Genomic DNA, 72,089 nt, shown 5'->3' with positions numbered 1-72,089 from the left:
ATTATTATTATACTGATATTTCGTATTTGGCTTCTAATTCAAAAAAAAACATATTTTGCCAAAAACCTAAGTGAAGTGATTATTTTGATCTTCGTTATTATTCTTTTCATAGTTCAAAATGAAACTTTAGAGCCGTTTAAATATGCATATATAAATCTTATTTTGTGTGATTTCAAACTTTAAATAAAATTAAGAAAAAATTGACAATAATTGAGATTATAACTTATCTTATTTTAACCTTTTTTTATATCCTTTCTGGTAATGAAATATACCAAACTCATAATATTTTTCTTTAATCCTGTGTATTACTTTTTTCTTTAATCCTGTGTATACTATTAATTATACGAAAGCTTTATAGAAATAAAACCTCTCAGAATTCCATGGATTCTCCGTGCGGGTGCCGGGTCCATCGCGTTGCAGGGAGAAGAGCTCCAATAGTGCCTGGGAGTTACAAACCAGGTGTAGGTTATAGGGGCCCCTAACTAACGCGCGTTAAACGCTCGAATCCACTGTCCAAGCTTCTCTCTCTACCTAACCAAATTTGAAACGAACGTTGAACGCATATTGCAAGAATGAACTGATGTTAGTTCTAGACAGGCCCAAGTCTTTTAGTAGGTTGTAAAGAAATTCAAGTGTTATACCTCTCGTTCCCCCAGTGCGTATATTAAAAATAATTGTGTGAATATATAAATTATATCTTAAATAAAAATTAATATGACGATTTATAAATGTTTTACGTACTAATGAATAGTGAAACCTCGTATATTTGGAGATAATAAGAAAAGAATATTACAGTGTTCTAGACACTTTCAAAGACAGAATGTTTATTATTTCAAATAAAAATTTTATAATTGATAACTTTTTTCAAATTATTATCTTTACAAAAAATATACTTATTGAAACGGCTTGTATATCCTCGTTCAGATCCTACAAGTAAGAGAAGTAGGAAATAAAAATAATGGATGTTATTTGAAATTATCATTTAAGATAATATAAAACTTCTGTTTGTATTTAACTTGATAATTTCTATTACTTCAAAATGTTACTAATTATAAAAAGCACTGTTACTGGACTTTACAGTATACAACAGTGTGTTAATTTTAAACTAAACTTTAATACTCTAATGTTTCAGTTAGATGTACATACATAGTTTAGTTAGAGAGATAAAAAAATAATTTAAAAGATTCATTATATATATAAATATTTATTAAATTATAATTACTATACCAAATTAAATAAACACGACACGATACATATGAGATGCAAATATAATTACGCTCACAGTGATTGTTATTTTCTGAACGGGCAATAATACGATCGCACTGTTCCGCTTCTATTGAAATACATATTTATTTAATTCTACCCAAATGCTCATTTCACTAAAATATTAGATCAACATGTTGTTTTGTTCTGTAATTCGTATAAATGTGGAAAATAATCATTTACTAAGTAGAATTTATTTATTTAAACATTGAACAAAATTCATTTCTTCAATAGCTTTTTTACGTAAACGCATTCCAGATTACCTTCATATTCATTTATTTTAAATAATTTTCTGCATATTACAATCATATGGAAATTCATTTTAACTGTGCATGAATGTATGTATACATTAATACGATAACGGTTACGTTCCGTAACATGGACGGTGGATATAGGAATTTATTAATTTAGCGCATATAATGCTTAATAATTAAAAACATAACTTTTCCACGTCTTAAATCAGGTGTCATGTCACAGCTATTTAATATTAATATTGAATCTTCATTTAAACGAAGCGTTTTACGGATTAATTTTTGATTCCAGAGAACACAGAAGACACCTGCTCTGAATAATTAATCTGAAAGCAATTTGTTTTAATTACCCGCTGCTTACTTTCTCTACGAGTAATCTATATTACTCAATCGTATTAAACAATATGTATATATTTTATTCCTGAAGTAAAACAGAAAGATTATAGACGTTTCCACTATTATCAATATAATAATATTATTATGGTACTGAAGTTTTCGAGAGTTATTCCGTGAAGAATATATGAACTGCCATAGTAACAATATGGGAATGTTGATTTAATATTCGCTATACGAAAAGTTTATCTGCATATGCATTAGCTTCAATTGTTTCTGATAGTTGGACAATACCTTGTTATTTATTGTCATGAATTACATTAAAATTGTTTATTTATTATTAATGTTATTTTTATTACTTACTCTTATATCCGCGTATATAGTTTTGTCTTGTCATCAAAAAATTGAATCTTTTTTTGATAACAAATGCTTTTGTGTTCCGAAAAAAAAAAATCAACAGAATTGTATCTGCTTATTTATGAATTCATCATCAGCCTATTGGAGCCCACTGCTGAGCAAAGGCTTCTTCTCACATGGAGAAGGTTAGAGCATTAATCACCACGCTTGCTCAGGACGGGTTGGCGATTTTATAATTTGAAATTATAAGACCAGGTTTCCTCACGATGTTTTCCTTCACCGTCTGTCAGTGGTGTCTAAATACTCTTAGAAAGTACATATGATTCGGAAAAGATCACATTGGTACTTGCCAGGTTTCGAACTCGCGCCCTCACGTGTGAGAGTATTTATTTCTTTGCTTATAAAAAATAAATTGAATCATTACATCATTAATTAAAAATGAATGTTATTAAATAGTTCATAATTTGTAAGATAAAAATATTTTGAGACTTTTCTGATTTATTATTGGCTGTTAGTTTGGAGTTAAAATACGGAATCATAAAGCCTATGTACTTTCTTCACGAATTACAAAGTTCTATCTAAAAAAAAACATCTTTTATCGCTCTTAACCTATTAATTAATAATAATAAATATTACAACAGCACCATATTATCTAGTTAACGTATAACATTAATTTTGAAAACTTCTAGACATAGGGTGAGCCCAGTGCGGGTTTTGTTACGCTTTAAACATGACCTACTAGTCATGTTAGAAAGTTAACTTTGTTTGTATTGAAACCATATATTGTTGACATGTGATAAGTAATATAAAGTAAATGTTACTTACTGGAAAGCTATCACTTTAAAGTGAGTGTGACAAAAAATTAACCAGTGTAAAAAACTAAAAGTTTTAATTTATGCATATGTTACTGGAAATGTATGAAATTTATAATGATATACCGTTTATTACCGGAAATGTATACAATTACATCCTCTTATTAGCAATCGGAAATGTAAACATTCGATATATTAAAGTTTACTCAGGTTAAGCGGGGCGAAAGGAGGGTTAGGTTATTTTTTTTCATATGTCTTCATATTTATATTTTAACAACGTGTTTTATTTATCACGTGTTTACCGAAAGAGCTAGGCGATAGAGCTAGAGGTAGAGGTAGAAGAGGTGGTAGCTTTGGGGAAGTACCACCCTCTCACAAGAGATCGGTGTGAAGTAGTCTTTAATGGCTGAGTTTTGGCAGACAAGTGAGAGAGCCGGTTGCCCTCTCCTTTTCCCCATGGTCCCGGGATGTTTATATGTACAATAACCTTCTGTCTTGTATCAGCCTAAGTCTATTTTGAGTTGTTATGCGTTTTTCATTAGCATGAGGTCCAGGGAGACCATGCGCAACTGCGGCTCGGGTTGAGGGCTCTTTCGTACCCCACGCCAGAGACACATAAAAGTCAACTCTGAATTCAGACCAAGAGCAATGTCCTTTGACAGGATGATTATTGGACCATCAGCATGATAGAAGCGTCATTTCCTTCACATCAAGGTCGGCAATGCATCCGTAACACTATGTTGCAGATATCGATGGGCAACGGTAACTACCTCTCATCGGATAGGTCGTCTGCTCGTTTGCCGCCTTTGACATAAAAACAATCTTGGAGCATTTTTCCTAAAACTATGCAATTTTCCTTTTAAAATTATATACTATTCCTAGGACTTTTATATAATATATAGTTTTTAAAACAATTTTTTATATATTTCCTAAATAGCTTCGGAATTGAATGAATTTCCTAGGATTTTTATACAATTCCTATACTTCATACATTTTCGGTGACATATATAAACATATGTATTTTTGTTTTAATATAATTTAAAATAAACTGACTTCCAAAAGGCATACCCGATATACCTTGTTGAGAAATCTCTTTGCTTTAGTATGGTATCATTTCATTTTTACGAATACCTCGTGTATTCGTAAAAATGAAAATACTAAAATGCAAATATTATATGTATGATAATTTTCAAAATCGGACACAACAATCATTCGAAAAACGAAATATACTGTTATAATTTATTCAATAAATAATATATGATATAATTAAAATACATTTATATCCACAGCCACTACTTATACATAATATTCATTCATTATCACAATACTTTTATCATATACTACATAAAATATTTAGAATGTTCGAGACCGCTGAATACATAAATTAACCAATCAGGTAGGTCGATGCGTTACCACAACTCAAAGAGGCGGTTTTTTCCTTCATTAGCCGAATTCGAGCCTGTGAAATATCGGAGCTCAAAATATGTGATTTTTTCACCTACATACATACTATTAGACATTAGACTGTAAGAGCTTTTAGCCCTTACAAAATACGACGGCCGGAGCTTAAAAAAGAAATAAAGGCATACGAATACTTAAAGAAATTTTACTTCTCACATATACATTTTAAGTTTTAGATTCAATTATTTTAATTATTCTCAGCAAACCTGTCCATTTCATATTGTACAAGTGAATAATAACTAGTGTTCCATCTTAGGCTTTCCGTATTGTTAGATATAGATACTGTTTGTATAGCCTTCTATGTACGTATTGTCAAACTAAATGTTTATACAGAATTTCATTTCGACCTATTGAAGTTTAAGAATTTACTGCAATTTTGATTTGCTGGAATCCACCCATATAAATGAGATCGCAAGTTAAATAGGAGATTATAAGGAGTAAACAAATAAATGTCCGAAAAAATTACAATGAATTTCGTATAATATTTTGTAACTTAACTTAAAATGTCTTCACAGTGGTTTTGAGACATGTTTTATTGTTAATATTTCCATTTTAAACATTTTTTTTTTATAATCAACGCTTATATGATATTTTTATGGTAAGAAATTTATGTAAAAATATTGTGCTATTGTTATTTAATATCGGGTAATTTTATATATTTTTTGATTATATTCTTTCATTATAATATTTGTATAAAAAAAGTTTTTATTATAAAATATCGCTAAAGTCATAATATTTATTCTATACCATCCCTTCTTAGTCTAAAGGTAATAATATATATATATATATATATATATATATAATTACCTCTTATATTAATTATATTCTGAAAAGTATTTAAGAATATTCTATAACATAAATCTTATATTATAGAAAATATATTATAGATTTATGTTATAGAAAAAAAAACCTTGTGCTTCAGTCATTATGGTATATATCCATAATATATTTTAGCTTTATCTGCATCACCGTTTCACCAAACTCTCTCCATAATACCAATATTCAATATACAAAACGTATTGTGCTAATTAAATTAAAAGTTTACTAATCATATGGCAAGTCTTAGAACAAAATTACATTTCCTGTTGGTAACATGTGGTACAGTACAATCTTTTGCCACTTTGGAATTAAACTTTCCCGTCAGTAACGCGAATAAGTGAATACAAACACTCGGGGAAGTCACTGGAGCTTAAAACTTAAGCGGGATCTCATTCGCAACGCCTCGACATCCACAGCAAGTTGTCGTCGCTACTTTTAATCTATAAAACCAAAAAAGTCAGTGATTTGGTGCTTAGAGGGACTATATATTTGATGTTTACCATAGTTTTTTGCTGTTACATTACCAGTTTATAATACTTTGGTATATATTTTTTAGAACTGTACACTCCAATTAAGGAAATCACACACCCGTACATAAATAAATAATTTAATTTACAAACGGTTGGAGTGAAATTTAGATTTGATATTTGTTTTTCAACAAGTTCATTTGCGCGTGCATTAGTTTCAACAATTCGTGATTGTCGGACAGTTCTTGATATTGCCACGAATTATATTAAAACTGTTTTGTTGTTACTGAAAACATTATTTAATTAATTTTATTATTTTAAAATATTATTCCAGTCGGGTCACTTTTAGTTTCTATTTAGGCTTAAGAAATTTGTGTGTTAAAACCTCAAAAGTTACCATACAAATCATGTTAACTTAGTAATAACAAGATGATGAAAGTGTTTATTTCGAGTCAGTTTTTTATTAAAAAAAATAATTAAGGTATTACTTTTGTTATTCTTATAAGAGTCTTTTAAAAGTTCAAAAACCGAATGTTTATAATTTGTACTCGTACATTTGAAGCAGTAGTTGTCTTTTATTTAACTTCTAATAAATAAAACTTTTTGTTTACCTTCTTTATCATTTAATGCTTTTATATCACAGGAATCTTTGAAATACAAATATCATGCTGTAGAAATTAAAAGTAATAATATTTTTTTTATAAAATTGTTCACATTAATAATTCTGTATTGCATAGTAAGTAATGTAATTTATTGTTGTATAATAAATATGATAATTTCGATCAAATCGCATTCAATAAACTATTGAAATATCACTACCTACTGACATTATTTAAACATTAGTGTTGAAAACTTTTATATAAAGCAATAAAAATAAATGATATCCTATTTGAAAAGACTTTTTTTAGCCACCAATAAAATTTTTGTACGTTTTTTGTTAGTAATACTAACGCCAAACGAGAACTCCGAACTCGTTCATGATTTGTTTTTAAGTCTTGTAATAGCTTTACTTAATATTGAAACTGAACTCAAACACTTTAAATGTAAACGTATTAAGTAACTTTATTTTTATTGGCTGTTTAAAAATGTATTTATGTTTTAAGATTATTTTTGCCGCTCAAGAAAAAAATCGTATTCCAAGACTATCTCCATCTGATTATACCTCTTTCCAAAGTAAAACCAAACCAGAACTAGCTGAATTAACCAAGGTACAATTGGACGCACAAGACCAACGGGTACATGTCAAATCAAAAATTGTCAATGCACTTGAACATATAACCACGAAACCAACAACGAAAAAAGATTGGATGTCGGATGAGGTTTGGTCAAACATAAATTTACTGAACGATCTGAAAACTAACGCCAGGTTTCAAGAACAATTACGTTCAAATTACTAAAATAATCCCTAGGCAATGCAGAAGAGACAAAAACCGATGTATTGGGGATATCTCTTCAGAAAAGTCAAACAAATAACTCTCAAATGTAAACCGATCTCGTAGACAATAGACAACAAAAGTGGCAACTCAATACATGATGTCGCCAAAGTTATTGAGAGATGGAAAGAATATTGTGAGGAGCTTTATCAAGATCAGTCAACCTAATATTTCACATAAGCAGAAACTACATGTTTGCAAAACCTTGCATTCTACGCTCAGAAGTTGAGGATGTAATCAGGAAACTGAAATTTAATAAGGCACCAGGACCTGATCTCGTCGCATCGGAAGTTCTAAAAGGGTTAGGCGAGAATGGAATAACTTGCCTGCATAATGTTATAGAATATGGAACAGATGTAACTGCCCGTCCGACAAGGTGCACTCCTCTATTCTTTCTCTTTACAAGAAGGGTTCAGAGCAATAATTGCAATAATTATAAGACATTAGCATTGATATCGCATAGCAGGAAAATCTCAATCGCGATTACGAGCTTACGTCAACTGGCAAATGCCACAGGAGCAGGCGGGTTTTGTCAAAAGCAGAGGTTCTAGGGAGCAAATTTTAAATAACTGTAATAATATAGTGACGCACGCCATGTTATCGGCTAAAGCCTGTACTAATTTGTTTATTGCAATAAGTGTCAGTAATTTATAATTTTAAATTATACAATATTTATTACAAAAATGTGATAAAAATACGAAATTGATTTTCATTTATTAATCGATTTGTTATATTTAAGAGATACTGTTTTGATTAAGTTGTATAAGGTCTTTAGTTACAATTTGCTTTGTAAAAATTCATATTGATTGATATGTGTTTAAAAATAAACTAATAGCTCTCAATTAATATAATATGTTTAGAGCGTTATCTTAGCTTTGTTTTAAAATAATTTAATATTATTTAGTAAAGAAAACCGTCGTGCAGAGCCACCAATAAATCATGTAAGACATTTATTTTGATAATAAATAGATTTCTTTGTTATAAAATAACTTGTTAAGTTTATTGATAATATTTCTGTATATTTGCAATTAAAATTCATAATTTGTTGTATTAACCAATGATAACTATTTCCTGTTAAAAAAGAATAAGCAAGACGGTTATTCATTGTTATTTACACAACAAAATAATACTCCGAGAAGATTATTTGTGTTGGACTGAAAGAGAAATCCCTGGATTAACGCCAACATGGACTATCAAAGCCGCTCACAGGCAAAGAACTGATACTTTTGAAATGTGGTGCTGACGCCGTATGTTGCGCATACCTTGGGCGGCCCGTCGTACGAACGTCTCTATAATCAAAGAACTTAAAAATTCAAAATGGTCAGCGCTTATCTAAAACCTGTTTGTAGCTCACGCTGGTATTCTTTGGCAATGTCGCTCGCAGAACTTCGGACAGCCTTGAACGCCTGATAGTGACTGGAAAAATGCACGGTAAACGGCCTAGAGGCCGAAATCCCACAAGGTGGGCAGATCAAAAACCAGAACACCTGGAAATACCTGCCAGCGTCGAACTCCATCAAGCAACTCAACGTGCTTAATGGAAGCTGCTTACGCAGAAACTCTGGAGTCACAATTCTCAGCAGTGAAGACACAATTAAGAAGAAGAAGAAAGATGTATTTTAAATTTGAACACATTTAACCCTTTGGTTTAAGGTCAATAAATAAAAACGGGATTACTCTTTGTAATATTTCCAAAAAGAATTAATATCATAATTCATAAACAATCGTTTATATTCGTAACTACAGAGATGTATTTATTAATTAAAATTTGAACTCTTCGTCTAAACCATTTTAAACTTACACGAATTATTTAGACATTTATTATTAATGTTAATTATTGTTTTAATTAATAATAAGATGGTTCAATAAACATTTATATATTTTCTTTTAATGTAAAATAGTGTATAAATTTTAAACATTATTATTAATTCTGAGGAATTAAATAGAATATACCTTTAAAGGATCAGAACACTGAAATCGCTTTTCTGAGGATTAAATTGTATAAATAAAATATAACCAATTACTTTTTAACTTTCCTCGTAAATTTCTACGCGGTAGGAGTAAGAACGAGAGGTATAACAGCAAAATCTCTCTACAACCTGCTGAAAGACTTGGGCCTGTTCAGATTTAACAGGAATTCCTTCTTAGAACATACTTCGATGGCAACTAGAGTAGGTTGGGTTCACATTTGGTTAGGTTGAAAGAGAAACTTGGACGGTGGAGGTGAGCGTTTAACGTGCGTTACGTAGGGGCTCCTTAAACTTGCACCTGTGTCACAATTCCCAGTCACGGTTGAAGCTCCTTTTCCTGGCACCATGAATCCTTGGAATGCTGAGAAGTTTCGCTTCGAATGTAAAATTAACATATTTCTATTGTAATAAATGTTAAACAACCTCAAGTTATTTAATAAAATTTCTTAATTAACTATCAAAATAGACAAATGGTAAGTGTAACAATTTTAACTTTACTATTGCATTGAACATATTCAACACAAGCTGCTGCTACAATAGTATTTACGTGTCTATAAAATTACAATTCTTATTATCTCATAAAATGGGTTTCATAAAATTGTGTCGTCGTGACTTGTGTGTGTATCGACAAATTATTATGCGATGACTGTGTAGTTATTTGGAGCTTTTTAGCGTCATGAAAATATAAAGAGCATAAGTGTAATTTATTTATTCATATATAGATAAGTATATGAAACCAAAAATTTGGATTTATATTAACAGCTATGGAAGTCTTTCTTTTAATTAAGTTATAGTTGTTTCTGCTCACTTTATGTAAATACTTAGGTTAAGTTATCAAGATTTTCACAAACAAAATAATAGTACCTTCGGATATTTGGGACATATTATATTTTATTAAACAAATCCCACGTCAATTCCAATTTGTCAATTCTGATGATGTGATGTCTTATAACAATCATACATATAAAGTTAACTGCTAACTGAACTAACTAATTGTAAACTAAAAATATAGTTTATGAGTATCTGTGGATTTCCACAATGAATGTAATTTTTTCATTTACGGAATAACTACCTATTTATTTCAATTTAACTTAACAGTAAGTGGTTCAGATATCAGAATGACACCGAGGCTATAATTGATTCCCGAATTTCGTGTAGTTCCCGCGGGATCACGGCATAATCTCACTGTTGGGTGATTATCACATCTATTGTTGTAACACACAGCCCGAAGTATGCGCGGGTTAAGACGAGATAAAATTAATACCTATGTATGTATATGTAAAACTAGTACTATTATATGTCGAAGTAATAGGCCTTAACTATCGTCAATTACTGGGATTGTAAGCGAACTCATCATTTGTGAAATGGATGAATTCGATTTTAAAACTGAGTCTATTTTACGGTGAGCCACAAGGTGTGTTTGAAAGTTTCTCAGAGTGATACAATATGGAGTACTTTAAACGTCAAACGTACGTTACTTCTGCAGAAATATTCCAACAAAAATTGCGAATTTTTTCCTATAATATTGTATTATAGGAAAAAGACATAGCGACATCAGTATTTATTCGTACCTACTAGGTTGACCGACTAGTAATGTGCTATGAATGACTATGACTATGAATACCTCCGATTTCGTTTCTATTAAGACTGAATATAAGTGTTAATATATGTATTATGGTAGGCTTCACAAAAATTGTGTCACTCAGTAGTTCTGAAAATTACGCTAAAATATAATTACAAGTAGGCGAGCTGTTTTTAGGACTTATAGTTTTTTTGTTAGAAGTCCCTCTGACTAGAAATATTTAAAGTAGTAAAGAACAAAATTTAAATTGCGTCTTCAGCATGTCATATTTTTCTTTTATTATAAGACTACTAATGTAATAAAATCTCTTACAGATTATAAGAAAAAAATGTAATTTTATTTTACACAGTTTTATTTTATTCCTTGAGTATTTTTTTATTTATTAATAAATGTTTTAGTCAAAACTTTTTATCTCAATTCATTAATGCTTTGTTTAGAAACTTATTAAGCTCTCATATATTTCTTGTTTCAATGCAATGAAAAACTAATCAAAGAAAAATAAAGTTTTAAACATATTTCATTCACGTAATATAACAAAATTGTAACATTGTTATAACTTGATATTATTTAAAAATGGGTTGAAAGGAAAGTTAAAATAGCAGTTAATATTTTCTCTGAGGACGTCACTCACACTGTTAAGTATTACGAGATTAGCTCGAAGACCAGATGCGTCACTAGCAGCAATTCTGTTGGTTGTTTTAAAACTTTTTATCGTTTTCGTCTGCACATTTTATATATTTTTATGGCATTAAAAATTCTTTCAATAAAAAAAAAAAAAAACAAAAAAGACATTAAAATTGTTAAGTTGTCAAGTAGCAAAATCCCTTACAGTTTATATAGAATTAAGCTTATTTGACCTTTTATTCAAAAAATACTAAATATAATGAAAAAATAACAAAAATCAGATGCAATATCGGAAAATAACTAATTCATGAAAAATAGAAAGTTAAAAAAAAACTGTATATTTAACTTATAATTATAATCAATATTAAATTTTAAGGATTTCACTAAAATAAATTAATAATGACTAATTCTTGGTACAAGATAATATTCGGTTTATTTAAGGAATATTGTTCGAGTATATAATCGTTTAGTTTACGCTCACAAAACATTTAATTATAGAAACGCTTTAAAATATTAAATAAATTAAATCTGTAATTGCTCTTTAATTTTTTTAACATAATTTTGTACAACGTTATTGCTTGAAAAAATATTTTTTATGATCAATGGACTGTTGTTTGAAGACAAATCCGCTTATTACTGCGTGCATTTATTTCGGTAGTTTTAAAACAATTAAGGACGATAAAAACAGAACGATTTCCTTTCAAAATACGTCAGATTAGGTCTCCAATTAAAACTTGGATCCTTTTGTGAGAAACAATCGAAGCGGAATCTCTAACGATGACCAACTTTTTGTTTTCATTCTTCAAATAAGAACCGTTTATAAGTGAATAGATAAAATCAGTATAATTAATTTGTATTTCAGTTAGAATTATTTTCTTTGTAGCAAACCTATTTAAGCTCCCTTTTAAATGATTCTTGCATTAAATTGTTATATATGATACATGTAAAAGCTTTGTTTACATTAAATTTGGTTAAATTATAATATTGTTTCGTAGTTAAATCCTAAAATCTATTCAGTTTCCATTAATATAATCTTAATGGGTAATGAGACATTTGTAACAATGGGGCAACCACATTAGGATAGCAATAAAAGTCATTATACTAGCCTACGTGACCGGTTCGTTAACAAAGACTTATGGAACAAGAAAGCTAGAAACATATAAAAACACAAAAATTGTATAAAGTTTATTTAGTTCTGGTAACTGTTTTCGTCGTTACCCACTTACTACGTGATTACTTTGAATGAGATTTGTTGCCATATACTTACTTTGCTTAAATATTAATTCAAACAATGTAATAAAATATTAATTTTACTTTCTATAACAGTACAAAAGAAAGGGAACAAAATATGCAAAATGAAAGTATTAACAAAGCAGGATATAAGCGAAAGTGTTATTGATGTGTTTTTTTATTTCTTTAGAGAGTTGCTTTTATTGTAATTGTATTAAGAAATAGAACAAAAACTTTACTATTTTTATGTTACACTAAGATTGTATTGAAATTTAGACCTTATGAACTATAACATTGAATGCGATAAAGTACAATTTTCACAAATTAAGGCCATAGCTTAAAATTGAAACACAATTTTTTAAGCGATATATTTTTTTAAGCTTTGTTATATCGAAGCCTCATTTAATAATCAATACATATAATAAGACAGTAAAAACTGAATGTCTGTACATTGTATATTTTTCCAAAAAACTGATTGGAGGCAATTAAAGAAGAGTCATAGATACCAAAAAAACAATTTTTGGAATTTTTGTCTATCTGTCTGTCTGGTACGTTATAACTTCAAAACTACTCAACGGATTTGAACGCGGTTTTCACAGTAGGATTACTTACATATAATTAGGAGGACTGTCAACACTTTATTTCATCAAAATCGGTTAAGGCTAAAAGAAATTATGGTCAATTGAAAATTTACTTCAAGCACTGCTTCAAAACTTTTAAACACTACGACTTAATATTGATTAGTTATATATTATATATTAGTTAATAATTAATTAGCTATATTAGTTACTAAAAAAATATGTTCTAATATATGTTAATCTTAATATTAAAACTTATGAGAGGTAACAAAAATAACAAATAACGGAGTTCGCTGGCGTGGTTTAAGTGTTGAACACTGTGCTCGATAGATGGCGTTGATAAAATACGTCATCAACCTAGATCGCGGTGTTAAGATTCTCCGTTGTGTAATGAGTACCATGCGGTTCGACAGTTCATTGTCGTTTGCTGGTTATGGTTGTTTATCATTTGTTATCATCTCTTTTTTGTATTTTATTATTTAAGTTTGATATATATATATATGGTTATGTGAAAAGTGACCAACACGCGGGCGGAGCGCCGGGCAACAGCTAGTATGTAATACGTGTGTGGGAAAATAGAAATTAAATTTTTAATTATATCCGTTTTATCTAGATTTTCAGGCTGCGGTACTCTCTGAACTTAACCCAGTAGTGTGACAAACTCCTAAGTGAATTCTCTCCGGCGAGATTGAGAGGTAATTTCATTTATTCCAATATTTAGTGAGCGGTTGTACATTTTATTGACTTTAACTGACCGTTTCATACCAAAGGGATACATTTCTTGTCGTTCATTATTTAAGTAGCTACATTAATTTTAAACAATAGCTTATATTAATTGCAAACTAATACAAACCGCAGATGCTTACTATCTAATACATCATTGGTCACTAGATTTATTTTATTTCTCTTATAATTTCATTTAAAATAGGAATTGAAGAAAAAGTATTTTAACTGTTTGTAGAGACATTAAATATAGTTCTGTATTGATCAATACATGGTAAAAAACAAATGTATAGCATATAAATTTTATATTCTAAAATAATAACTTAATATATTGTAATAATTTTTAAAGGTAGGTTTTAGACTTACCGTTTAAAAATTCATATTTTTATTTACTCATAAAGATGAACGTGATATCTTTAAACTTAATTATCAGCTTAAATCTATAGAAATGTGTGTATAAATAAAATATTATTTCTTTATAAAATCGGAGACAGACGAAGAGAAAAGCATTTGAATGTACTGAATAGCATTTTTTTTAATTTACTTAAAATAATAAAATATTATATTATTGCTATTGGGATGAAGTCGGGAAAGAAATAGTTTTTACAGTACCTGTTAAAACACACAATGTAAATGGTTGTCAAAAAATTGTTACTCTACATGTGACGCAATTGTACTGTATATATCCATGAAGATCAAAATTCAAAATTCAAATTTCGAATTTGGTTTGCTGTGAATGCGGGCTTCCAAATTCAAAAAATTGCAAAAACCCATCAAGTGCTCCTTGGAAATGATAAAAATTTTATTATAATACGCTAATTACAATACATATAACACAAAAGCAATGCAGAAACTATTAAAGGAAACCAATAAAAGTATTTTAGCATCACAAACGAAGCAAATTAATTAAATTAACTTCCTACTCGTCCTTATGTCTTATCTTTTTATATTGATTAATTCAATTACAAATAAATTAAACATAGCGGTACTTCATTTGTATTTATTCGATGCACGATCCCTGAGAATTGAACCTTTAACTAAAATATTTTTTTCACATCCTCCCATTCCTAACTATTAGTGTATAAATATGTTAAGTATTGTTTTAGCTTTAAATACATTCTGAAATTATTTTCTAATGACAATCATGCGGAACACACTAAAATTGTAATAAAATTATAATGTCTTTACGTTAAGCAATACTTATATAATGGCTAAAATATAATTAGGCTCTAAATTGTAGCCTATTTTATTTCATAGTTATTGATATCACAAAGCAATCGCTTGTACTGAAATTAAATTAACAATATTTGTACTCTAATTTCATATGTATATGTATACGTAAAAGCACAAATATTTTCTTGATGAATTAAAATATTTTTTTTTATTTTAAAATAAGATTATGCTCGATTCAATAAATTTTAGTTCTATTCTTATTTGCTTAGATTTCTTTTGTCACATTAATTTGTTTTAGTGTTGTAAAATATATAAAAAATTCGTAATGCTTTGCTCAAAAACGCTAAACTTAATGTTGAGAAGAATATAATGTTCTATGTTTATATAAAATTGTAAAGGAAACGGATTTTAGCTTGAACTGACTAACCGAACGCCAGCATCGCTGTATCCGACACCCGCGGGGATATAATTACTGTGATATATATTTTTTGTAATTTTAGTAATATAGTATTTATACAATACTGATACTTTATTCGCTTGGTCATTATTATATCTTGATGTTTTTTTAGAATCGTAATACCGAAAGTACCTTTATATGAATTAAATATTACGTAATAAATATATTCATAAAGTATTTTATAGGTATATTTGTAAAGTTTCGTTGATACCAGCTTTAATTTTTATTTTTTTTTAGTGTAGTTGGTATGTTAACTTGATTTTTTTTCGTGAAAAGTCACTTGAGATCAAATATATTTTATCGTGTTTTGTTGAAATCTAACTGGTTTTAATTGAAATACTGCCTAATTCCAATTAATACGTATATAATATGGAGAAAATGTATTTTATTAAAGAATAAAATACACAAATACGTATAACAATACTGAAATTTAAGTTTTAAAATTTCTTTAATTCCATTTATTGTGTTCTAAATAATTAAAAGCTTATTTCAATCAGAATCTTTAATAGCATTACTTGATTTCGATATATATCCATTAAAAATGTCCCCAAATGTAATGTCAAAATTTATATACAAAAAGTATAAAGACAATTTTGTTGATCGTTGTATTAACTTTGTTTAAAAGAGTTTTAGAATTTTGGGATATCGAGATGAAAAGTTTTTTATCCTTAATAACTCACCACTTCTATTCCCCATTTTTGTTATATTTTCTTTTCGAGTAAGTTTCGTCCTATATATATTATTTTTGTTTGAAAAATATAAAATAAATATTATTAATTACAAATAATTGATATATTTTTTCAAACTTGAAATGATAACAACGATTTCTCCTTAATGGTATTCAATTACTCGAAATATTTAGTCATTTCCAATCAAATTTTTAACAAATATAAATAGATTGGGACATGGTGTTACAAATTTGTATGATCAAATCCTTTTTATATAATTTCAAACCTGGATTTGAGATGACACTCCATATAAGGACAAATTCGTGCTTTCTACATTAAAAACAAATCGACTAGTCTTTCTGCCCTTTGTCTTGAACTATATTTATGTTCCCAAAAGTTTTAGAGTTTATTACTATAATAATCCTAAGAACTGGTTGCCTCTTCATCTATTATGGGAAAAAAGTCGAGTACAATTCGTTGGGAGTTGAATCAGACCAAATATCTGGATAGAAGGTCCTTTTAGCTATCTCAAGTGATAGTCACTTAATTTGACGGCGTCACCTTAAGCCATTGAAGCAATTATTTACTTCGGAGTATGGACTATCGTTTATTTCTTATTCTTGCTTACAATGGATAATACTAGACATTTTTTGGGTTTCGGAATCCTAATAAGGCAACTTATTGTTATACTATCATTAAAAAATAGCATATTTAGTGATTTTATACTCGGGTGATAAATGAGGTCAGATGTTTTTAAATATTTAAATTATTCTGAAGACTTAATAGAAAATCAATTATAAAAATAATCACCTGAAATTTAGTTTACCTTTTCGCTCAGAAATTATGTTTACAGAAGCTAACAAGAGATTCCTTTTTGTTGATCAAAACCAAAATGCGGTCATGACTTAATTTCTCGCGCGTTTTCTTAACATTTCTGACAAATAGCTTGGGTTTCTATAGCCGTAACCCATTATAAGAGTACAAACGCAAAACTTTATGTGCCTTTCTAATAAACCGTCTAATAACGGCCAGTGTTTTAATATCTAATTTAATTTAGAAACTAATATATAAAATAATTTTATTATGTTTAGTGTGACAAGGGTAATACACAATACTATTCTTAAAGCAAATTACTATGAATTATTTAAATTATTGAAACAGATTTGATAACACAGAAATACTCTAGAATCATCTAAAGCATTAAAAACTAATACATTGGACTATTTTCTAGCGCATTTGAATTACATTTTTATTTCGTTTAGATGCGGATTTGTTGAAAGTTAAAAAAAAATATTCAAATATACCGAAGTTATATACGAAAATATTTTATTTAAATTTGTGCTCATGGATACCACATACAATATTATTGGTGCTAACTTTATACTGGAAATAATGTGTTTGTGTACTAAATGGAGCAACTCCTGAATACTCACCGCTTCTCTGGGGATCTCTCGCCACTCGGTTTAATGACAAATCATTAGCATATCCCAGAACTATAAATGAATCGTTATGGTATTGCCTTTGAATACAAACTTAATTATTCATTTATTTTGAATGACATTTACTAATCACTCTTTGTTCAAATCGTCTTTTAGATGCAATAGATAACGAGTATTATTAATTATATTAAATATAATCTAAATTATTCTATCAAATCTATAAACTAAAAATACTTTGAATTTCTTATTTTAGTTTAATTTCGAGCAGATAAATACGATACTACGATACAGTGAAATTATATATATAAATATATATTACTTATAATGGAGATATAAATATAAGTAGTTAGACATTGCAAAGCATTCTATCGACATAATTAATGTTCATAGAAAGATATCTCATATAATTATAATATCGTACTTCGCTCTGTTTTATTGTATTTCAATTTTTAAAATATCTATTTCAAAGAATTTCTCAAAGGCATCGTTGAAACATCTTACTTTGTAATTTTTCATTCCTATGAAGGAATTGACTGATTGCTTCCCCGTTCTCGGTAGAACGAAAATATTTCTTATCTTTTTGTTAACATTTCACCACTTGAGAGAACTGCAATCTGTTTTGAAGGGGGCTTAAAATAATAATAATAAATTTGAAAATACTCTTCTTTATTTTTAATATCACAGGAATACCTGTTGTTTATATTTTAATTATAACATTAATTGTGTTTTTATTACAGAAATTGTATTTTTTCCACAAAGAGAGCAGATTTAATAACTTTGAATACGCCGTAATATAATCCATGTTTATATCATAAATGACATGTAAAACATATTTTTGTGTGATCAAAGTAACATGAAAATATTGTATAAATCAAATGAATATTGTCACACTTTCATTATTTGAAGATTACATAACATGTATACTTATATAACTAAGTTTGATTATTTATTACTTGATGGAGTTGATCTCAGGAACTACGTCTGGGAAAGGATTTTTTTTTAGTATTTTAGTTTATTTATCGAGGAAGGCTAAGACGCTGTGATCAATATTATCGCAGTAATAAAAAAAAATTTGAACAATGGGTAAAATACTTCCTTTGAGAACATTTGTTGCTTTGCCTGCTCAAGGGTTAGTTTTGTCAAAAACCTACCATCGTAATGTAAGTAGATTTACCAAAAGGTCCTAATTATTGTACGAACGAGGTCGCGGACGAAAACTCGTATCTCTTTTATAAAACATAGTCAAGTGATGCTTTTAGATATCAGAGATTTTCAAATCTTCATGTTGAATTCTTTTATGTATTTAGCAAAAATAAATCATCTAAGTAAATAAACAGTTTTATATGTAGCAATAAAGCTAACAAGCGCCGATAATGAACCCATCGTTTAGAGAGCCTGTTACTGAAGAAAGTAAATGGTGAAGGTTTTATTTTTCTAATGGAAATAAGAAATAACATGTTACTTTATGGTGATTTCTTTGTGGTTGAGGTTCTCCGTTCGTGCGGATTCAGCGTCTTTTTGAACGGTGATGCGATGTGGTAACTTGTAACTGTAAGCTTATGAACTTTTTTATGATAGAGTGGGCAAACGAGCAGACGACCTACCTGTTGGAGGTAGTACCATCGTCGATTGACAACCGCAAAATAATTTTGCGGATGCGTGGCCACCTTTGTTAGTGGAAGAGAGAGAAGAAAGGTGAGGAAGAAGGAAAAGGCTACCGGCTCTCTCACTCATCAGACGAAACGCAACCATTAAAGACGCTTCACGCCGATCTTCTGTGAGAGGGTGGTACTTCCCCGGTTGAGCCAGCCCATGTTCGAGCTGCAGCAATTTGACCACAGCTAGGCTCTACCACCTTTTGTTTTTCTATGTTTTTTTTGTACCTACATACTTATTTCTTTATTATTTTATGCTCTTTAATGGTTACTTCATATTTGGAGACTGATAACGAGGCGGCTGTTTAATGTTCCTGACATGTTAACTAAAAATATTCTGAGGATAGTCAGATGGTCCTGCCAATGTTATGTCTCGTTGATCAACAAAAGTCAGATGAAAAAAATCCCTTGAGTTATAGTTGGATGGATCCCATACCTAACTGACTTATTATCGTAAATTTTCTCCATCTAAAAAACAAGTAATTTAATCATTGTAAACGAATTAAATAATGACTGTTGTTAAATAATGACACAGTGTGAGATATACATAAATGTTCATATTATATACAACTAGATGTTGGAAATAAATGTTACAGTTTAATTAACGATATATTAATAATGCCATAAAATTAAAGTAACTTAATAAACACGATGAAAATACAATTACGATATTAATTTAAATAACGTTTATTACATGGTTTAAATTACAGAATTTAAATTTAATACCAACTGATTGAAATGCTTGTTTAACGGAACGTATGATTTCCGTAAATGTTGTTGTTTTATTGTTATATTAATAATTAGTATTGAATTTCATTAAAAAAATACAGAATATTGAAATGAAAATTATTAATTACGCTTATTTGGTATCCAATCAAATTATTTTTAATTTGTAATTTATGTATCGTGCTCAGCAGCAAGACTGACTGACAGATCTACTAACATTATACTTGAAATCAATAATCAATACATAACATATTAATATATATATTTTGGCATAAATAATATATCACCTGTGAAAAAATCAATATGTAATATAAAAATATAATGATTTATTTAATTTATATTATTCCCTTTAAGACAAGAAGGCTCATAAAATAACATGACAAACGGTGTACTACTTTTCAAAGTTTTAAAAAATATAAAATTTTATCCTTAAAAAAACTCATTTTAAACAAAGTTATGTAACTTGCTCATAGAAACTCAAAGATTGAAAGTTCCCGTATACTAAATGATCAATATAACTAATCGTTAAAATATTGTACGTGCCACAACAGCGGGTAGGGTAGATTTAGTAGAACATTCGTTGGTTAATCCCGAACCGAAGTGTTAGGCGTTAGGATTAGAGCACTTAGATTGCGGTCAATGTATTTGAAGCCCATCTAAAAAATGCACTACCATTCACATTTATTTTATTACAAAGTTCGAATACAGTATTTGTATTTATTAAATTATTTATCAAAGATCTTATTTTATTTGTAATATAAAATAAATAATTTTAATACTTTAAGACGCACACGATTCTTACGAAATTTAATAAACGAAAATACTTTCATTGATTATTAGATTTCATATATCACGTCATTAACGTAAATGCTTTATGCTGTCACATTTTATCAAACATCAAGTGGAGATTATGAGTAAGCCTGCACAGTTTATAACAACTAGGAAATACCCGTTAAGACTACTTATAATACTTCTATAATGTACTATATAGCTTTTATTGTACTTTCGTAAGACCTATGTATTTATAACATGCACAAGAAATGTTGTGTTTGGAATTTTTTTGTCAAACCAATACAAATATTATATTAAAAAAGTAAATATAGAACGGAATTGGAATAGTGTTTTTTTTTTTGCTATTTCCTAGACCAGATGAGTGCTTTCTTCATCAAAATATTGTTATATATATGTATATGTGTATGGGGTATATAATATTGCAACGAATTTAGAGGTCTCACACATATGTAACATTTAATTTTCTACACTAATTTGAGTCGGATATTCAGTTTTCAGCAATTCAGCAAAAAAAAAATGAAAGAACTTTTAATTACACACGCCGTCGAACAAAAACAAATGAATGCATTTCTTGAAATGCTACACTAATAAAAATAATCTGACCGTTTAGTTAATCTACCGTAATTATCTACTTATGTAGCCGAACTAAATAAACTGACAAAACAACATACGTATTTTATGGTAGATAAACACTACTATAGACCATGTCTTTCTCTAGGGTTCATTCTATTGTTACTCAAAAATTCATAAAATCGGGTCAACGGTAAAGGTTTAATAACTTATCAGATACACAGACAGACAGCTAGATACAGCTTCCAGATAAACTATATTTCATGTTTTGTTATTTGCTTCGTAAATAAAAAAAAGATGATGGTTTAAAAAATTTAGTTAATTTTTTACCTAATCAGAATAATTATTTAGTTAGAAGGATATAGAAATTCTAATTAGTTATTCATTTTAAACTATTCTTTCCGTTTGATTTCTAAATGACGGGAGACATATCAAACGAAAAACTAAATTAAACCTTCTCTGCACTTGTACTAGTATTTTAATCCCAAAATTAACCACATCAATTAGTCTTTGTAAGATTTTAACAAACTTTTAGAATTAGTGACTGCAGTCACAAAGTAAAATTATCATTTTTATGTGTTAGCATGTAACATCTAATCTATCCAATCTTGCCGGCATCCTTCTTCACCTAAGGAACGGTTTAGAGAGAGGATCGTCCTTCCATTCAGAGTAAATCTCCTCCTTTCGAGAAATAACCTCCTAAAAAAATTAACCGGTTGCAACTCAGGATCTCTTATTCGAAAGCATTGCAATCAATAAGCACTCGAGAAAAAGATTCAATTCAACAACGGCCACTACCGTGGTCCTCTCGTTGGACAATATCTGGTATCTCGCCACAGCATTACTCTTCTAGCATCACAGTTATGCTAAGAGAGTAGGAATAAAACTTCGTTATTTCCAGAAAGTTCAATATTTTTTTTAATTTAATTAAAGGACTATAATTGAGCGAAAACAAAATTGTATCAATTTTATATGCGAAGATTAACGCGGACATAAAAATATTTAGGTTATAAAGATTACTGCTATTTGTTGTAAATAAATAAATTGTTTCATAATAGTTTTATAGGAAGCGAATGTTTTAAATTTAATCTTGCTAGTAAAACTTAGTATACACTAAACTCCCGCTGTGCGCTGTTATACTGAAAGCATATCCTCAAGTTATATTTTGACGTTTTAGTTTTAATAAACGTTTCTTTGTCAGTAATAAATAAAAAGTTTTATCGAAGTCACTATTATATTTTAATCAAGTGGGAGTATTTTTTTACTTTTCCAAAATTTTACTCTTTATTTCAAATTTAAAGGGATGGACTTTTCGAAGAAATCAGTTCTTTTTTGAGAAATATTACCTTTTAGGCCTCGGTTAAATTAAAATAATATGTTAAATCAAGTGTTTATTAGGGACTTTCTAAAAACACCTACATAAAATTTAAGAATCACATTCAACATGACAAATAACAGGTAGTTCTTGTTTGTCAACTGATGCGACTTATAACTAGTTATGCCCGGACTTTTAATATAGGAAGCGTAAAATAAGACGACATGAAAATATTGTTACGAAACTTTCCGAAAAGGATTCGATATTATTCTGTTGTTCCTCTGTAACATAATATCTTTTCAATTACTTCTTTCCTTATATATGAATCTTAAACATCTCGCTGATATTTGTTGATATCAAAAAAAAAGGGATTGTTCCATAAAATCCAATTTCGTTGCAAATAAAACGCTATAAAGTCGAAGCAAACTATAAGTTGATCATTTACCAGGTGGCTCCTTGTAATCATTTATTAACAGCCTACTCGACCTAAAGTCGAAAGAAATCGATCGGTGATGAATAATATAGTATATTGCACTCTAATTGATTTGCAACAATTTATGTCACGCAAACCAGTGAATGGATCAGATCTATATCTGTGTAATACAGAAAGGATATATTTTGATTAAAAAAAACTCAACATCCACTTCTGTTATTACATGTAAAATCACAATAAATTAACAGTTTTATGACCAGGATGTTACAGATGAGAGCGTTTTTTGATGTATTAGCTTCATGTTCTGGCAGACTTTAAAATAACATTACGTTCTTGGAAATAAATTTGAATATACAGATGAAAGAAAGTACTTGGAATGCACGAATTGGTTCTAACTGAAAATTTGTCACAATAGGATTTGGAACGGTGTTTCATTAATGCTTACAAGAGAAAAATCAATTTCCGTTGGAAAGTTTTCTAGGTTGAAAATTCAATTTCATAGGTTAATTTTAGCCATAAAATTATGTCATACTAATAAAAAAATGTATATACGTATTACTTACTACTTACTTACTTTACCTATCATGTTCTATTTGATTTAAGTAAATCTATAAATACAGAAATAGGCCAGTTAATAAAACGTTTGAAATTTTTAAATCCTAATTCTTGTTCCATAAAGGCAACGCTCGTTTGTCTATGACCACAATAGTCTTATTTTAATTCTTGTGTCATCCTTTTGTTTGGCAAAAAGGTAGGATTTAAAATACTTCTATTCTAAAAGCGCAGGTAAAGCCATATTAAAACTCCCGGACAATTGTATTTACTGTCCGTGTTTTAGCTCAGCCGGTTGAAGTACACAAAGACTTTTACCATCTAGCACTAGATTTTATATAAATTCAAAGGTTAGCCGTGTACAAAATCCATTTTTTTGCCCAGTTGACAAATTAAATGGGTAGTCAAAGATGTGATTTTAAATTATAATTAACTACAAATATTATGTATGTAATTTTGATGTCGATTAAGTTTCTTGATTATTGTAGCTGTAATTTGTTATAGTTCTTTGTGTCTTTATCACTGATAGATAAACAATGGATTCATAGAAAAATAAAGTAAAACCTATTAGTACGATACATCAGTGTCATGTATCATTAAGAATGATAAATGACACGTCATGCAACTCTCAAACCCTAAGTTATGTGATTTAAAATGTACTTAAATACTCACTTATATTTTTCTGGTGAAAATTTTTGAGCGATCATTTCACTTTTTTACTTCAAGCTTTTATTAAATTTACCTTTAGATACAGAAATATTTTATTATATTCTTAATTTTTAAATTATCTTATAACATAACAATTATCAAGTTTCCCTGAATCAAGAAAAGGCAAAGTTAAAAATTAATAAAACTTCAATTGGCCATAAGATTTCATCAGTTATAAAAGTGTCTACTTCGCTATATTTTCTTAGATCTCTGGCGTTGTGCTAAGAACCGTGAAGTGCCAAGCGGTGTACAAGGAGTGCATAAGCGGTCCTTTTTCGAGTTAAAAGTGCTGCAGAATATTGCTTTACTTGGTAATGTGTTCTAAGATAATTTTAAGACTCTACAAACGTAAAAGTCAATTTTAAAATAAACAATTTTTTATATTCTTATGTATTTTATATGCTTTTGATTATATTTACTATTTTGTAAATAACGGACATGTGTTATAAATTCAGAATACGTATATAAATAAGCAATAACTAATATTGCCGAAGTGTTCATAAACCATTTGCATTTTATATAAAAACGTCATTGTTTAACTTGGAGTTACTATGATCAATGCCTCAGTAGAACTAAAATTATGGGATGTGTATAAATATGTTTTTGTATACAAATACTTAAGCCTTTTAAAGAATTTTTCATATATTTTATAATTAAGTTTCAAGCTTGGGGAACGTTTATGTTGTTACTAGTATAATAAGAAAAAAATATTGATTACACGTGATGTAAATGTAAATATTCCTTAAATTTTTTATTGAATAAAAATGTCATGTCCTTTCAAGTCATTTGAATATTTAACTGCAGTCGAGTCCCGGGCTGTGTATTATTATACTATAACGTCAACCGAACATTGAACAGGTGGTTCAATATAATAATTTATTAAGGAGCCAATGCCAGTCGGAGATTGAAAGCGATCGATATACAATAATCTACGACAATTGCTTTCTAATTGATTTGCAATAGAGCTTACGTCGTTAATGTTCGATACATACAATTGTAATTATCGGTACTGGAATTTCAGTGAGGTGTAGGAGGCAAAATAATTGGTCTAGCATTCGATCTGATACATGGTTTGGACATGTTAATCAATGGACAATAAGCATTTCAGCTGTATGTATTTTCCTTGTTAGGCAGTACTGTTAATATAACAAGTAAAGATCAAAATATAATCTTTTATACGTTTCAAATAGACAAATTTATAAACCACGAGTTAGAAAGATCAAGGAGATGTATTACTTTTGAGAAAATACTGTACTTCCTGAATAATCTCTTGTATATAAACTATATAGAGCAAATGTTGCTCTATAATAAAATACAATTGGAGACATCTTAGAACTACAGATGACCGAAGGTAGAGATAGGATTCATCATTCACGTTTAAATTGTATATGCATTTGTGATAGCCATAGTTTGACCGAATTGAAATAGAAATTAAAATTTTCTAATAAATTTTTTTCTTCAAGTAACAAGGTATTTTCTAGTGTGAGCTTTTATTTTTTTTAAATGATTTATATATTGAAATAAATTTACCTTTCAGGTTCCCTTTAACGCCTATCTTGTAAAGAGCGTAAGCCATTTTCAGTTGCACATACGTGTATATTAATAATCTTTATTAAAATTTTCTCACACACTGATCTTAAATGATATAATACTTTGTTATTATGATGTGTAACAGGAATAAACCGGCTCAATTATTTACATCCTATCATATTGGAACTTACAGCTATATGTTTGAGATGGCTCGAATATATGAAATTTAATTCCTATTTTGGATTTGAGTTGTTGCTCTAATTGTTTTCAATTACAATTGATGATGAGGTTTCAGAGGACAAATTTGTAATATTGACATAGGATCTGTTCATATAATTCTACGTTATAATTGACTCATAACGGTATTTGTTATGAAAAGTGTTTTTCGTTATAATATTTACATGTTTTGATAATATGAAATCTACTATATTATAAAGTTTAATGCATTTCGTTTACTGGCAGTATGATTATCCCGAGTTCATGTCGTTTAGCTAAACACGGAGCGTTTAGACTATAAAATTTGTCATTTTTAAATCTTCACATATTACAGTATGAAATGCTTATTGAATGTGAGCCGTAAAGTATTGTATGTAGTTTTATGTTAAGTTCTATTGTGTAGATACGAATAGGCTAGCTTATAGTCTTATTCAGTAGACCCGTCCACTCATTATTATGGAGTTCTTTAAGTAAAAAATCTTAATAAATTCCTACATGCAATATGTATTTATCAATGATGAGGTCTATTTGAATAATCTTATATTTCATTAGACAAATTTGATATTTAATTAAAATCGACTTGTGTTTTATTACACTTGACCACATATCTTTTACATGCTACGGGGCGGAAGCACCCATCTGGCCCGGACGCGTTTTACAAACCCTCACATCGTAATTACTTCTAAGTGGTGGGCAAAAGAAATTCCAATTCCGAATATTCGGTTTAATGAGAGCACGCAAAGAGATCAGAATTTTATTATTAATCAACCATTTTTCGTATTCCTAAAAGATAAATTTAGCATATGAAATAAGCTGGTATTAAAATTTTTATCTGGATGTTCTTATTTCAAAAATAAATTTTTTTTAGCTATTCGTCAGTATCAAACCTCATTTCTACGTTGACATTTATTATACATATTCTTGCTTATCGTTCTTTCAACCTACAATTGATTTTAGTCAGACGGTTATACAGTTAAAAATTTAAATTAAGTTAAAAAAGATTGTGAATAAATAAACTTGTTAATATCATAATAAATAAAAATAAAAATTTTATTATAAATCCTAACATAGCTTAAGATATTTGCTACAAATTGACCGTATAAATATTAAAACACAAAATTGTATTACAATAAAAAAATTCATGAGAAGGAAATTTTAATGATGAACACTTAGAAGCCAACGACACTTATAACAGCAACTATCGGAAAACTCGCAACTTATAAATAATATTTTAATACTAAGTATGAGTTCCAATTTATAAGAGCACTTAGTACACAGTAAATGACTGTGGTTCAATAATTATTCGTATGTTATTTAAATCACTTCGTAAAGGATACTTCTTCATATGAACTCTTTATTTCAACAGGGAATTAATTCTTTATATGATATAAAAATATGTTTTAAACTTTTAAATAATTTCAAATAAATATCATATTCATGTCTCAAAATTTTCTTCTCTCTATTTTGTGGGTCCTGTATAAGAATATCACACTCGAAATAGCTTAAATGCCCGAGGAAAAACTTTACAAATTAATGGCTCACCCAGAAGACGTTAAGTTATAAATATCCTTGCATTTATCTCCAGGTTTAACTCTAATGAGATTGCCACAAAGTTTAAGATATTCTTCTTACATTCCTACTCTATTTGCTTTTTTAAATGCAATCATTGAATCAAGTGGTTTTCAGTCGTGTAATGTCTACGGTTTGTAGGTATGGATTTGTTGACATACAACTAAAATATACATTTATGTTATCACCATCGTCATTTCATATTTAATATTGCAAAGATTTATAAAATTATTAATATTTTTTATAGTCTACAACTTAAATCCAATTTCTTTCTTACGCTGTTTTTCTGTCTGGACGTAGATTGCATAGAAAAATAATCTCATACCTATTTATTTCTCAGTGCTGTGACATATATATATATATATATATATATATATATATATATATAAATATATATATATATATATATATATATATAAATAAATTAAGTTAGGAAAATTTCGTAATACTTTTAATATAAATGTACGAGTATTAATCTGTGTAATAACATATATTCTCTACGAAATTTAAGATAAGTCTTCAAAAAATTACTATCAACTTAACCTGTTTCAAAATAGTGTGAGAACATGCGCATGTATAAATATTTTCAGATATTATTTACAGCAACATGTATGGAATTTAAAAAAGTTAATATACCGTAGCTTATTCATGAATATTTTTTTCATATCATCAAATATCAAAAAGCTTTGCGGTCCAGCGGATATGATATTGTTACAGTGGGATAAAAATTTATTTCAGCTGAAAGTAATACGAGCTGGAATTTACACTTCATCAATCCTTAATAAATTCGACGGTATTGTGTAATGTGATACTACATTTTACCACATGTTTTTATTCTCATTTACATATCCGTCTCATTCAGCTTTCGACTGTGAAATAAACAGGATATATTTTGGTATTTTATCAATTATTTATTAACGTGCTACTCAAAACTGTATTTGTAATAGAGCTCCGCTTACAACAGCCGTTGAACTTACCCCGAAACTAATTACTTTTAATATGAACCTTTTTTTCTTTCGGTACTAATAAAACATGGGATAAATATATTATACTGAAAAGTACTAAGTGGCAAAAATTAGTCGAATCATAAGTTACAGATAGCTATAGCAACAGTCAAATTAATTCATAAATATACATTTCAACTTTACAAACAATACAAATATATTATTCTTATCCGAAACCTATTAATATGATGCCCATATCATCAAGCCATAAACTTATTGGATTTCAATAATTGATTTTTTTAAAGCATTCAAGATATAACCCTATCACAAGAATAATGACTATAAAATTTAAAAAAGAACTGCTACAAGTCGTATAAAGAAGCATAAAAAAAGGTTGTATATTAAATATAATTTTGTATTTAAAATTAACGAAATAAAAATTAAAACCGTATATTCACATCTGGGGCATAGTATGTTTTCCTTAGACAAACTATGTATAGGTCAAAGTTTAACAAAGCAAACAACACGTTGTCTTGTTTGAATATCATCTAGTACACTACTCAACATCTCAATTCAACACATGATGTTAATACCTAAATATTTTTTAACAATTTTCGGTTTACGCTTGTGAAAATTTAAAAAATTCCGCTATTCTTTACTTGGGTAACTAACTGGGCTGGTTATAAGTAACAAACTTAAACTATTTACCACGATTCTTACTATGTTATTGAAGCTTCATAACTAAGATTCAAAAAACATTTTATTTTGAGTTTACTTTATATTAATAACAAAATGTATGTAGCCTGCTTCTATGACCAGATGTAACTAACTGTTTAAAAACAAAAACATCTTTTAAAATCTTCTTTCTTATTTGATTGTAACACTAATATTTTAGTTATTTGTATAATAATAAAAAATAAAAAATAAAACAAGGGAGCAAATACCTTAAACTTAAAGGATTACCTTGTTAGATATATTATTTAAATGATCATTAACACTCGGTGCTCGCCTTAAAATTATTTTGTAACGACCAAAACTAACAACACTATTTTATATTAAGATCTATGTGAATAAATTTTGTTACGGTTTTGTTATGTTTACTATGAAAAAAATTATAAACAATTCCATAACAATGTAGGTATTTAAAAATTAAGTACTAATGGATAAAATGAAAAGCATTAATCAGTAATAACTTCAAGTATGTTGAGTATTCTTCGCAATACACGCCAAATGTTATCGGTTATAAATACGTATTATCTAGGTCTATGATCCTCCAAAGTGAGTTCTCATTATTTTTTCTACATGGTAATTATTAATTAAAATCTGTCTTACCTTATTAAACTTGTCTCCGGATTTCAAATCGCCGTGGGAGAGTTATTTCAAATCGAACTGCAACCAGGAATGACGCTTTAATAATTTATCGTATCAGCTCACCTGCCAAACAGTTGGTTAATGTTATTGTCTGGAGACGTAACGTCAATAAACGTGTGTATATACAGGGACACTATTAGTATATAGATTTATATACATTTCATTTACCTTATCGTTACAATTAAGAGAACACTAAACTTTTAAAACATTGTGTTGTTCCTTTAATAAGAATTGGAAGAAAAAATCCGAATAAAGGCAGAAACAGTACGGTTAAAAATCAATATTTTCAAGTCAAACAGTGGGTTGCTGATGAAATTTTGATAGTTTATTCTATCATTCTCTCTGTCACTGGTCTAAAATAAATTAGAGCGGGTCAATTTCAAAATTGTCAGTCACATACGGTGATATCACATCTACGGGCCTGGGATTGTTGACTTGTGTTTTGTCAAACTTCCATCGAGGGAATAATGTTCTAGTATATCAAGATTTTGATAAAACGTTCTAAAACATATTTTGAATATTTTCACTGCTTAATTCATTATGTTTGTTTTGCGTTAATTATATTCTAATGTTTGGAAGTGACAATTAGGAGTGATGGTCTGTGAGGTGTGCGGACAAAACTCAGATTACCGATGAAAACTAAAAGCATAGATGAAAAGACTTGAAATAAAAAAACAGAAAAGGTTTTTCGATTCAGACTTAAATAAGAGATAAAATATCTCCTTTCAGACATCAGTCTGCGATTTAATCATATTTCTGTGAGACTAAACAGACTTTTTTCCAGTGTATATACAAAACTAGAAAATGTACGTTATAAATGTTATCTAATAAAAACGTCTTTTGATGTTTTATTCATTATTAGCGTTATCTTGTTTAATGTGATAAACAGGTATATTTTTATTTTATTAGTAATATTGCCTTCCAGGTTTTGGTTGATAATTATATATTAAAACTATAAATTTAATACACTAAAGATAATATTGATACATAAGATAGGGATATAGGGATACACTTTACATTCCTTCGGTTCATCCACAAAAAAATATATTTACTGTATATGTTTATTTAAAATTCTGCATGTTAAGAATTAAACTAGTAAAAAATATATTTTGAGAGGAAAGAAAGAATATTAGAGAGTCAGAGAAATTAGTTTACAGGTAACTTATACCACATTTAAAGTCTTTTATTCAAGTGATAAAATTAATAATATAAATAAACATATTCATTTCTTTTTTTTATGTGTATATTTAATTACCTAATTAATTCTTTAACCAAATATTGTTTACAAGTATTTAAGCTGCCTTTGTTAGGTACATACTATATATTTGTGTTTTTATATTATAAGGTTCCGGTATCCTATGCTATTACATTAAGTTTTTGTAACTGTTTGTAACGATTACATAACTCACAAACCTAAGTAAGTAATGATGCATTCATATTAAGCGCCTCTGACCCAGATCGATGATTAAGTATTGATGAATTGCGTGAAAACTTTTCCTATAAGACTTTAATATTTCAACGAGCGGAATATGTGGAAGACCGTTCATATGTGTGCGTCGTTCACGTCATAAAACATTGAAAATCTCTGCGGTCACATGAGATAATATCTACAAAGTGGGTTATAAATTTATTCCAGTTCTAAGTACCACGAGTCGGCATTCACACTGCCTCATTGCTTACATTCGACTGTATTGCTTAATGGAATATTAATTTTCACTTCGTATATATCATTAATGTGAATAAAATTTCAACTTTGAACAAACGAGAAATATGTGATAGAAATAAAAAAAATGATGTTCTGTTTTTATTACCGACCTTATAGCTCTGTTCATTTAGGACAGCTTCGCTTGCAGCAAAGGTTAAGCTAAGCCTGGATTTAATTCCTTTATATGCTTCTCATTTCCATCCGGTACGAATTAGACACGTGATCAGTTTAATGTCCTTACAAAGACTTAGTGAATAATTAGATAAAGCGTCGGTAAAAGACTGCGATAATTCCTTCAATATAACAATATTTTGTTAACTTAATATTTACATACACTAAGAGAATAGCAAACTAATAAGAATATGAATCGAGACGACTATGGAATTAAAGAATATGGATTTTGTTTATTATTTGCAAATAAGCTTTTAATCGCTATTTATTTGAAGAAATGATAAACGATATTGAAAACCATTGTTATTTTTATCGTACATTTTGTGTTACATAAAACCAAATCAACATGAGTGAATTTTTTCATATCGATCCGCATACTATAACGCGTTAATAATTTATCGTATCAACTTTCCTGCCAATTGGCTCGATAGTACTAGTCTTGTGATTTGACGTTATCGTTTTTGGAAACAATACTGGCATTATATAACATAAAACCTGATAGTTATTTTTAAATGTACCTTCTTTTTCACTCACAGTGAAATCAACAAATATATCATAATATAATATTGTTCATCGTTTTTAAACATTCAATAAAATTTTCATACAGCACTTATACTTCTTCTTTCCTGAGAGTTATTTCGTCCTAATATCTTTGATACAATCATAAAGGTTTAGTCATAAATAGAATTTTCGAATGCTCTGAAATAATTTAATAATATTTTGATGTACCTCTAGCTCCACCAATAAATCCTTCACTTTTCATTGCAATCGGCTATTCCATATTCCAGTTAACTCGAATAATCATTTTAAATATGTTGGTAATATTTTGTTTCTATATTCTATTATTCCCTCTTTCACCTATTATCACGTAGAATCCAAATATTTCTCATTATCACTCACTTCATTTCTAATAACAATAATTTAACTACAAATATTTCACTTAATCACTCAATACTTTACTTCAGAACAACCAGCCTTAACAATTATTGAAGCTGAATATCTTTGACTGATCTTTTAGCACCTTAAATACTCAGTTGACAACTGACTCACTGGAGGGTAGTTTAAGTTATTGGGCGATAGGTATAAAATATAACCTCCTTATTATCTATAATTATTAACTAAGGTATTTGATTTATGTAACACACTTGTCGTATAATAATTTTTAAAAGATCACTTTCAATAATGGCGCTCACATACGGAACATCACATCCTTTGGTCCTGGGATTTGTGACAGAGGTTCGTGATTTTGTGAACTTACTTCGTGAGAATATGTTAAGAATCTAATACGACTTTATATTTTAACTCATATTTGGAATTATTTATAAATATTGTTGTTCGCTCTATATATATGTATATAGAATTTTGTTATTTAATGTTGTTATATAAAAATATTGAATTTTTTTTTACATATAATTTGATCGATAACGCATACGTGTGCGCTCTTCCAACGTGGTTTATATCTCACTATCTATTAAATTTTAAAAATAATTTTTTATCCTAAATATAAGTTTTCGGCAAAATATTCTTTACAAAGATTAGTAATAAAATGAAACAGAAAAATACTGAAGTATACACAACCTTAGCAACTTAAAATCATATTTTAATAGAAAATGTAATTAAATGTAAACTTAAATAGGAGATAAAATTACTCCTTTCAGACGTCAGACTACGATTAAATTAATTTCTATAGTACTGTCGCGAGTCTTTTTATCAAAGAAGATACAGAAAACAAGAAATTTAAAATTAATGTCATGCACAAAAACGACTTGTATTTTGTTTGTGCTTTATAAATGTTGTTTTATTTTTTTTTAAATAAGCGTCTATATTTTGTAATTTGTGTGAAAAAGCTACTAATAGCAATTGGAGTAAAAACGTTATTGATGAATAGTGCTATTAGAATGACAAAAATAAGACTATGTTTAATGATACGAAATTTAAATGCAACAAAAGTAATCCGAAATATTTTCGGATTAAAGGTTGTTAGTTAACTTTATAAATATCCGAACTAAGGAATAGTTTTGAAAAAAAATCCTTTGAAAGAATAAGAATAATTATTCATATTAAAATTGGGATTAAAACCGTGTCTTTAATGTAGAGAACATGGTAGAAAAATTAAATAAAGACGAGAATGAAGGCAAGATATCCTGAGCATAGAAAGCATAGAAGCTTATATATATATTCTATTCAATCTACTTTTAGTAGAATACGTGAAACCTAAGAAATACAATTATTTAGATGTCAGGCTTATCTTAATCTCGAAACACCGCAGAGCACTTGCTAGAAATGAGTTCATAAATCCAACACGGTCAGCTGATGCAAGCCATTGACTCCGCGAACCGGCCTTGGCAGAACTTTATTATAATAAAATATTAAACGTTAATTCACTTTAATAATACTGCGTCGAATTTTACATATATTGGGTGGAATATTTAACCACAATACTTAACAAAATTTGTATGGAATTTAACAACGAGTGTAATATACCGCAGCACATTCACATGTTTTTCATATCATCAAACATCAAAACGCTCTGCGGTACAACGGAGATAATATTGTTAAAATGGGACATAAATTTATTTCAGTTGAGAGTAATAGGGCAGTAATTTACACTTCATCAATCTTTTATAATTCAGCTCTATATGTGATGCAATACTATTTTAATTACGTGTTTTTTTGATTAGTTTCAATATCGATTTCAATCAGACCATACTGTGGAACAATCGTGAAATGTAGCAAATGCATATACTCGTTTCTATTATAAATTTAATCATAACTATGACTCTGACGTCATAGAGTACCTTCGTTTACATTAGGACTTAAACCAAGTCTGTATCTAATTCCCTGTATATACCATCATTACTACCACTACAAACTACTTAATATCTTCCGACAACAAACAATCATTTCACTAGCTGAATTTATATTAGTCGTAAGATAAGGAGTTTATCCAATAAACTTTAAATATTCACCAAAAATGAACTTATTTCACTTAACTCCCAAATTAACGTGAATATATCTCTATCAGATATGATAATACTACTTAAAAAGTATGTTTTGTCCTTTATAATATTGAAGGTTATAAAAAGCGTTACAATACTCGCACCTTAGCTAAATTATATGTTCTTTAAAAGCTAATACCTGAATTTATGTTTTGCCTCCTGTTCTATCAAATATTGTGGCTATGTTTTGGTCTTTGTTTCTGTTGTTTATACTTTATCATGAGAATTAATTCGGCTTAGACTCATTTAGTCTCTGTATTCGTTTTTAGTAACGCTGAATAAAAATGTTAATCATATCATTCAAAACAGTACGGATCACAAGTAATCCACAACTGGTTGTTTGATTTTATCTCATACCATAAAACTTTGTCATCTTAAACACTATAGTAGATTTTTTTTAATATCGCCATTTTTTATATTGGTGTCATAGCTACGTGTTTAGATTCCAAACATTCGCACAATACATATCTCAATTTGAATAAGCACAGAGAGAGACATATCTAGGTAAAATTCAGTTTCTGGTTAGTGAATAACTCAGATTCAAAAAATATTGTATCTCTAAATCTGAGGCTCTAGGTTTTGTCTACCTCCCTTCTCCATTTTTAGTCAAAATGCGATTTTTTTTTATAATTACATAAAAGATAACAAACAACAACAACATAAAAAATATTATCTTATCTTATCTTCGTTAAAGATTATTATCCTGACTTAAATGCGTTAATCTTAATATTCAAATACCTAGAATTATTTTTCTTTCTCAATATTTTCATCAATTCTATAATTTTTTACCTGTTATTTACGTAATTACTTTATTCAAAATCATTAAAATATAATCAACATGTTTTTCCAAAACATGTCAAGATGTATAATCTGTAGCTTTTAGAAGACGTTCCTTTTTTAAAATATGCGGGAAGGGATCTGTTTTATAAATAAAAATGTGATGTATACAATCATTGATAACAACTTTTATTTGCCTTACTGCAACTGCCAAGGTATTTCAAGAAAATATTAATTTCAATACTGAAACTAAAATATTACTTAAGAAGATCCTTTCAGTATAACAGCGCACAGCGGGAGCTTAGTGTATATTAAATTTTACTAGCAAGATTAAACTTAAACATTCGTGCTCTATTAAACTTTTATGAAACAAGTTATTTATCTAATATAAATAGCACTGCCAGTTTTAAATCACAAATAAATGTTACTACGGTTTATCTTCTATTATACAAAATTATTTACAGAATTAAAATTTAAGAAAATCTATTTACTTATTGCTGTGAAATCATCTATTTGAGTTATTTAGTAAGTTTTATTAGAACACTGTTATTCGTTAATTGCGTGATGATACTTTCGGATGTTTAAAGTAACAAAAGTCATTTTAAAAATTGTGTCTATATTTAATATGAAGAATGCAGAAAAATAAATGTGTTAAATTACTTGATATATACGTTTATATTCTATATTTAAACAAAACATAATTACCATAAACTTTTCATTGCATTAAAGCTATTCATTTAAATGAAACTAATATTTTTCGGATATACTACGCGCGCTTTTTTTTTGTTAAAGATATTAATATTATCCGAAAAAATATTAGTTTCATTTAAATGAATAAAACTCGCGAAAGTCTTAGATATCATCATTAAAGCCATTGCTCTAAAGCGAAATTATAACTTTTATTTACAAATATTTGTAAAATTATTTTAAATAAACTATTTACTGTTTGAACAAAAACATTATGGCTTATCTTCATAAATATATCTTTATAATAAATGCTTAGAAATATTATTTACATTTTGAATAATTTCAAGAAATAATTTACAATTCAGAATTATTAATATCCCTTATTTAATTAGATTCTCATGTAATGTAACTCTGTATAGAGTTTTCGCTATAAAACGTTACCATTCTGTATAATCATTAAAAACTAGCTGATACATTTAAAATTACACAAGTTTTTTTATTTTTTTGATATAATAACAAATTGTGGATGAGTACCGCTAATGAAAAATAATATTGTAACAGTATGAGATACAATTTAAAAGTGCTCTTAATATTACGGATAGAGATTCGTTTGACGAAAGACCATATGCTAATTAGGTCGTCTATGCACTTAAGTGCCTTACTTAGTATTTTATCAAGTGCTGTACGATAACTAATTAAAATTTTTCAATTATTCTCAATAATGTATCATATTTACTGATCTGTCAAATGGATGTGACTGAATAGTGATTGCACTTTGTTTTCAGATATAATTAAGATTAATTCTCTTAATATTCTTAAATGTGTATATAAAAAATATAACATAAAAAATATGATTAGTTAAGGTAATGTTGAACTTCTTTAAATAATTAAAATTTATTACACATTTAATTATATTTTCAATCATTTGGGAATGTTTTTTTATAAAATTTATTAAAACATTTTGACCGAATCAGTATCAAACAAAAGAGTACCACTAAATAAAACGTAAAACTATATAAGTGTAAATAAAAGTGGACCTCGCAGAATACCGTATTGCTAATTATATTTGGACGCAACGCACGTCTGTCTGTAAAGGAATTAGTCACGTGGCCAACCCTTACTTAGATAATTACGGACACAAAGATACACGCAAAGAGGATTCAAGCAACCGCATTACAATTAAAAACGAAAGATTTCTTCAATTATATAGCACTTTGTGTTCTTTTATATTTAAATAGCAAATCTAGCTATGAAAACTAAATTGTTCTTAGTGAAATTTATTTGAAATACCATCATTTTAAATGTTATTTATCTTAGCTATCGTTAGTTTCGTGCGTTTGTATAACAAACATACACGCATTCATTATAGATGTACATCGAATCCCTCCCGGTGACGCTGTAAAAGCCAATTGGGCTAACAGCTACAGTCAATTCGAAACTACATCGAATATTAAAGACGTGAAATTTTTAAGAATACATAACATCATTCCACTTTAATCTCATGATTTGTAGTTATTTAAATAAAATTTTAGTAAAGATTATATGTACGTGCTTTAACAAATGGTATTGCCATTATATTTACATTAAGTAATCCCCCATAGGTTGTATTACTTTGCAATTCCTTGGGTAGAAAAAACATAATAAAAGTTTTATTGTTTCAATTAAATAAATATTGTATTTTAAATTATTGATATATGTTGAACCAAATCAAGAGATATATTACTCATATAACTTGTAAATATTAAAGTTAAGTTTTATATATTGTAAAATATATGATCAAAAAAAAGGTTGTTAAGCTTATATGCAACCTAGGAAGCAAGGTAAAAAATGCTAAGTCGCGGATAGGTTTCTCATACTTATAAAAATATAAGTGTACTTGTCAAATTCATTTAAATATCTGCATATGTATCTTTATAATGTCTGTGTCATTATTTAAAAAAAACCTTACAAAAACTTCTATGATCCGTGATATGATAAAGTAAGTCTTTGATTTATCACTAAAATGCTACATTTGTTTTATATTCTGTAAACGATAGTTTTTTATTTCAAGTTTTAATAGATATTTATTGTACTGAACTAGAAATGCTTAAAAGTGTAAATTATTGTAGAATACGTGTTCTACAATTTTAAAGTACTTTGAGTGTCTGTTTTAACTGGAAAATAGATTCCTACTTCTTCTCCAAGTTAAAACTACCTGACACGTATTTATTAATAATTTTATAAGCATATATGTCATTGTCTGGCGAACATAAAGTGCAATTTTCTGTGGTATCCAGTTTGTATTGATATTTAATTATTTCTTGGTATTTCAAACCATAGAGAATTGCAGGTTTAATAGCATTTTTTTATTGAATCCTTTTTTTACTTATTATACGTTTTAGCAGAAAATGTACATATTTGTAAGTTTTCTTTCAGTTTTTTATGTTAAAATTTGTGGAAACCTAATTTACTAATTATTTATTTTCCATATCTTGCTTTTGTTAACAATTTTAAAATTAATAACAGTTCAAAATATTTATATTTAAAACTTAAGGATTCATTATTAAAGGTTAAATATAAAAGACGTAAAGGAATTAATAACGAACAAGTTAAAAGTCTATTGCTACATTCATAAAACAAGTAAGGATAATAATTTTACTCCTTTAAGATATTCTGCTGTGATTTAATCTTCTTATGACTTGAATATAGTAGAGAGCTTGTTTGTCGTTGTATACACAAAGAAAGCGAAATAATATCGTTTAATAAAACTGACATAATTTCACTGTTGCTGAAAATGCTTTGATGGATTAAATTTAGTTTATAAGTGTGTAGCAAATTTGAATTTTTTTTTATCAATGGGACAGAATGATAAAATTTAATTTATTTAAATCAATCTATCAAGACAGCCATATATAAGATAAGCTTCTTCCTTCTTCTTCTGCTTCTGCTGCTCCTGCTCTGCTTCTTCTGCTTCTTCTTCCGTCCTGGGCAGCCTGCCTCCAGGCGGTACTATCCATATTTCTCACATTGTAGGTTCATCATCCTCCAAGGTATCGTGCACTACACTCACCTAAACGCGGTTTTCATCCTAATAAGTATTGATTTCATGGACAGTCTGAACGTTTGGAGACACACCCTTTCCTCTTCCACCTCAGCGTGCGATTTTGGAGATTTTAGTTCCTTGGAATAATATTCTAATACGCCAGGTATTTAAGTGTCCTTGAACTAATCAACTCACCCTAGGTTTTTTTCCGCTCTATAGGTTAAGACGGTAGACAATACCATCCCCAGTCGACCAATTGTTTCGAGACCTATAAAGAACTATAAAATCCATGGTCAATTTTGTTTCACTACGATCTAGGGAAACATTCTTCAAAGCAATAATAAGACTCTGGCGTCATCTTCAGCATACTTCTGTAGAATACTTACCAGCTATACGATCTTAATGAGAATATTTAATAGAAGAAAAAGTAGAAATGTATCATAAAACCATTTTTTTTTAAATATTGAGTGTATAAAGCTTAAATTTTTTGGAAGATCTTTTAAATGTATAAATTGATTGGCTTTAAACATTTGTGCTATTTTGAGCATTATGCGACAACATCTAAAGGATCATTCTAAGAGGCTTATTGGCAGGCATTGACATCAAGGATTTGAAAATCCTAAAATAGCGATTCACATGTTCTCTGACCCATAACTCACATATTTTGTGAAACAAAATTTCCTTTTCTCAGAAAAAGGATTTTAATTTAGTTTAATAGTTGTATTATGTTCGTTTCTTATATTGTTTAAGTATTGAATTTGATAAAAAAAAATCAAATTTAAGTGCATGAATGTCTATGAATGTTAGCAAAGGTAATTATTTAATAAACATAACATACAATGCAAAGAAACTTTACAATGCAGTTTCGTGCAGCGGTGGTTGTATGAAAGACGTAATTGTTTTAAAACAATTATATATTGCTTCATTTTACACGCACATTCGAGAATATGTTGTCATAATTTCTAATGAAAAATATTGAAACACTAAGCCTTTAATAAAAAACATAATGGTTTCATTGTTTAAGATTATTCGTGAAATAATATATTTAAGAAATTTACTTTTAAAAAACCAAGCACAATAGTTTGAAGTGAATATATAGATAAAAGACATAACTCTATTAGTACATCTTATTGCATATTTTAATAGATTTTGCTTTTAAATTTTTTCACACATAAAAATGATAAGGTTACGTAAACAGTGCGGACAAAAACAGTATGAGGAATAATTGGGACATGATATAAAGTTTATGCAATTATAAATTAGTGTGTTGATCACTATCTTACACACAGCGGATTTCTATGAAATGTGATGGGAATTTGATATATTAGTTTGTAAATTGGATATTAAAATGATCAAACATAAAGCATCTCAAACGAAGATTTAAGTAAAAGCGAAATATAGATAAAATCAATAATATGTAACAATGCAAAACCATGATATTTATATTCGTAACTATAAACTATTGACAACGCCATAATCAAGCAATGCGAAACTGGTAACACATTAATATTCTCTTTCGTACTACCGAGGTACTCATCGCACTGGACCTAATTTCAGAGAGTAGCCTAGCTTACAGCAGAAATTAAACCAAGCCTGGAGGTAATTCCCTTTATATGCGATCCACGATCGTCCGGCAGGAATTAATCACGTGACTGTTCTAGTGCTCCCACAAAACCTTTACGAGTAATTAGCTGAGTTTAACCAATATCGTAATTATTATGACTGCGAAACGCTCAGTCAAAGTAGTATAATAACTCACACTTAAATCTTTAGAGGTACAGTTTAAAAAAAATAATTCAAAATATTTGTTACCCTCCATCCACATTTACAAATTCATGTAAGCATAAAACACCGTATGAAAAATATGAGACTTAACTTTCTATTGTTGGCAAACAACTGAAGTTTTTTTTTCATACCTTGCAGAATAAATTTAGCAAAATCACATGAAAAACAAATTTGCTACCTATATATTTCAGGCATAAATATAACAAAATGATGGACACAATTATGATTTAGTCGTTATTTTAGCAAATAACATTGTGAAAACAGTGTTAAAAGTAAACTTAATAATCATATAAATCAGTCATTAAAATTTACATCAGATTTTATAGAATCTCATTTGTGTCTATTGGGATATTGGAATTATTCAAACAAGTATTGAAACATCACTACTTAGTTGTATAAAACGAGTTTAGTTTAAAAGTACCCACAAAAACAAATACCTGTCCATATTATATATTATTTTCTCTTACCTAAGAATGATATGAAATATATCGATTCATATATATATAATAAGAATTAATTACTTTTATATAATCATATTGCTTACAATAAACATAACAACTTCATATTAGAACTGACAGCTGCCGACACCACTTGGTACATTCGTTGATCATATAATATTCAGGAGGAGGTCTAGTTCTGTAATATTTAATGCATCGGATACCGCACCTGGCACAAATATCGATTGAAAGGAGTTACTATTTTAGTTCTGTTCGATTTTTATCGTACGCTACTGTTTGCGCCCAGCTTTGTCTGAAAAAATTCACACACAAACGGATATAATGGCTTTTATCTCATTCATCTCCTATATATATATATTTTTATACTATATTCTTATTCCCAAATGGAAGAGTAAGGACAAAAAGGATGTTTCGTTTATACCGAAAGTGCTAATATAATACGAGTACAGATAAGAGTGCGTAAATTCTGATTTTAAATTATAGTTAACACTGGCAATTAAATATCTGTTCATAGAATTAAAATTTTCATACAATCGTGTGACCTATTTCTTGATTTCCTATGCATTAATAATCTAACTTAGATCATTAGTCATGTGGTGTAGTGTTATATTACAAATTATTAAGGTAAGTCAGGTCAACCAAAAATGGTTCGTTGCTGATATTTACTTACAAAACAAATTACTCTTATATTAATCAGATTCAATTATACTTTTATAAATTTTCGTTACATGATTATATTTCTAAAGTAAGCAGTTTTTACCAACATTTTAACGTTAAACTGAGTTATTCGGTACAGATAATAACTAATATGTTTTATGGATATCCTTTGGGAATTGTCTTTTTTGAGGAACTGCCTACAAGGCCCCACGATCAAAAAGTAATAAATAATTCGTCTTTATATTAGAAGCAAGAAATATATTTGACAAAGGAAAAATGATCGCTTAAAAATGGCGAGAACTTTTTCAGTATAAAACAAACTTTGAAACTATTTTACATGCAAATGCAAACATCATGCAAAGAAATGAATCTTTTTGTTGTTGAAATGAATTTGACAAATGACAGTATTAATTTCTTTTTTTTTTTCAGTAAGAAGATGGGAAGATGAAATAAAATAGACCCTAGAACCCTTTTGGATCAGAGTAGCAGCAGATAGGCAGCAGAAAGAACTGGAGGAGGCCTTTGCCGTAAGGCACACCGAAATAAGAGACATTATTTAGTAGGAAAATTTACTTTCCTAATTATATTTACTTTCAACGTTATTTCTATGCAAACTTTTGTAAATTATTAGTTTTCGGAAATAAAGGACTTTATTATTATTATAACTATTATTATTATTACTAATTTCTTTTTTTAATTTTTATGAAGATATTTGATTTAAAATTTACAAAATTTGTAAAAATAATGGATTTTATATTCTGGGTTTTAATTAATTATTTATTAAAGTGTAAAATAAATTTAGTTATTTTTTAAATTATTTTCTACATTTAAATATTTTATCTATATCTATAAATCATATAAGAATGTCCAATTTTTAAATCGCAGCATTCATATAGAGCAGATAATAAAATAAATATTTAATTTTAAGTAATTTATTAATAAATGCCTTCGATGCTAAATGCAACGTCAATGTTATTTATTTCAAGCATCTTATATTGTATTATCTTTCTTTTGAAAATATATTTTAAAAGTAATAAAAAAGATTGATAAATTATGCACTCATGCTTTATTAGTAGCATAATATGCAACATGACTCACAACGAAATCGACATACGAAACTTGCTTACCCACTTTCATTAACAGCCATCATTTCGTTGTATTTGAACTAGATGGCGTTGTAATCGAACACTAGATGGCATTTTTTAAACGATAACATACCGCCTGTCAAAAGTTTTGCATACATGCACCGTTTATTTCATATACTTTAAAGTTCTGATAAACAGAAACAGCAATGTAATTTTACTTAACAATCCTAGCTTATTCACTTCTCACATGTCTGGTACTTATTCTTAGTATTTAAGAAGGTTATATACACGTTTACAGAGTAATATACGGTAGTATCACAAAATTTACATGAACTTCTTTCTGTAAAAAATCTGTAATGGATTACTTTCTTATAAATGTTATATGCTTTGCTACATTACTAAACATGATTATTATTTATTCATTTAAGTAACAATATATAAAGTAGTGAAATATTATTAAAAGAAATTGTAAATTAATATATCGAGAGAAATTTCTATTTAATTTTGAAAATATTTAAAGGTAGCATTACAATAAAACAATTTATTCTCTGTCCGTTATTACACTACACAAACTCACACATGCAACGAATTGTCTCATGCGCGTGCGCAACTGCGCAGTGAACACTGAATACTTGAATAGAGCTCGCCTCACTAATCAGTATTGCTTTTTACCGGCAGCTAACAAACTGTTAGTTTTGTTGTTTGTCTATGTTTGTGATAGTTCTGTGCTCAATCGGGGATAACATTGTTCGGTGAGTCATTGAAATAACTTTAAATAATTTAGTGTTTTATTTGCCTAAAGTCTGTTCTTTACAATATATTTACACATTAATTGCTCTTCAACTGGATAATATGACGTGAGGAAATTATTATTACTTTCCTAAGTGCGAACCGTTCTGTGCTTAGTAATTTCTTCTAGGTCGTATATGTCAAATTTTTATATGAAACAAAATAAATTAATCATGTAAGAGACATAATGGAACCTCTTTTATATTTAGTTTCTGTTAGCTTCAGATGTTTGAATTGTGCTTGTAGTCAATTACTGATTGACATTTTATGAGACAATTCTATTAACCTTATATCTTACATCGGTATTTAGTGACAATTAGTGGAACAGAAAACATAGTCTATAGAAACGTCATCTTAAACAACTAATGATTCCCTTCAATCAAGTAGTCGGTCAAACATGTTCACTGCAATTGATAAGAAAAAATTCATATCCTCTACTCTATTGATTTGAAAATGTCAATTTTTTTTTTTTTTTTTTTTTTTTTTTTTTTTCGAGTTGACAGTAGCTGTTAGCCCTATTGGCTTTTACAGCGTCACCGGGAGGGGTGGGCGGCCCGATGGGACCTACCCGTTTAATTCGGGCCCAAAGGGCCCGACATAGGGATACGCCCGTCCCAAGGGTGCCTCTAAGAGGCCGGACCTCGGCTTAGGACGTCGTTGTAGTGGAGGATGATTTGGATATTGGAATACATGACGTCCCCCGACGGCAGAACGCCGGAGCGACGTGTTAGAAACGGGACCTCGTCTTCGCCGGCGAAGGCGGTGTGTTTGTGTCTTGTTGTCTTGTGTGTCTTGAGGACTTTTATGTCTGTACTGTCGGTCATATGTTTACTGTCAGGGTCTAGGAGGGGTGTCTGGGACGCCTAATCGTAAGTACTAATTGCCATTGGCTTTGAACGCTCCCACGGCACTCAACATGCCCGCGTGCTGGCACATTGCCAGCATGCGGGCCTGAGAATTGCCATCGGAGGCCCTCAGCTTGGCAGCGAACGTCTGCACCTCCGCGGGGTCTATAAGACTCGCGAAGTCACAGACTATGAAAATGTCAATGGCTACATTATGCGAATATATATATAATGATAAACTTAAATTTGTAATTTAAATCTATTGATATTGTTATTATGTAAATAATCTAGTTAATCCTTTATGAACTAGTGGAGATGATACAATATGTAGATTCTTTTGAACTGAATTTGACTACTAAATATACTCGTATATTTTTTAAATATTTTAGGTAAAATGAAAATGCCCTGGGATTCGTGTTTCAGCCTTCGCACAAAATGTTTTGTTATTGGCTATTTAAATTTGGTAAGCATCAAACATTATTTATCGTATATATTAGAATCTAAGTCAGATTTACAGTTATGATTATTATGATAACAATCTAATTAAAATAAAAATTATATCTACAATGGAACCTTTTTTATCTTAGTTTGGTTCTAGATGGTTTGGATTTTTGGTAGAAATTACGATTCCTAGAAATAAAGAATATCAATGTATCAAATATGCGAGTCATTTTCATTTATTTTATTAACAAAATATGATCTGATTTTCACAGAAAGCATCTGTTTCGTAACATTTAATAAACCTAGTATACAAAGTACAACATAATCAAAGGCAACAAAATCAAATAAATTATATCAAAAATATGTTCAAAGATAAATTTTCTGGAAATTCTATAATATATTCTCTTGAAATGTAAAAAATATTTATATTAGTACTTGTGATACAACTATGGTAATGGTATTAGGTATAGCATTTACGTATATTTGTCACGACAAATTGATAACTACGAGTATAAAATGCTTTAACTGTTGAAAATAAAGGGAATAAATGCAGCTAGTCTTCACTATTTTAATATTTATTGATTAGTTAAGACACTTTATTTCATTAAAGAAAACTTTTAAGGAATTAAAGATAAGGAATTTAGTGGGATATTTTTTTAGTAAAGAATCTGTACAAAAAGGTTTAATCCAAGTAACTCCTAACAGTAGTGCCAACCTATACACAGTTTAAGAAGTACATATTTCACTATTATTGGAGACATAAACAAAATCACTCGGACATCTAAAATGTGTGTGTACAAAATCATTTTAATATTTATTTACGGATTAGAGCTAATATAAATAAAAATGTAATAAAGCCTACATTGCTCTAGCACTAGCTAACTGATATAGTCCAGGTAAAGGTTGCAAGAAGCTGGGTGTTTTCCTATTTGGGGTTTCTCGAGCGGAACAGCACCTCATTCTAAAAGAAAATGGTATAACAGCATTTATAGCCTCATATTCTGAAATGAATTTCCTCTTTTTACATTTGGATTACAAATTTATTAATCTAAAGACAAATTTGCTGCTATAAAAAAGGTATTAGCAATTAATGTGACACCAAAGTGTTGCGGTTTCCGTTTTCTATGTAAGGTAAATTTTAAAACAGACTTCGCTATATTTTTGTTAGCGTCTAAGTACAGAGCACTGACAAAGTAAATTGATATCACATGAACATGATGCCTTTATTAATTGTCTTCTAACAACCAATTTACAAGTAAACTTACTTGGTCCCATTAGTTTCTACCTCCGATGGCACTACACGAGATACTAATTGAATGAAATTACTTACCCTTTAAAGTTGTTGTTCGGGTAACACTAAACAGAAACTGTCTCTGTGCGTGTTACGGCCACCGAAACAAGAGAAGAATTTACTAGATATGGCGATTTAAGCTGCAAATGTCAGATTCGTATCAAAACACTATCAATTCCAACATTGATCAGCTTTTTATTATCGCAGTTATTGACTGTAGTACAGTATAGAGAGACTATATATATATAGTTTTAGTCCTTAATTATGAAGCATTCGTTCAACTATTATTGTTTCGGAAGAATAAATAAAAGACTTAATGTTTGCAGCAATCAGTCATATTCTAATTAACATAATATTACATTATTAAAACAAACTCTTCTTATAAATATGAATCATTAATTTTAATGTTCTCAACTGGTTTTAAAAATTTTAATTCTATCACTGACATCTTCCCAGCTATGTAATAAAATTTGTATAGAACGTGAATTTTTAACCTTATTTTATTAATTACCTATTTATATAAGAATTATAGTTTTATTTTTGATGAATATTAAGTTACGTGTTGATTAACATGAACGTTGTAAGACCGCATGCAAAGCATTGTGCTATTTTGTAGATGCGAATAATCGTTTTAAATTACATACTTCCTTTACAAGTAGCGGATACGAAATCTAACCATAAAGTAAAACACATTCATAATAATAAACACTAATTTTGTTTATTTAATAATCATTAACTTATAATGATGTTTTTAGACATAAAGGTTTCTTACGTCTGCTGAGATTTTTGTAAAGATGTATAAAGATTATACGGTTTGAGTACTGAAATTATGTGCTATAATTAATATTAGTGAATATTTCGGTTGTAGTAATTTTCAACGTATCTTAAATGATGTACATATTGAAGTAAACCTATACAAGAAAAAAACCGTTGATCAGTCGAATTTTTTTTATCATGACAGCGTCCATTTTTATAACTTTATTATAGATTAATAAATATTCATTTCAAAACAATAAATTATATAGCATGCTAATTAAATAATCGCCATATTTGAGGGCATAACTTGTCATTCACTTTCTGTTTTAGGAAATGTTCAATGCCATACTATTTTTTATTAAGGTGTAATGTTTGAAATAAAAACTTAATTGTATGAATATTTGATGTGCAATTAGATTTTTGGGTAAACAACAAACTACCTACTGTTTATATATAGTTTTATTTTCTTCTAAGAATATTAGTTTTATGTCTCGTCACATGAATTTGTATTATATTTTAAGTATACGTACCTAATATTCTTTTTATTATAGATCAGAAAATTAATGTTTAGCCTTATAGGAAAAACATATTTTAATTTGTCAGGGTCTCGTTATCACAAAACCGATGGCAGTAATACGATAAACGTTTTGTTTTCAGTTTGTGAGCATCATAGATATCGGGGCACACCTCTTCATCGTGTCTTCAGTCACTAAAGGCTTTGAATGTGATGTTGACAAAGAAAGTGTATGTATTAACGTTTGCTACCTGTTTTTAAGTTTTGATAAACTTAAGCTAACTTTATTTTCATAGCATTTATAACAATGCATAAACAATTAATTATTATTTAAAAAGTATTAGTAGTGAGAAAAACAATAGAAAATTAATAATAATATTTATTAGTATATTATAAAATTATAACAATGAATTCAATTTTATTTTATTTATTTTCAGCTTAACTCGATAGACGTCCCGTGGTTGGAGCCGTTTCTACTTATCATTAACGTGGGCACGCATGGACTCTACCCCTTCCCGTTCATTATGCGTATCTACAAAAGTGATTTCATGATTCCAGCGAAGCCGAGATGCTATCCTGGAATGGTCCACATCAATAGAATAGATGTTCTCAACTTTTTAATTAATTTCATTTGGTTGAAGTTCGTGACATCTTACGTAGCTTCTGTACATAAGGTAAAAAAAATTACTACGTCTAAAAAAGCCTACAGGTGGGCTGGGGACGCTCTACTAAAGAAGTTTGTATAAAAAGAGCTTAGATATATTGGGGTAGATTCCTTTCTTAGCTGTTTTTTCAATAGTTTTGAAGTTCTTTCGGTCTTCTTCTTTATCAGAATCAAGATTTGCCAATTGATTATTTATTATACATGTTAACACGTTTACAGATCAGGTGAGAGTTCTAGTAATTCAGATGCTTGCTACAGTCATATTAAATATTATTAGTGAGAAGCAGCTTGTATTCAAATACGCTTAAGAAGTATTAAGAAAGTACTAACTAATTTTTATAACGTTTTTTACTTTACACTTTTAGGAAAATGCTAATGTCTGATGAAAATGGTTTATGTGATTCAATATAAACTTTTTTTGTTTCCAGCGAGATCCCGAACGCATGCGCACTTTCTTTGGCCTATCCTTGGTCAAGCTAATATTCGAAATCCTTTATCTCGCGTACCAACCAGACCTATACAGTATATTCACTACTGAGAGCTATTGGTTCCTTAAATTCATGGATATTTGTAAGTTTATAAAAGAGTTTTTCAATTCCTTATGAAGTAATCAAAGCAAATTTTTAATTTCACATCCTATAGATTAAAGACATTTTTGCAAAATATATTCCTTATATGAACTGAATTAAAATATTTCTTTACAGGCATCGGGGCTCTGTTTTTGATTGTAATAAATAAATACATTGCACAATTACGTATCGAGAACGCCCAAAGGACAAAGGACCAGCCACCATCATATATCGAATGTTTAATCAATGGCCCCATGACTCGTGTTGATGAAAAAAAAGATCTAACCTTAACCATTGAAGAGAAAAAAAATGATGAATCCGTTCCAAAAGGAGAGAGTTCTTAAATTTTTGGTATTTCACTCGACCTTAGTTACTAAGAGAAGCTTGACTTTTTTGATTACTGAAAAATTGTATTTGCAAGTATTTCTATTAAATGTAATTCTAATATAAATCATTTATTATTTCCACAACAAAAGCTCGATTTACCAGAATTAAGAAACATGTAATGGCGTATTTAATTTACTTAATATAGATACATAATTTTATAAATCTGTGTGTTTATTTTTCGCCCAGCAATTTGTATTCAAACAAGACAATCATACTTAACTGCAATAAAGTTTTTGACTTATTTTCTAATTAAATCTAAGACTCAGTTTTCTATTGAGGTTTCAAGGCTTTATGAAATTTCATTTTATCCTACTGAAATTTCTTCACGTATGTGCAGAGCTGTGTGCAAATTACGGAATAATTTGTGTGGTTTCAAATACTTGACCGCTTTCTCGCATGTGTGTGACAAATATTTTTTATTATATTCGTATCTGCATTTCTTGATCTACATACAAAACTATGCATTAATTGACTATAGCACATTTCTTACTTTTATTGATCGGAAAGTAAAATTATTTTCCTGTTGTGATATTAAGTATCTGAATATGTATTCAAAAAACAATTATCACAAGAATATGATGAATAGAAAATACTGTAATAATTTAATAAATTAATAATTTAATAAAGTTTATTACTATACTATCCTAATGTAGCAGTATACGACGGAGGTAATTTATTTTACTGACAAAAATATTTTAAGTTAACAATTAATGCGAACGAAATTATTCTTAAAAATGAACACCACTATAATGTTACACGATAAAGCTTTTCTTTTCTGTGTGTAAATAACAAAATACGGTATTAATATAACATAACATAAAAAGAGAATTCATACAGTATATTGAAAATAAGTCATCAATATATATATATATATATGTATACAAATTGTTGTTTCGTTTCACCATCTGCGTTTAGATCCCCCTGCGACTCTAATGCAGTTTTAATATTTGCTACATATATACGCTTACAATACAATATAATATTACCATTATCTTTTTCGTTTTTTGTTTTGTGCCTATGTTTTATATAAAGTGTGCATTTTATTTCAATAAAAAATTTAAATAATATTAAAATAAACTTGGCCCTTGACAGACATTATTGGGTAAGTGTAGCTCGATGAGACTACCTTTGGAGGAAAGATAATTTTTTATACCTGAACTGAACAGTTTTCTTATTCCAAATTCAAATTTACCTAGAGAAAATATCTTTTATATATAAAACATTGGGTTATTTTTTTTATTTTAAGAGAACTTTCTCATTCCCTAATTGACCAGACATATTTCATATCTTTTACTTCGATTGGCGGTCATGTACTTCTTGATCTCTAAAAACATTATAAAAGATATAAAATTAAAAAAAAAACACCAATATCTTTGAATTTAAAAGAGTTACTTCAACAAGTATAAAGTAAAGTGCCTATACAACTTTCCAAATTATAAGGCAAAAACGAATTACAGTTGGTTACATATTTTATGAATGTCCCCAAGGATTCCTCAAAAAAATTTAAGAAAAATTAATCTAAAAGGATTTATACATAATTCAGTAAATTAAATATCATGATTCTGGTCTTATTAAACTATTTTCTAGTATGTATGTCTTTCGGTCGGTAAGTTTATTTCAGTTCACTTCATATGTTCCATAGTATGTAGTTTTTTATAGGTGGAAAGACCAATAAACATGGCTGCACTTTTTACTTTTAAATTATTCGATGAATTTATGTTTTATAATTTTTGTATTTAAATAAAAGCTTTTAAACCATTATTTAAAATGACGTTGCAACGGAAATTTATATTTTAACCCGATAAATTTGCACCAATACAATTCTTGGCTTAGTTATATTAATTAATGAAAAATATTTTAATTCTAAAACCATTTTAAGAACTAGAATGCAACAGCAAAGTATTCTATAGTAACAAATTTCGTGACATAAAACAATATGTTAAGTAATTCAGTTTTCCTCCTTCATAATTCTACTGTTAAATCCAACGGGTTATTCTTTGTGTAAATATTTATTTATACATGATTTTAAATCGCTGCCTGAAAAATTTTTGCCAGATATGATATCAAAACTTTCTGATTCATTGAGAGATAATAAAATGATTTCATAACATACTTACACAAATCAAATAGAACTCTTATTAACATAAAGGGCAATAAGACAAGTTCTTTTCATCTAAGTGTTATGGACACAAATTCTTAACAAGTTTACTGGAACTAATCTGAGTTTACGTGATCTTTTAAATAAGAATACCCCTATAGAATCACAGTTAAAATAATTACCTCATTAATGCCGTCGAACGCTAAGATAATATATTTCAATATTATTGTGTCATCAACAATTATAAATCATATAATATATGAGCCAGATATTGTTTGCCTTATATGTAAAAAAAAAAAGTGCATAATATATGAAAATTACCATTTTAAATAGTCTAAAGTCGAGAAGAGCATGTGTCTGCGTCGTGTCAAGTAGCAGCTTAGATTATTAAATCCAAAGAGCCAACAAAGGCAGGTCAACCAGTTCGTAATGAGTTCTTGCTTCATTTTTCATTCTTATAAAGTTTAATTTATATTTATGACATTCTGTCGTATTAATGAAAGGACTGATATTTTTAAAAAGATAATTTTGTGTATGTTATTATTAAATTAAAAAAAATATATATAACAATGAAAAAGAAACAATCAATGAGTCAAAAATAATGAGTAATTAACATCCGGTGGTGATTTTTGACCGCAAGCTTTATTACTAAAAATATTAATATTATTGTGGTAGATAGTTGTAGATTGTATAAGAATAATAAGTGAAAAAAATACAAACAAGGACATATAAAAAATATATTAAATAAATATAAAACACATATTTTATAAATACTCTACTGAAACAACAATCGAATAGAGAATAAAATAAATTATTTTACCTGAATTTCTTCGAAATCTCTTAAAGATAGGGTGCCATACAGAAAGAGGCAGAGCAATCCACAATAAAGCAGCTTAAATTGTGGAAGACTGTTCATAAAACTTTATTGCATTAACAGGAATAGATAAAATTAATAATTGTGAATCTTTAGATTCCTGAGGAAAAAACATTAATTTTTTTTTAAATAAAAGGATGACTTGGGGTCAAATAACACAACACAGATGAGAAAAGACTTGTAAATCCCAGCGGTGACGTGTGGAGACCTACTTGAGCTTATGATAATGTTTTGGAGATGTTGAAATTTCACTTTACTCTCTGACAAATAAATGTAGCTTGAGTCAGCAAACTAAATGTAGAAAGAAATACCAAATTTGGCAGTATGATATTAGTGAGAATTGGGAGAAAATGTAAAAATTTAACTCAATAATTTAAAGATTTTCCGTTAATTTTAATAATCACATAATGTGCTGGAGAACATTATATGGAGAATAAGCAAAGAGTAGTACTATATACAATCACACTGGCTGGAAAGCGGCATTAGTATCGGCCAGCTCAAACTATTTTTATTTTGGATACATGATACTTTTAACAATTTCATCAAATCGTAGACCAAACAACTACTAATCTCTGTAAACAATCGTAATAAGCGATGTATTAGTAAATGTATGTAAGTTAGAATATAACAATGCAAATTCAACTGTGTTACGTGTGTGGTATGCAGTACTTCTTTGCATTTACGGAGTGCACGCAACTGACTGAATTGTTCAAGAAACGAATTCATAAAAAAAATACTTCGTATTACTAGTAAAAATGTAATGATTAATTTTTTAATTAAAAACAATATTAAATTTTGTTTCTTCATAGTTAATTTACTAATATACAATTATTATGATACGTGTATATTGAATCACCTCGTTCATTATGAAACATACGTTTTGCAACAAAGTAGCTTAAAGAGAATAAGACCAGGTTCGACGCATACTCTGTAATCAAGGATTGACGATGTATTGTCATTTAATACGGTTACTAATAACGAAGACTTTTGATAGAAGCTTTAATTTGAAATCTTTTTTAAAATAACGAGTACGTAAATAGTTCGTTTATTTTTTTACTATATTTGCTTAATGTAATGAAGTCGGTTAAAGAGGATTGCTTTTAAACGAATTTTAGTTTTTAGTCATATGTTTATAAAAATAAAAGGAGCGATCTTCTAGTATTAATATTTGTGATTTTTATAGTATTAAAAATATATAATTGAAACGATAATCATTTATACGTATAAGATAATGAGTAATATTTTATAGAACATGTATCTCTTATATTATGTTCTTAAACGTTAATATAGGTTAAATTTCAGGAGGGTTCATCTGAGGGTACTTACCCTTGCCGCAACGGATTTGAAACATTTGGACGTCTTCCAAGTGGAGACAGAATCCGAAATACTAACCCAAAGCAATATCAGAACAAAAGAGGTTTCAATCGTAAAACCGAATGCTATTATCATACAATAGTTGGTTTTTAAATATGCAAGATAAAGATATTATTTTTTCTAAAATTGATTTTGCTCACAACGAATTTAGGATAATATCTAAAAAATTAATCAGCAATTTTATGTTAATGTCCTCAAAATTTTCTAGAAATTCGTCTCGAAATATGCGTAACATATTGCGAGCTTAGCTTACGGAATAAAGATTTTTGATTTCTGAATTATTTTTGTAATGTTTTTTTTTTGTTATGAATTACAGTTTTAGAAGAGATCTAATTTAACTGTTTTACTAAACCTTTCGTATTTTTTGGACACGATTGTACCTCCCCTCTTTAATGACTGAATCAGTCTTTGGTTTTCGTACCGAAGAAGGGAGTCGTGAAGATTTTACTAATTATGAGCGTGCTAATTTCACACTTTGAGTCCTCGAATATGGCATTGCCGGTTACGTAAAATTTAACGCCACCAAAAATCAGGCGTGCCCACTGAACACCAGAAGGATACACTGGCACACCTTAGAGAGTGTTAAATTTGGAGAGATCTTGTTATATTTATCAATTATTTTACGACTAGGTACAATCGATTAATAATAACAACATCTTACAATACTAAAATGATATTAAAACAATTTTTGGACATTTACTAATTTACATAGAAAATTATTTCTTTGACACACTCAATATAAATTGTGTTGTAAGTGGGTCTTAAAAAAGTAATCCTCATAAAACAGACAACTCATTCGAAATTATTTTTTTGTGCTACTCACATAGCGTTGATTTACATAAAAATTTTCGACTTTAAATAAATATGTATTATGTATCAAAATTCAATGGTATATGTAATTAATTAATTAAAATTTATAAATATTTTTACTTGTATTTAATATCCAGTTACTTGGAACTTAACGAGCTATTTCCACTACAACTCTAACAATATTATATTAAACATAAAAAAAATGTTTAGCCGCCATTCATTAGTTGAGACTCAGTTTTTTATTGAGGTTTCTCGGTTTAATAGAATTTAAATTCATTCTACAGAAATTTCCTTACATACGTGCTGTATGGAAATTAAAGAAGAATTTGCGTGGTTTAAAATACTAAACCGCTTTCCCGCTTGTTTGATGATATATTTTTTTTTGGTCTCCATTTCTGGTTTTCACACATACGATATACTTTTTTGCAATTAGCGATACGATTTAATGAAATCCAGATACGAAAATAACATACTTAATTTATACGTTATAAATACATATATATTTCTTTTATTAACCTAATATGTGGTAATATTGGTTGCAGAGGTAATTATCAGCTTAGTGATAAAAAATTCTTAAACTAGGAAATAAAATTTATAGCTATAATGTCAAGTAATTACCTAAAACAAATGTTTTTATTCGTGTAAATAATATAACGAAAAGATTCTACTTCTAGATAAAACATAAACAATATATATACTACATAAAATTATAATTAAATCAAAAATCACTACAAAAAGTAACATAGGAAAACAGGAACTATAACAAAAAAATAATTTAACACCTCAATACTTTTTTGTAACATATCCTATCTAATAATGAATTCTGAATATCTCTAGAAAAATCAACTATATACTGAATTTGGATAAACACTATTTTTTATTCACTTCCCAATAATTTAATTTAAAACATAACTAAATATATGCAATTTCATAAAATGTTCACCTTTGTTTTCTAATGTAATTATAAAATAGATACGTAGAATAGTTGTTTAAAGATGGGGTGACCTTCCTTACGTGCATCTTATAAGAGAAAAGACAAACACTGAAGTCTGAAATTGCCAAAAATGAATGTCTAAAGCCTAATTAAGAAAGGAATACAGCGTGACCTCTTCAAGAATCATGATAAAAACGTATTTTAGATTTCAGGCCTTGTAACCATCACATAACCATTTGTAAAGTCTTATAAATAAATAAATCGAAATCGGTTTGTGACGAAGCTACTCGTTTATTTGTCGCACACATCATCATCATCATCATCAGCCTATTGGAGCCCACTGCTGAGCAAAGGCCTCTTCTCATATGGAGAAGGTTAGAGCATTAATCACCACGCTTGCTTGTCGCACACATACTTAATGCTAATTTTCGGATTATATGGTTTTCTGAAGGATGTCATTGTCAAAACTGGTCGAAATTGAAATGCACCGGCAAGCACCAAATTAAAAAGAAAAAATACAGACGATTTGCCTTAACCTTATTAACTTCTCCCTTTTGAAGTCGGTTAAAAATCAAGAGCAATATATTTCAAAATTAGGTAAGTGGTGTAGGTGGACTGATAGGTCCTTTATATTTTACTATCAATTATCAAAATGAAACATTTATATGGATTTTATTTTAAAAATGTTGAACAAAAATAATAGTTAAATAGAATTGAATAGTTATGTCATATTATGTTGTTAACTCGTGTAGCCCATTAAAGTATTTAATTAGTTGCATATTTTTATAAACTTAAAGTTGTATTTTAACACGTATACTTGAACAAAATGGAAGGTTGACATACATTAGCAGTGTGTTGGCCAGGTTAGCGTAACCTGATATAAATTTGAGCAAAAGATACTCCAAAACCTTCAACCTCCTACACGCGCACATCCTCATGAAGATATCCAAGTCGTAGATAAAAACGTGGCAAACATTGTGTCTTGTACCAACACTTTTACATGATTGTTGTGGTAGACTTTACTCCCAAAGTCAGAATATGTGAAGATATGGAGTAAGGAGTAGGAACATTCTACTTTGGGAGAAGAATTAAGCGAAGAGTCTTTTCTGATCTACTTCTTCTTTCTAAAAAAAAGCCTCAATGGAAATGGACTCTGCTTTATCAGAGAATCTAAAATCATGAATTTATTTTAACTTTTGGTTCCCTGTGAAAAATAAAAAGTAATAAGTGGGATTCAGACATTAATTGCTTCTTTACTTCCTTCAAAACTCTTACGAAAATAGTAATGTTTGTATTGTTTAGTAACCACTAATGAGAAATAGGTTGAAAGAGATTTCAATCGTAGTTCTGAACTGCTTTTATTGTTTAATTAAATGGGCAATATGCCAATGTTGGTTTTTATTTAGTTGCATTTTTCAGGAGCGAAGTCGAAGTAAAAGAAATTAAATCGTTATTAACCGTTAACCTTTCTTCCTAATCTTTAAGATATTTACACCAAATTATTCTTTAGATATTTTCTAAAGTATATAATATAATATTTTCTAAACTAAAAAAATATGAAATAAATATATCTGCTTTGATTTAAGATTAATTTTTTTTACAATACTGCTTTTTTGTCGTTTTTTTTGCCAATTTAACAATATTTAGATCAAACCTGGCGTTAACAAAATTTTGGGTTTTTATACTTAGTAAGAACATTCAATTACGAATTTTTTGCAGAAATGGAATTTAAATGTTCTAACTTCTAAGCATCTTATATACGAGTATCGTTATAGTATTATTTAAAAACGAAGCCATAAACGACCAATGAATAGATAAGAAGTTGTTTTAAATTTATTTTCTACCCAGTGGATATTATTGTTAAAACAATAGAATAAAATTGACTTATATGGTGGAAATTATATGTAATAAAGAGCCAGAATCACAGGAGCAAGAGGTATGAGATGAGCTAACCTCGATTAAAAAAGGGAAAAAGCGGATCAAATAAACGGTTTTACATCCGGCTTTCTAGCGTCATCGGTGATTGAAGTGTTAATTTAGAACATATAGCCTATATGTGTTGTCTTTCAAACACTGCGCCGCTTTTAATTAATGATCAAAAAATAAATTTCAATGTTGTTTATTTGTCTGTTTATAAAATATATTTCTTTCGCACATTCTAAACAAACTGTACAATAATTAATACGCTAATGTATGTATATTTTTTCACTCACAAATTCAATGTCATATTTAATATGTGAAGCATAAAAGTAATTAATTTCGTGTGTGTTATACTTTTACTAAATATACTTACTTACATTCGAAATATTTCCCAATAAAATAGAATTATCATTTTCTGATAACAGAATTTTCGGTAATTTCACTAATTAGAAAAATATTCATTTTGGTAAATTTTTGTTACAATCAATTAGTATGAGTAAAATTTTATTTAAATAAACAGAATTGTATGAAGTTAATGTGTAGGATTTACCTTGTTCCTGTTTAGGATTCCTGTTTTCTTCTTCATCACGCCAATCATCATTCGACTCGTAGGCTGTATTTGTGTCCAACGATAATGATGACACGACCACTTACTGTTTATAATAATTACATCACTGAGTATTTTATACCTTTGCAAAGTCGTCTATAATTTCAAGAGAGGGTAATTAGCGGATCGAGCGGTGCGCGACAGATTACTATGACCATTTTTCTGCAAGGTTAAAAAACGACTGACAGGACGGATTTGAAATCTAGTAGTAGAAATATGTTGAATATATTTGTGATTGTATATGTATAATTACAAAAACCAATAATTAAAGTTCTTATTTTAGTTACATAACAAACATAATAATAAAAAAAAAAATATCTTCTTATGGCACATAAAGAAAAAATTTTCGATAAAATAACCAAAACGAAACGATATTCATAAATAATACAAACGAAGTATACTCGTATTACAGCACCTTACGTTACTAATTACTTTAAATACGAACTATTGCTATAAATGAATATAAAAGAAATCTTTATTTCATTGATTATCGAAAATATTATACCTACCCTTTTATATTCAACTATTTTATATTACACGTTTTTAGATAAGAAATATTGCAACATATTTAAGTAAAATTTATTTTATTACAGAGACTGCTTATTCGTTTTCTAAATCATGCCATATTCGAGAAAATTTATTGTGTGTCTTTATATTTTAGTACCTACTTAAACAATGTTTTTTTTTATTTCTTAATATTTGTATATAAGCACATTGACAGAAATAAATAATTTAAAGCTGAGAATATCAAAATTTTATTGTTATATATTTTTATGTTAACGTACTATTTATAATATGTGACAATAACAGTTATCGCCGTCGATATTGAAATTTAAAACAATAGCAGCTTCACATAAACACAAAAAATATTTCTTCAATATACCGTGTTTTTAAATTGTGTTTTATTTTACGATATAAAGAAAGCCATTTTTATGATTTTAAGCCGATTTAAGCAGGAAATAAAACAACTAGAAATCATCCTCACTAAACAGTTTAGCTTCTTAGCTAAACACTCGAGTGTCCATTCATTGCGTTGCTCCAAGGAGCACATAGTAGACATCCAAATATGACGAGTTTTTGATGTGGTGAAAGTGTTTGACAAAGTCTGGCACAACGACTTTATTGTTGGGCTTGTTGAGTTTGAGCTGTTCGAACGAAAGGCATCAGAAAGGCTCGTGCTCACCATACGGTTCTACTTTTCGCTATCGAGTGGAGAGCATCCTCCCCTGTCCCCAGCCCATAAAGACGGAGTCATTCAGAACTCAGTCTTATGGCGTTATGATTGTAGTGTGTAAAGTTCATTTCATAGAACAATAAAATCTCGTTATAGCAAAAGGTAAAGTCCTAGACTATCTAAGTCATTAATTTGTCTTATAACACGAGTGATACAAATAATGTTTACCAATAGATATCAGATAACAAACTTATCAGATCTCTTACGTATCTCACATCAGCATTTATAAAATTTATTGAAATTGATATACTATTTTTCCACTGGAATTTCTAAAGTCTGTGTTTTTTTTATAAATTATAATCACAACCTATTTGAGAAAAATTTATATGTGTACGTCCACTTAAACTTATAATCATATATAATTAAGCGTTTTGTTTTGTTATATTTTTTTCCATCTAGTAATAAAGAGTGTATAATGAAATGTATAAAAGGGGAATTTAATTCAATGAACATAATTTTAAAACACACTGCATTCATTTTTGTTCTATTAATTTAAATATAAATGAGATGCATTCGTAATGAACATTAAAAATGAGTCTTCGCCTAGCCATTCATAAAACGCGAGTCTCTTCTATTGAATAACTTTTCATGGAATAAGTTTTATGTGGTGAATGAACAGATCTGTTCCTGTGGCCTAAAACACTAGACCGACCGAGCTTTAGTTATCTTTGTAATCCGATGTTAATTGAAATTAAAATCAAAGGTTTATAAAATATATATAAATACATACATACAATGAAACAATAATACGGTTTAAAGTTTCAAGAAACGTCTTATACACGAATTTTCATCCTGTGTTTTTTAAAATTTTATTATTTTTTTAAGTAACTACTTGGGTAGACGTAAATTATCTTCCCCATGTTTTAAGATAGAACATAAACGAGTAACCTTATGCCAATAAATAATCTACTCTAATTTGTGAGTATAAAAATAATTCTATAATTCATTTTTGTATTCAGTAATAGACAGTTTTAATTTATTACGCGAGGGACGACATTTTCGATATGTGATAATCGGAATTAATAGGTACATATTATTTTAAAAGCCAAAGTTTATTATATTAATAATAAATTTTTGTGTAAACAAATTTTATTAAATTTTAACTTGCTTTACATAAAATTCACTACTAACCTAAATAGAGGATTATTTCCTTTCAAGTGAACTAACCGGCTTTGTCGGCGAAATGCAACTTTACCCAAAGAAAATATCTCCAATGTACATAACAGCCGAGGCTGGCATATTACCTACTTAACTCCATAATAATGGCATTCGCGGTACAACGAGGATTATAAAATGACACCACAAAATTTCACTCCAACTTGAAAATGAACCTTCTTTTTATGATACACGGTCGAAATTCCTTTTATAATACTCTTCCAGGTTAGTGTTTCTGATCCTGTATTCACCTGGAACATTTCCAAACGTTCTAAATCCGCTGTGGTAAGTGCGCTTAGACGATATCAGTAATAATGCAAACTCATTAATATCTAAATATATTGATGAGTGAATTGTTTATACATAGATCAATGAAAACCCTTATTTCTCTTTATTATAGTATTGAGATTAAATAACGAATTTGTATACTTTCTGCTACTCCAAATTTGCAATTTATTAATAAACTCCTACGCGTCATTGAATACGGCTTAAAAAGGCAAAAATATTTTTCGCCATTCTAATGTTTATTTAATGCCAATACCAAGCCAATCCTTCACAATAAATACTTGCATTTAATATGTTTTTTTTTTTTATAATATAAAACTTTATGAATTAATTATTAATTTTTACATAATATAAAAACAGTACATATTAAATAATTCAACTCTTATTAAATTGAGACGTTATTTTTTTCCTTGCTATTTTTTAATTTACAATTTATTTGCTTTCGAATTGTTAGAAATGTATCTGTTAAGTAGGGTTACGGTTTATACTGTCCTCCTGCAATTTGTAAGTGTCAGTACAAGTTACTTGCTGTGTACTCGGAAAAGAGAAAAGCCTGTCACTACCGCAGTCGGACTTACAACCTCATTACAGCGATTTAAAGATTTTTATTCTTTAAATATCACAATACTTACAACAGTTCAAACTATATAATAGAATATTTATTTTATTTAAATATTATTCATACTTAAAATAGTTTTTGTGAAGTGCGTCTGTCGCATTGTTATAAAGGTAACCAAAATAGTAAACAAAGACTTGCTCACAATAATCTAATTACTTTTTTCTCGACTGTCATTCTTATTAAATTAAATACAAACTTTATAACACTGTTTTATTTATGAACCGACTGAATATCTAACGGTCAAATGTTCGCTTAAGATATATCTTATATAAGAATACGATATAATTGTACTCTGATTCAAAAATCTTTGAATCTTTACAAAAACGTTTTATATATATATATATATATATATATATATATATATGTATATATAAGTTTAGATGCTTCTCTGATATGTTAAATTTAAGCATATATTAAAGTTAATAAAGAAGTTGTCTTAAATAAATATGTAGCTACTTTAAAATTCTTCATGCTTAAGTTTTAAGTATATCCATAGCCTTTGTTACCTCAATTTTCAATGTAATTTTAATTTTGTAATAAAAATTTCAAGAAACCACACTTTCTTATATGTATTTAAATCCCTTTTTTTAAATACGGCCCAAATGATTGTAGGGTAAATTTCAAAATCACGGCATCATTCCTGACATTATGCTGTTTAAATTCATCTGTACATACGTTGTGGGATAAATAATTTTTATATAAAACATTTTTTTACGTATAAATATAAAACATCGTATTCACAATTTTTTAAAAGCAGAGAAAAAAGGTTAATAATGCCAATTTAATAATTGGCCTCCACGTCCGTCCTTCAATTAAGAACGAATTTACTTATTCGTACTCCGATCATTGTACTTTCAAGGCTTCCAGAGATACAAATATTATTACTAGGAATTGCAAGTGTCTAAAAGCTGACAGCTATTATAACGTCCGTACACATAAATCAGACTGTTATTTGTACCATTTATGATATCTAATGTCATCTACAACTACGAATTACCAACCAATTTCATGAATTTACAATTATAATATTAGATTAAACTAATCTTAATATAGATAGTATTGTGAAATAGTTATTAGTCATGATTATAACGATATTGTGCTTATATTATTAAATTATATTACGATTTTTTAATACTATTTTGTACCATTAATCTTATGTTTATGTAAAATGTTTTGATAAAAATGATAATTTACTTCTAGTGATATATTATATAGTATGTCTTATTATATGTTGTTATAAAGTTAGATGGTATATTATCTTATTTTTTTGAATTCTTGAACTTTCCTAACGTCCAGTTATTTCGTTAACAAAATTTAATTACTATAGTCATTCTTTTTTCCGATTTAAAAGTTATTAGTAACGAATATCATAAAATTTATATTATTATAAAATATGAAATTCTAAACTACAATATTTTAATTCTTACGTTACTACACTCGCGTAGTGCAGGAACCAATGGTCATTATAACCGTAACGGCTATTTCTCTTTCCGAACACGATCATTAGATAAAGATTGTATCGTAATAAAAATTTTAAAGACAGGATTTTATACACAGTATCCTTTACAACGCATTTTTATAATTAGTAAAACAAATGTACTATTTCAAAACAAAGTGTCTGAGATCTACTGAAGCCAAATACGTCATGACTCCATGTTTAATGAGTCTATGTTTCAATAATTCATTATTACTTATAGACGAAATATCTCTTCTAAAAGACTCCATTTTTGAATCATAATTTAACCAGTCAAATTCATATCCGTCTACAACACGACTATATACAAACATATATTTTGCGTCACCAGCACTTTGAAACACTTAACAATTAAGTACTGTGCTCGATCTTAGAAGTTTTATTATACTTACGTGTAATAATAATAATTTTGGTTGATTTTAATTAAAAAAATATGAAATCAGAAATAGTGGGTTAAAATTAAAGCAGGTCAATTGAAGCTTAAAAGCAATTTATATAATATTTTCTATTTATGTAAATAAATTATCTTATTTTTAAATAACAGTTACATTTATGAAATCACTTTGATGTTATCTCCCCACCATGGTGTCTGTTTATGGGATTAATTACGATTTACTCATATTTATTTTCGACAAGTAATAATTTAATATGTGTATATATTTAAATATGTTTTGTAATGGAAAGTTGAATGAATGGTGGTATTATCTGTACGAATGAATTTAATGGGCAACTTAAACATTCAGGTAGATACGCAAAACTGCTAATATACCAGAATAATTAATATAATTTCGTTTTTATCTATGAATAATTAAATTCAGAGCACTTAATTATATTAAAATCTAAGGATTTATAAGCAAGATTGGATATAATAATTCTTTAGAAATGGAAAATCTTAATATGGAAATAAAAATTCCTTTCTTAAAACAAACACTAAGATGTTTTTAGGCGTCTCTTAAACAGTTAAGGAAATGCATATATGTGTAATGAATTCTTCATCTTATAGAGTCATATAGCCGTTATATGATTTTGAAAATAAAATGTTCATTTTATTTTTTTCCCAGACTCTAAGATAAGTTTATTTCCTCTCTATTATAAATACTATCACCGTTTCCGTAATCTTTTTTACATAATTTTAATTTTTTTATTCATAGAGATGTAAAAGAATATAAATCGTGTTAAAATAATTCATATATGATTAAAAACGTCACGCTTGCTACATGAACAAGTCGTGCCGCTGTCCCGTCAAAGTCGTATTTACGTCTACTGTGTGGTGACACCGTTAATCTGCGTTGCATAAAATTTTAAATACATTGTATAAATTTTACAATTATAAACATAAATTATAAAAAAGACTATTTTTTTTTTACAAATAAGAAAAACTGTGAATTAGTTAAGATTATTACAGAGAACGTTATTAATTAATTTCACTGCTCAGTCCAAAGTACAAATTCGCATAAAGAAAATTGATGTCGTGAGTTAAATGTGGAATTTAAAATTTAAAAGAATATTTTATATCTAATTGTATCACTTTTAAAATTTTATTTAAAGCATGAAACAAAAAAAAATACGAAAAACCCACGGACGAATATCTTAACAGTCATAAAGTAAAATACACTATCCTTACTAAAATGTAGGAACTAAACTTCGATGTAAGCTCACACGGAGGTTAAATTCGGTGATAGAGTGTCTCTTCGCAACCCTAAAAGTCCTAAGTTCAAATCCCATTATCCAAGTGTTGTTGTTTTTTCAATATTTTTATTTTTTGTCCCGTTAAAACTAAAAAAAATAATATGTATGTAGATTTTCAATTATATTTCGTTTTATAGTAATTTATTAGCATTACAAGCAATTATATTATACTAACAATATGGATTAAAATGAACAACAATAATTAAAACCAAACTATGAAATTCAAAAACTTGTACTTATTTAATTGGTAATATTTTTTTTGTGGCTTACATATGTCACCACCGTGTGTTTTAAGTTTCAAAGTGTGTAAAGCTGTGAAGGAAAATGAAAACTCCCTTTTCATAGCATACTTTCAGCAAGCCAAAATTAAAATGTTCTTTCTGAGTATACAACACAGCACTACAATAATATTTGGAGTCTGTTTTCAAATACGTAATACATGGAAAGTAAGATGCTTTTTGCAATGGGTGTGAATTATTAGTACTATGATTTATGGTTTAATTAAGTAAAACCATTATGTACTAATTAAGGTTTAATACTGAAATTTAATGCGCCATTAATTTAAGTCTAAACCTGGTTTAGCTCACGCAAGAATTATGTTAAAAATGGGTTCGTATATAAGGTTTTTGATAATAGACATAGTTCAGGAAAGAGATGGTGTCAGTGATTTACTCAGTTCTATATCATTTTATTCTTTAAATTTAATATATTATTATAAAATCTTAAAGTATCTCTTACTGCTCTCAACTGATGTCTATAAAATTAAATTTTTGAAAAAAAAAACTACAGACATTATATTACATTGTATTTAAAACGCAAAGTTATTGTATTTACAATATAAAGTTATTTTGTGCCTCATATTTTTCATGAAGGAGTGTTACTGGAAGACCGAAAGCTACTTACGGTTTTAGTTTTCCGTATCTAAAAATGTTTACGAGGTATTGGACCTTGTCGCGGAGAATGTTTATTGTTTGATTATATCGATACAGTTGGAACGGACACAGAGAAGCATTTACAATGAAATAAAGAACCGATTCGAGAATAAATTAATATTTTAATAGAAAATACAGAATGCAAACATTGAAACGAGCAGGGTTCGCAATTGCAACTTCCGGAAAATTGGGTTTCAGTTAGGTTTTTGAGTTATTATCTCACACGGCCAGACTGATAAGACCTTCACTCTGGGGGAATCTATTCTGGAAAATACGCTGGAGCCGCTGCAGTTAGGTTCCTCTGTCTTAATCATTAATTTAAATTTGAAAAGGCAAATAAAAATCTGTTTTCTAACTTCTATCCCAAATAACTACCCTTTGAATTCTGGAATTTCATTGCGTTGGCTTACTGATATTCAAATTTACAACTATTACTTTTACGTTAAAGTTGTTGATATTTTTTTTGTACTTATTTATTTCGCAATGTAATGATATTGTTAACACGAGTATAAAAAAAAAAATTAACAAGAATAATAAAGAAACGTTTTGACAGTTAAGTTATGAAATGAAGATCGCTTTTAATTTTTATTCACTACTAACTGAAAACATAGGATTACTCCCTTTCAAGTGAACCAACCGGCTTTGTCAACGAAATGTAACTAGCCGGACAAAATATCTCAAATGTCTAAAGCAGCCGAAACTGGCAGACCCACTTAATTTTCTAATAATTGCATTCGCTATACAAAGAGGGTTATAAAACGGAGGGCCACAAACTTTCTCTACCACCTGAAAATGGGTCTGAGTTTTATGATACAGGTCTGAAGTTTCTTTTATAATACTCTTTCAGATTAGTATTTCAGATCCCCTATTCACCTGGAAAATTACAAAATGTTCAAAATCCATTGTGGTAAACGCCCCAGACGATATGAGCAATAATAAATTTTTAAGTGTACTCTATTGTATTCGTGTTAACAATGTAGCTCGCGAATATAAAAATATTAAATTTATCTCTAATAACTATAAGGCATAACGAGGCTAAGAGTACTTATTCAACAAGAACCTTTTTTATATTATAAAACAATATCATAACATAAGATTGCTTGTACTGATACATATGCTTGTACATATACCTACTTGACTTTTAGTAGACTTAGCTTAATTAGAGTCTTTTACTAAAACTCTTGAAACAACAAAAATATTAAGGCCTTTTATATGAATAAAGTAGTGAAATATTGTGTACTATGTTTCCGTTTTATGCTCTGTTCGTAGCATGGTACAATTAAATTGATATTTCTAAATTAAAAAAATATCACATCTCTAACATTAATTCAGATTTGATGTCTTTTGTTTGTTTAAACTAACCGAAAACCATAACACAGAAGAGTGTATTTTTGTTTTAGAATAAAGTTAAAAATGTGTATAAATACTCTTAAGCTATCATCCCACAATTTGTAAAAGTCAGTTCAAGTTACTGGCTGTAACTCGGGAAAGAGAAAAATCTGTCAATACCGCGTTCGGACTTACAAGCTCATTATAACGATCTCCAGATGAATAAAGGGTATATTTTCCAAGAAATATTTTTCATAAATATATATCTGTTATAGAAAATAAACATCATAAATACATCATTTGAAAGAGAGTAAAAATGTTATGAAGACCCAGTATCGTGTTAAGCTAATAATAAATACGACGAGATTATATAACAAAGAGATCTCGACCAGGTCGTTATGAGTTGTTGCTACGTTTTTCAATCTTATGAAATTTAATAGTAACTTCACACACTAGTTTTTTAATTAACTGGCTGCGATTTTGAAAGTTAAGTTTTTTTTTTTCGAGATACATTCCTATGTATGTATGTATATCTATATTTAAATATTCTTATATATGTATATTTCAGTAGTAGTTCGTTTAAAAAAAATGTTACTTATTAAAAATGTGAAACATTTTAACGTTTTTTTTTTATGAAATTAAAATTTATTTTAAATCAGAATAGAAAAAAAAATAGGAATAATAAAAACTCACCTATAGTTATAATTTTACGTGAAGCAATATAATAACAATTTTTTATTATTTTAATTCTACGTCAGTTTTAATCTATAATATAAAAGATAGTGTGTTATAGCGCTCAACCATTGTAGGTTCGAGAGCGTGGCAGAGTCTGCTCAAAAATGGGCAGAATCACAAAAAATTCTTGCTTAGTGATTTTAAAAAACCAATATAAAACTCATAATAAAAAGCTTAAATTATTAGAACTGGTATATGTGAACTTGGCAATTCTTATTTTATAGTTTATCCAAATTTTATTTCTTTTACGAGGTCATAAAAGTAGTAGAAATATATATTTTTTTCAATTTTCAATTTTCTATTTACTCTACTCAGTTCCATTATAATCATATTTATTTTTGGCTTACATTCATAGCACAAACATTGCACTTGTTCCATAATGTTATATCACCTATAGTCTATATCACCGATAGACTATAACAACAACCTACCATTTTCATGAATTTACAATAATGTTAAACTAATCTAAATATATATAGTATTATAAAACAGATATTAGTCTTAATCACTATTAGTCATGATTATTTTATCATTGTATTTGTAAATGCTTTAAATTATTAAAAACGAAATTTTATAATATTTATTGTATTGTATGTTGTATACACATTTATACAATCTAGATTTTAATTTATTTCTAACGTTGTTTGTGACGTTGTGCCTTTTTAAACATTAAAAATATAAGTGCTCAGTAACTTTTTATTGTTTCCCGGGTAATTGTTTTATCATTATGTTCAACTTTCCTTGCAAAGGGAATCGTGAAAACTCTTCTAATGATATGGATCAGTACTTTAATTATCTATAGCTCAAGTACTTTCTAAAGCAATGTGTGATAAACGTTAAAAATTATAAAAAGTTAGTGATTTTGCAATTCAAATTCCATTCTGTTCACATTCACGTAGTTCTGATGGCAATAGGAAATTTCCTCAACCGTACACGAACGGGAAATAAATGATCTAAACACTTAGGGTTTTTTTTATTCAATACATTGTCAGTATGACATGTTTGTCATGATTCACATGACAACAATATAGATGAGATCAAAAAAGAATAATGCTACTTCATATATTTTTTCATTTATCTCTCATTTAACATCTTTCAGTTACTTACACTCTTACTTATTTGTTACAATACAAGCAAGCTTGGTAACAAAACTTTGATATCAGTACTAATGTTAAGTACCTCTTTAGCGTTAGCATCGGAACATTAAATACAGATAGTCTAATCTCTATATAAACATTCTACTAGAAGAGTTTTTTAGATCTAAACAAGTAAGTAACTGACTAGATTATAACTTTTATATATCCAAAAGGTGGCAATCGTCTACATGAAATTGAAGCATTATTCAAAAGAAATCAAATGTAGAATTTCCAGGGATAGCATATATAAAAGCAGGAAATTCGTTATACTGACTTGTAGTTCTACATTCACTGCTCGTTAATAGGGAGCAGGTGCCCGACTTGATAGTCGGATGACCCAACAGGAGTACCGATATTCCTATCATAACAAAATTATGATGTTCGTTGAAGGTACCTAAAATCACAGCCCTGATACTTGGATATCACGGGAATGTACAGTTTTTAGCCCGCTAGACGTGACAATAAACAACCACTTCCATTTCACTACTACGGCACCTGTAAATACATTTATATTAACAATAGTGTATTTGTATAAAGGATAATAACTTTTCTCCCCGACATTTATATATCTCCTCTAGGAGCAGAAATTAAGAATGATAACAGCTTGCCGTTTAAGAAAGGTAGTGAACAGTTTTAAAAAAATGATGAAGATTCTCAATTTTACAGTAATTTTCACAGTTGAAGCCAATATCACACTTCGACATTTTAAACTTTTCTCAAACGAACAATTTTCCCCTGAACAGGGGAGAAAATGAAACTGTAACTTCTTTTAAAATTCTAGTTCTAATTCTAGTTCTAGTCCGAAACCGCAATCATAAGGTAAATTTTTGTCGAGACTCACTCTAAAGCACTGCCAACACTTAGTGACTTTTTTCCAAAATTTTGACGGTTTACGTTCGATACCCGAAACATAAGTTAGAGCCCAGCAAAACACCTTATTCTTAAATGTCTTTAAGATTTTCCAATGCCAATAAGCAATCAAAGTCATTCAAAATGGAGAAAGGCTGGCACAGAATTTAGAATGATAAAAAAAAGGAGGATAAAAAACGACAGTCAATTCAGACAAAACACAATTCAGACAAAACGCTTTTCATAAAACGATTTTTTTTCTATTACTGGAAGATAGTTCTACTACTCCTTGCATAATTACCAATTATCGGATCTCATATACATGAAAACTGAATAAAAAGAAGTATATTCATTAAATTTTATCTAAATCTTTTAGTATCATCTAATCTACTCAAAGAATATCGTAGAGAAGCAGATTCTTCCAATATCAGTGTTGGACCATTTTGAAACGTATATCCTTATTAATAAAGTTTTGAATCTCTAGTTTCACTTTTATGGTATATATACCTACAACTATAGTAGTAATGTTTATTTATTTATCGTATCAAGTGCAATTTAAGTACTTTAATATTATTGTCGTGGAAATCTCTACTAATATGATTGAATGACGAATTTACAGACCAATATGAAGTCAAAAAAGATAACTAATCGGAATGGATATAGGAATGTCTAATATTTCTTTCTCAACACTAACAATTCCTGTAGCTAATCGCTAACTTTCCTGTATGGCGACACGATTAATTGATATATTATAAAATGCATAGTACATTTGTTCTGAAATTTTACAAATTTTTTAACTAAGTTGCCTTTATAAACTGTCTAAAAAAGCAGAAACAGCCTTTATTTAATACAAGATAGAGCATATTCATGAATTTTGACAAGAAAATTACGGTTTTATTTCCTATTTTATATACCACGTTTTTGTTAACAATACAATAATTACCTACAACAGAATGCATTTATACAAGACACAACGTCTGTGAATTAGTTAAGGTTGTTACAGAGAGCGTTATTAATTAATTTCACTGCTCAGTCCAGAGTACAAATTGCATGAAGAAGATTGCTGTTTACCAGAGAATGTTGTAGGTTAAATGGGTAAATTTGAAATGTAAAACAGATAGATGATTACGTTAAAATTTTGTGTTTTAAATATTATTTAATGTAGAAAAACAAAGACACTTTAATAACTCTGATGATACAGATTTATGACGATATGTAATAACGGAATAAATGTGTGTTCAAAATAATCTAAGATCATTAATATTAACAATCATGCAGTAAAACGCTTGTTAAAATACAGAAGCGAAATTCGTTTAGGGTTCTCACGGGGGGTGTAACTCAGTGGTAGAGTGTCTGCTTCGCATGCTGAAAGTCCTGGGTTCAAGTCCCAGCACCTCCAAATCATTATCTTTTTCAATTTTTATTATTTTCTCTTCTTTTCTTTCTTTTTTCCATCATTAATCAATTAATAATGTTACTGAAATATAACGGTACTTCGTTAGATATTCTATATCTAACTTTATCTCGCGAAGCAAAGGTTTTAAGTAAATTTAACGTTATCTAAGTTTTTATTAAGAAAAATGTATGTAAGACAATAATTTAGTCGATATATTTTCGTGACAATAACTATTTTCTGCTATTAACATAAGGCAAAAGTGGATAATACTAATATGGAGGCAGTGGTGGAGAAAAATTTTCTAAATATATACCTGAAATACATTAAGGCGTATTTTATTTTAACGATTTATATCAATGTATAATGTTTTTAAAATCAAAAATTTTTTAACGTAAATGATTGAATTGTTATTGAAGATTTATTGATTGTGTTATTTTTCTTTTTTTTCAGCGTACAGTATACACGTAGATGGAAAAAGAATAAGCCCGAAACGGAATAAATAAAAAACTATCACCATATTCATTTTGTAAAAACATTTTTTCTTCTTTTTTTTTTAAATAGTAGAAAAAATATTTTCGGTCGTAACATTTGTCACCGCAGTGTATTTTAAGTGTCAAAGTGAAAATACTGAAAGGTCGTAATCAAAATGAAAAGCTTTCTGTACATAGCATATTTTCAAGCAAGCTGAAATTAAAACCATAATTTCGAATTTTTATAGGAATAAATTAATATGAAATAGATTCATACATATTATATTACTGACAGGAATTTATGAGACTACTATCAAAATAATGTCGAAGTATATGAATAATTTAACTTGTCATAAGAAAAGTGTGATCTAAGGTTTAATTAACTATTAAGTAACAGCTACTGGAACTATTGAGCTAGAACATGGGAATATATGCAGATAGAACTCATATTTTTAATTCATTACTTCCTTATAACTTCATAAGTGGACCTCTGACCACATTGGATGAAACGAGTTAAATCAATCAACAAAAAGTATTATAGGCTTA

At 28.5% G+C, this 72,089-nt stretch overlaps 1 protein-coding gene and 1 non-coding gene across 2 annotated transcripts; both read left to right on the top strand.

Moving 5' to 3' along the window:
- Positions 1-43,964: 43,964 nt before the first annotated feature.
- Positions 43,965-49,785, top strand: LOC116773998 (uncharacterized). Its single transcript, XM_032666603.2, has 6 exons — positions 43,965-44,119; positions 45,391-45,464; positions 48,147-48,233; positions 48,441-48,677; positions 49,096-49,237; positions 49,372-49,785. Exons 2-6 carry the CDS (start codon positions 45,396-45,398, stop codon positions 49,578-49,580), a joined length of 744 nt encoding a protein of 247 aa, XP_032522494.2. The 5' UTR covers positions 43,965-44,119; positions 45,391-45,395; the 3' UTR covers positions 49,581-49,785.
- Positions 49,786-71,004: 21,219 nt separating this feature from the next.
- Trnaa-cgc (transfer RNA alanine (anticodon CGC)) lies at positions 71,005-71,076 on the top strand. The gene has a single exon. It is a non-coding gene; the product is annotated as a tRNA-Ala (tRNA).
- The last annotated feature ends 1,013 nt before the right edge of the window (positions 71,077-72,089 follow it).

The sequence above is a fragment of the Danaus plexippus genome, chromosome 20, assembly GCF_018135715.1.
Source record: "Danaus plexippus chromosome 20, MEX_DaPlex, whole genome shotgun sequence".
Lineage (NCBI taxonomy): Eukaryota > Metazoa > Arthropoda > Insecta > Lepidoptera > Nymphalidae > Danaus > Danaus plexippus.
The sequence above is the reverse complement of the archived record's forward strand: the minus strand, read 5'-3'. Positions and strand labels throughout refer to the sequence as shown.

What these genes read in the sequence shown, in the direction of transcription:
- LOC116773998 (XM_032666603.2), top strand. Translation starts at nt 45,396, where the DNA reads ATGAAAATGCCCTGGGATTCGTGTTTCAGCCTTCGCACAAAATGTTTT. An exon ending in GTGATGTTGACAAAGAAAGT is followed by an intron (nt 48,234 to 48,440) that starts GTATGTATTAAC and finishes ATTTATTTTCAG; the next exon opens with CTTAACTCGATAGACGTCCC. An exon ending in ACGTAGCTTCTGTACATAAG is followed by an intron (nt 48,678 to 49,095) that starts GTAAAAAAAATT and finishes TTTTGTTTCCAG; the next exon opens with CGAGATCCCGAACGCATGCG.